Genomic DNA, 71,505 nt, shown 5'->3' on the forward strand with positions numbered 1-71,505 from the left:
CTGACGATGATGTAACAATGAAAAAAAAACCAGCTGTTCCTCACTGACTGACTGACTGACAGCCTGAGCAGCTGACTGACGGACTGGCCAACCCTTCCTGACTTAGTGACACCTCAGTCCCCCCACCCGTACCATGTACCTCTGAGCATGCCTCCTTTCCTTCCTTCCCTCCCTCCTTCTTTCCTTCCATACTACCTCCCTTCCTTCCATCCTTATTTTGTTCCTTCCTTCCATCATTGCTTTCTCTCCTAGTCATCCTTCCTTCCTTCCTTAATTTCTGATTTACAGCTTTTATTTCACTTTGATTCCTTCCTTCAATCTTTCCTCCTTCCTTCCTTCCTTCCTTCCTTCTTTCTTTTTTTCTTTCCTCTCTTCCTTCCTTTTTCTCCTTCTTCCTGGCATCCTTCTTTCCTTACTTCCTTCCTTCTCCCATGGCATATCAGCCCCCTCACTGCCCCTGTTTTCAATACACCTGCTCCAACTAGCCATCCTCCCCCAATACACAACAAACAGCACCCGTCCCCCTTTACTTGCCCCTCCCCCCTGCGTAGGCCACCCTCTACCTCCCACCCCCCCACCCCCTGTGTTGACCGTCTCTGTGTCAGGCCGCCGCCGCACTGCTTCCCGGAGATGCAGTCAAGATATTTTTGTAATGTAAGCCTGTACATTGCTAATAAATGGTCGGATGTTTGTATAAAAGAGTAAAAAGATGCGTATGTGTGTGCTGTGTTTCATTCATACAGTCCTTGGAGGGTGCACTCGTAGGTTTATCTCTTTGTAGCTCTTGACTGTTAAGAAATTATAACATGTAACTCAGTACAACCAGCCGCATGGTCGGGTAGATCGGCGACTAAACCGGCGACCCCTTTGTTTTTTGGGGGGACCAGTGAGGAGGGTGTGCTGGACCCTCAGGTGGATTAAAAACAAAACCATTCAAATTGCGGATAGGTGGTTGGGGTTGGCAAGGGCATGCACCGTAAAATTTCGCTCCAAGATTGATATGGCTAGAAACCAGAATATGGCGCCCAGTACCCGGCATCCCTTGAGTGTGCAGGGGGTGAGAAGAATCTCCGGACTTCGCTTTAGAATAGGGACGGTGAATGTGGGAACCATGAGAGGAAGAAGTAGGGAGGTGGTGGAGATGCTGGGTAGGAGAAAGGTTGACATTTGTTGTGTGCAGGAAGGGCAATTTAAGGGTGAAGGAAGCAGAATGATAGGAAGTGGGGAAGAAAAGTACAAGATGTGGTGAAAAGGGGAGAGTGGTGGAGGGGTGGGGATGATGGTGAGAGAGGAGTTAATAGAGGATGTAATAGAAGTGAGGACGATAACATCAAGGATAATGCTAATAAGAATGGTAATAGAGAAACTATTCAATGTTTTCTCTGTGTATGCCCCTCAGGTGGGGAGGACAGACGAGGAGAAGGAGTTTTGGGGAGTGCTGGAGACGAGATTTGAATGGTCATACAGGGCAAAGTAGAGATGGATTTGAGGAAGTAATGGGTGTGTATGGTTACGGAGAGAGAAACAGAGAAGGGGAGAAAATATTAGAGTTTAGTCAGGGCAGGGGACTGATTGTGGCAAACACCATGTTCAAGAAAGAAAGAGAGAAGGCGATAACATATAAAAGTGAAAGAGTGGAAACGCAAGTAGACTAAGAAAGGATGAAGATTTTTGGATAAAAGACGTGAAGGTGATCCCGGGGAAAGCGTGCCTGCCACAACATAGACTTCTGTGTGCTGACATAGCCACGAAGGTAGGGAAGAAAAAGATAAAAAAGAAAGAAGGAAGAAAAATTAAAAGTATCGAAACTGAGGGAGGAGGAAATCAGAAGAGAGTTTGAACAAAGAGTAAAAAGGGAAAATGAGGAAAACAATGGAGGATGGGAACAAATGAAAGAAAATATCATGAAAGCAGGGAGAGGAGTGTGTGGTGAAACAAAAGGAATTAGAAGAAAGGGAAGAGAGACATGGTTGGCGAATGGAATAGTGCAGCAGGCCATCACGGAAAAGGAGGCATAGAAGAAATGGCAGAAGACAAAGGAGGAGGATGATAGAGAGGTGTTTAAAGAAAAGAAGAAGAAGGCAAGAAAAGAGGTAGCGAAGGCAAAGGAGAAAGCAACAAAAGAGTGGGTGAGAGAGAGAATGGAGAAATAAAAAATAAAAAAAATGAGATGTTTAAAATTGCGAAACAAATGGAAAGAGAAAGAGCAGATGTAGTTGGGACAAAGTTTGCAAAGGATGGAGGGAACATCATGGTGGAAAAAGAAAAGATATTGGAAAGATGGAGTAAATATTTCATTGAACTTTTGAATGAGAAAAATGAATATACGATAAATGAAACGGAAAAAGTAGAAGGCCCACAGGAAAAAATTACAGAAGAGGAAGTAAAAGAAGCATTAAAGGAAATGAAAAATAGTAGAGCAGCAGGACCTACAGGCCCAACAGTATAGATTTAATAAAATCAGCAGGAAAGGAAGGAGTGGTGGAATTGACAAGAGTGTTAAACGATGTATTAAAAAGGGAGAGATACCAGAAGACTGGAAAGAAAGCTACACTATACCAATTTTTAAAGGGAAAGGAGATGCTTTGAAATGTGGTAACCATAGGGACATAAGGTTCTGGAGCGTGGCATGAAGGTATATGAAAAAGTCTTGGCTGAGAAGGATAATAAGAATTGATAAATGTCAGTTTGGCTTTTGCACTGGGAGATCAACAACTGAAGTAATATATACTATGAGAGGGCTTCAGGAAAGGTTCATGGAGAAGAGGAGGAGATTGTATCATGTTTTTTTTAGATCTAGAGAAGGCATTTGACAGAGTACCAGGGGAAATTATAAGATGGGCATTGAGAAGGCAAAGAGTTTATATATATATATATATATATATATATATATATATATATATATATATATATATATATATATATATATATATATATATATATATATATATTGTCAGAATTAATTTCTCGAATTGATCGATTTTTAGAACTGACCCTCATACCTCGTCAACTCATAACACGTCATATGATATTACCATATACTTTTTTTTGTGTAGTACTTTTTCAACAATGGCTAAGTCTATCAAGAAATATATAAAAATGTAAAAACTACCATCTCTAACTAATACCCCCCCCCAAAAAAAAACTAGAACCATTTTCAAGGTTTCGAGGATTCCTGTTAATGATTCTTATTTTACTTTTGCGTTTTTTACAAAAAAAAATCTTAACGTTTTACGTTTGACACTCATGAGATTTGGATTCAGCATAAAAAGTCTATAATCATTAAAACCACTACGTGTTAAAAGACAAGGTTCAGCTGCCATCATTTTAAGAGTAGCTACGTATGTGCAAAAAGAGTGAACTGGGTGGCTGCCAATATTTCTGAGTCACGCAGGTACCTACTACCTTGAATTGCATACATTTGGGGTAGATCATCCTAATGTTCCACCTTTGCAATGCCAGGCGTAATGACGACATAAATATAATATGATCTAATCAGCGAAACGTATGATTAGGGTGGGTATTATTGCAGGCGCCTCCTTGCATTGTTCTATATATTGGTAATCTAAGAGAAACAACAACTTTAGTTTCAACGGCGATACTACCTCCCAATGGATGGGTCTCGCCTCGCCCTCGCCCTGCCAATGCTACCCTGCGAGGGTGGGTGTATTGAATCCATTGATTTTGAGGTCCCTCTGGAATCCTTGGTGGGGTTAAGGCAAGGCGCGGGGCATCGACATCGATTTGAAGGGGGCAGTCAAGGCGGCGGCGGGGAGGCAGGAACAGGGCAATGACTCCAGAATAGGGCGATGGGTATTTGACTATTTGTGGTAGAGGAACAATGGGGAACAAGGCTGCGACGAGACGGCCCCCAGCGGACAGAGGCGGCTGGGACGTCACTTCGCCTCGGGGCAGGAGCCTCTCACACACCCTCACTGCCCGGCTCCGGTTGGCGTTTTCATATTAACTTTTTACGTTGTAATTTGTTCATGGCACATCTCCAGAGTGTAATGAAAAGACTGACTGGGCTATGTTAGGTATCTTTGTTTTGTTTTGTCAATAGAGATCTGTTGAAATGCGGCTTGAAAAATATGCTTCAGATTTGCACACAGAAGACGCTGGCAGCGAAGGTCGGCATGACAAGGGGGAGATAGCCGACAGGTTCACCTGGGCCACAGGCAGCGCCCACCTGCCACCTGTTCCTCTCAACGCCTTGTCGCTATACTCACGATTCAAGGTAAGGCTGCGCCACACTCCGCCCATGGCCCCTTAGTGCCGAAGCGGCTGTGCATTGTTACAATGAGAGTATTCGAGGAGGAGGGAAGGGGAGGCCGCGCTGTATGTGTGTGTGTGTGTGCACAGGAAGACAGGTTCTTCCTCGTTCGGTTGCCGGTTCATGACACATTCACATATTTGTATTAGTGCGTGCTTCAGTGTTCGTTGGCATCTTACCATCAGTAGGACACATAACTTACACATCCACTATACTTTGTCCTTCGCAGGCTTACCTAACAAATTGTTGCTTTTAACTTTCCAGTTGATAGTTGGAGCATAATTTGAAATTTGGACAAGTACGCCGGACACCTGAGGCAATCCCGCGCCGAAGGTCCCCCAGCAGCAGACAACCCACACCCCTCACGCCGCCCCGCCAACCACCGCCTGCACAAGACGCCCCTTGACAACTCGTCTCCTCACCTGCCACAGCACCTCGACCTGGGCAGGACCTGGCAAGCGTGCCATCTGTTACGAAACACACCTGCTGAACACCCACCACTCCAGGAGCCCATAATGACTGACTGCCAGGTGGAATATGGCACGCAAACATTGCACTGTCTTTACCCTTGAGATCACTGAAAATATGCAAACCTTACGTGCCGTACACGTGCTGCTCTGATCAAGATTAGGCAGGGTATTTAAACGTCCAAGAAAACTATAAAAAATCTTCAAGACATCTAATGCACTAGTGTGATACTTGAATGACTGGTGGCTGCTGGACATGCGAATCCTTTATAACACTTATTTTGTGAGTAAGTGTAATCGGCAGCAAGAATAATGGAAATGGTGAGTGTAGGGAGGCGGGGGTGACGGGCGGCATAGGCGGGGCAGGTGTGGCGGGGCAGCGCAGGGGGAACATTTCTCCGTAGACACCTTCATCAGCCTTGGATACTCGCAGAAAACACCCATGTGAGGAATCGAAAAAAATAACCAGCTCTGGAGAAACATAAACGATCATTCTTCAGCGTGTGTGTGGCGTAAACAGTGGGAAAACGCAACACTGAAAATGATGTTGTGAGAGCTAAGTCACCTTGAGGGCGCCTTAGTGGAACCCTTGTCTGGTGGACGCCGAGGTGTAAACAGTCGTGACGGTGAGGTATTTTCTGTTCTTTTATCAACTCGTGTGTCTCTGGTGGTGTTTGGGGTGTGGTGGGGGGAGCACACGGGGCAGGATTAATTGGGCGTGGTGTGTGGGGGGTGGTGGGGGCTCTCAGGCAGGCATTGAGGAGGGGCAAAGGGCCGTGGAGGCAGCCTTAAAGGGTTGGTGGCGGCGTCAGCTGATTACTCTCGGCTCCTGCGGGTCCAGTTTTCCCTCACATTTCGAGGCATGCACGCCCACTTTTGATAAGGCCTTCGTAGGGATTGTGGGTATTTCCTTGGGTAGTTTTATGAGCCCAGTGATAGTTGTGGGTAATGGTATAGTGGTATAGTGATAGTTGTATAGGGTATTGTGGGTATTGGTAGCTTTATGAGCCTAGTGATAGGTGTGGGCATTTCCATGGGTAGTTTTCCCACACATTTCGAGGCCTGCACGCCCACTTTTGATAAGGCCTTCGTAGGGATTGTGTATGTTTCCTTGGGTAGTTTTATGAGCCCAGTGATAGTTGTGGGTAATATAGGGTATTATTATGGGTATTGGTAGCTTTATGAGCCTAGTGATAGGTGTGGGCATTTCCATGGGTAGTTTTCCCACACATTTCGAAGCCTCCACGCCCACTTTTGATAAGGCCTTCGTAAAGATTGTGGGCGTTTCCTTGGGTAGTTTTATGAGCCCAGTGATAGTTGTGGGTAATGGTATAGTTATAGTTGGCATGGTGATAGTTGTGGATTTGGTATAGTGATAGTTGTGTGTATTGGTAGCTTTATGAGCCAAGGTAAGTTTCAACGCCATGGTGGCCGCATAACAACTGTCACTTAGGTTTAGGACAGACCACCTAATTTGGGCCTAAGGGCCTGTGTGGTCTGGTTATCTATGTAATTCTATGTATTTCCATGAGTAGTTTTATGAGCCTAGTGATAGTTTGGCATGGCTTCTGCAGTATGAATGTAAAAAACACTTTTGAGAACCCGACTTTGGAAATGATTGTTGTGAGCTGTAAGCGTGTGAGAGTACTGGGCAGCGGCTTGGCTATGCTGCATTTCTTGGTGGTTGATGCCTAATTGGGCGAGTAAACCGCGGACCTGGCAACCCTAAGCAGCACACGTGTGGGGACCTTCCCTTCACTTGTGTTATTTTCCGTTTGTGACGCGTCATGTCAGCATTAAAAAAACTTTTGGATATTGGAGGTTTTCAGATTTTGAAATTTCGGTTAAAGGGTTCTCAACCTGTATTTATTTTTCTTTATACAGTGTTTATTATGAGTCGGCAAAATTCATTGTATATTTCCATTTCTTGGTTCTTTTTCTTTTATTAATGCAGAATAATCTATTACAAAGCCAGTGATGTATAAAAATGACAGGGAAAAAGAAAATTAGCAAGTGAAATCGATAATAGAAAGAAGAATTTTGCCAAATGCTGTCAATCCATTCTGCTGTATACCCCCTTTGAAGCCTCAAGCATGTCAAAGTGGAAAAAGAAACTCATTAAACTTTGTGTGCATAAGATGGCTAAAGCAGTTGCGTTGGGTAAAACATATGCAAGTAAATATTGGAATCAGTACAATATTACCATTTTCTTGGTTAGTGGCTGGCAAAATACCTTGTTCACTTAAGTTAGATTCCTGGCGCCTAGGCAGGTCGGTAAGGTTACAGCTGATTGGCTGCACCGCTCTCTCACTAACACTCATGTCGGACCACATCTTGCATGCTCAAGTGAGACATGTTTCTTTATTATATGCCATAGCCACACGCCGAGTGTCGCGCCCGCCGTGATGGTTGCGGCAAGTGACATGTTGCTATAAATTACTCTGTGTTTTCAATATGTGGAGCTTTATCTGCATTCTGATCACACTATCGTGTTCACGAGAGATTTTCCTACGTACGTAATAATATATTTCTGCAGTCAATGAACAACTGTTGAAAACAGCGAGCATAATTAAAACATGTTATAAATATTTTTTAACATCTTCACAGTTCAACTCATCGTAATACCATTTTCTTTTTTGTTTTGTCAAGTTTTTACAATACATCTTGATTCTACAGGCACTGCTGAGTCTGATGGTTTCAACCAAAACTGGCTATCTCGTATATGAGGTGAGCTATGGCATATAATAAAGAAACATGTCTCACTCGAGCATGCAAGATGTGGTCCGACATGAGTGTTAGCGAGAGAGCAGTGCAGCCAGTCAGCTGCAACCTTATCAACCTGCCTAGGCGCCAGGAATCTAGCTTAAGTGAACAAGGTATAGTGCCATTGTTTGACCCCCTAGTTTAGCGCCTCTCATCTTAGGTACATAAGGTGCGTAAGATGCTAAGTGATTTTTTGGTACTCTTTCTTGGAAAAAAAGTGTCTTATCTGCTGGCCATCACAGTAATAAGCAGGTTGATATTCCACATGACAATATGTATGCTTACATATAAACTTCTCACCCTGCTTTGCTCCCAGTATGTGAAATATAGCATAAATGAATAGCTGGTAAGCTTTTTTACATGTAAGAAAGTACAGTTCTCTAGCTTGTCGCTTATAATAACTAAGACTGAAAATATTTGTTCATTAATTCATGGATCTTTCATAATTTTCAGAGGGAAGTACGATGAAGGTGTGAAGAACCATACAGTGCCAGAAGTAAGGCTGATTTTTATGTTTCAATAGAACTGCTTGTTTGAAAAGTTTGCTAATTGCTTTGCATGATTCATCAGTTTCCCACCCCTCTGTTGTTTGTAGTTAATTTAGTTACATTCAGTCTCTCAATGAAGACTTCTGTCATGGATAAAATAAGAATTCTGAGGTCGAGTCGCAGGAAGACAGATCCTAAACAAGGTAGAGCCCCAAAGCCCACTCCAGTGGTGGCCCCTGCCCAGGCCCCAAAGCCAGCATCCTCAGAGACTACACAGCAGTGGGTACCTGTCCTGGTATTGGATATTTCTCAGGCTAGTACCTCCCCTGTCTCCACTACCATCCCTGTGGCATACACTACTAATGACAGTGTTCAAAGTGTGACTCTTAAGAATAACATACTGGTTGAAAAGAGTGTGCCTGTAACTACTGTAACCACCTGTTCTGGTGATGTCCCAGTGTCACATAATAACATCATTCTCAGATGCAGCAATACAGACCCTAAACAAAGTCAAATTTCCTCCATTGAACCAGTGGTGGATCCAGCCTCACAGGGCCCCCCACACGTAGCTGATACTGAGCCTTCCGAACTGTCTGAAAAGGTAGACCATGATGTTTCTGACAGTCAGGTCAGATGTGTGCTGTGTGACAAGAGCTTCCCCTCACTCAAAGATATGCAAACACACTACCTCAGCACCCACAAGTCTCGCCGTGGGAAGGACAGTCGTAAAGCCAAGGCCTGCAGTGATAACTCTGCCACTCAGGCAGAAGTGGATGGTGAGCAGAGTGGCCCAGATCAGAGTGAGCCATCCCTACCAGTAGGAGACAAGGGGGAGGTGGATCCTAAGTGTCCAGTTTGTTCCCTTGATTTTACAACTGCTGATGAAGTAAAGAAGCATATGAAGGAGGTTCATTCGTATGTGTGTTCTGAATGCAACAGCACCTTCTATAGTCTTTTCCAGTTCACAAACCACAAGTGCACAAAGGTTCCAAAGAAAGTAAAACGTGTCAGAAAGAAAGGTGGTGCTGGTGTTGCAACAAAGTTACCCTTGAAGCCAGAAGTAGCCAAAATCATGAATAGGTTTGTGCAGATTCAGCCCAAAACAAAGAAAAATAATAAAGTGTTGCTTAGAAAACCCCAGAAAAGTCCTACACCTCCTTCGGTGGAAAGGGTCCAACAGCCGTTTTCTATGATTGCATTAGTAAATGAGCCCAAACAAACACATGCACTCGAAACTGCTGATGAAAAAAGAGTTCCTCCATGCAGCATGACAGCCCCCACTACCCCAGAGATTGCTGAGGAGCCCCAACTCTTAGAGGCAGTAGAAGAGGGAAAGAGAGATGGTTGTGAGGAGGAGGAGTCCACTTTTCTTCCTTCTATTGAGATGGCATATTCCCTAAAAGATTCCATAGACTGCAAAAGTGAGGTTCAAAACTGCTCTCTTCAGATCCCAGTCATAGAGACAAGGAACTTAGAGCAAGCCAGAAAGCAGTACCTCAGGACAGAAGAATCTCCTGAACTCAAAGTTCCAAAGGGTGAGCTGGTCAAGCAGAAAATTGCACAACTGAAAAGGAACCCTCATGTCAGCCTCTCTTGGCGACCCACCCTGCAGACAAGAAGACAGACAGAAGAGAATGAGGAATATGTATGTGGTCGCTGTAATGTGCTCTGTGATGATATGGAAGACTATATGGACCACCTTCAGGACTGCCTTACCATGACCAGTGTCACTTTAGAACCAGCCCCGACTCCACCGCAGAGGCTCCTCAAGCTGCCCTACCAGACAGCTTCATATGGCTCCTGTGAGAGTGGTCATAACAGATACTTGATAAATCAGTCCCTCATGGCTAAGCTAAAGGCCTACCTTCCAACCCCAATAACCCAAAATTCCCATCCCAGTTCCCACCATTTCAAGCCACCCAGCACTCTTCCACCTGCTTCCAGTGGACATACTTTTAGGGACCTCCTGGATGATGACTTTGGCTATGAATCTCATGAATCAGTTGACATGCAGACAGCTGGCTCAGCTTCACCAGTCAGCCCTGCCACCCGAAACAGTGAGACAACCCACTCAACTGCTGTCCAGGGAAGATCATGTGTGAGCAGCACCACCAGGGGAACTGCCCAGCCCATGGTGATGATCCCCATGGACTCAAAAATCAACCTTAGTGTGGCATCTGACCACCAACCACTCAAGAAGCTGTCAGGACATGCTCTGGGGGGGGATGAGGCAACCGAGGCCTACAGCAATCCAGGCCTGGCTGCCTCTCCCTTGGGTCTGCTGCTGGATCAGGATGACATCAAGATGGAGGTGGAGGAGGAGGTAGTGGAGGATCACTTTGAGGTAAGGTAGTGGTAGGCAAAACTTTAGAGTCAATGGGGGGGGAGGGGGCGAAGGACATCAATAACATGGGTACAGATATGGCTGTCGAATCAAAGTATATTAATGCAACTTGATGAGAGCTACTGTAATGTCTTCCTAAAAAAACAGAATGGCATATGATAATTTGTGTGTGTGTGTGTGTGTGTGTGTGTGTATAGGTTCAATGAAAAGAGTTAAGAAAATACAGCTGATTCAGGATTTTTGTTTTGTAATTTGTGCTTGCTTACAAAGAAACTATCTCATCTGGATATCGTAGAAATAAATATGAATGTCATGTGTGATTCTAGCACAGTTAGCTATAGTAATGCTTCCTTAAGTGTGTGTGTGTGTGTGGTTGTTGTCATTGATTTCTAAGCATGCCAGCTGTGTGTAGTTAATTTTGTTCTTTTCTGTGTATTCTTCAAAGTATTCAGTTTGATGCCCTTCACCTAATTATATTTGTCACTCCCTGTATTGGATTGCTTCCTTTGTACCCATGAGTCTCTGCAGCAGTTGTTGTGAATGCTTGAGCTTGTGTTTGTTGCACTGATGTATGTCTTTTATCTCTTACTGAGTTTCATGCATCTCGTGGATGCTTGATAAGTCATTCATTACCTATGTTGATGTTCTAATATTTAAGGTTCCCTCCTTTATCTGTTAGCCCTTTTAACTTCTAAACATTAAGCATTGGGATATTGCAATTTCAGATTAATATAAAGAACTGTCTGAACTTTTCTTCATACTTCTTGAACAGTAAACATATGATAACCTCTACATTTGAGAGCACTCAACTTTCTGAACAACTTTTTTTTCTTCTTTTAAATATAGCATCTGGAGTAGGAATGAAAGTGATATAGTTTTATGTTACAGGGTTCATGACAACATGGAAACAGGTGGATGCTGCTGGCACTTCAGTGTTGTTAGTTAACAGATGTATTGGTGGTGCCAGATGGGAACCTTGGGCAAGGACCCCATGGCTAGTACATTGAGCCACAGGGTAAAGTTTGTGCAATAATTTGTAAGATACATGCATTCTTATCTAGTAACATGGTGCTTAAGTGGTGATCTCTGAGTGTATATTTAAATCCTTGAACATAAGTACAAGAATGCTAGAAGTGTGTGTGTGGGTGTCTGTTTCTTGATTCTAGCTATCAGTGTTACCGTAACTTGGCAAGGAATATTTATTTGGCCATATGTCCATGCCATACTAAGTCAGTAATGAAACTGAGTGAAAAGATGTAAGAGGTTGGTGATGCAGTGAAAGAAATCTGAAGAATGAAAAGCAATCATAAGAAGGTTAAAGAAAATACAAAAAATAGTAGGATGAGAAGAGTGTTTGATCCTATCATCAAGACCCAAGTGGAGAGCAGAGAGTTTGGCTGCACCAGTGCATAAAGTCCTGCAGGCAGGTGTACTGAAGAAGAGCTGAGATGAGTGAGCCAGAGCAGGATGGGTGGGAGGAAGCCCCTCCTTTCCCAGAAGTATACATCAAGGTGGAGCCCCAGGAAGTGGAAATGAAGGTAGGTACCATTGGAACAGGGGACTTCATTGGCCATACTGTATGTAGTATGTAAGTCTGGTTCATGGTAGTGTCGCAGGGAAACCCCTGCTACATTGAGTGGAACGCCAGCACTCATCGAGCGAGCAACTCTTCCCTCCTCTGGGCCTCCTATAGACTGCTGAGTTGCTTGCTCGGCTCAGCTACGGGCTGCTATTGGGCGCCTGCCCGGAGGGCCCGTGCCTCCGTCGCTGCTCGACGATTGTTACCCATGTCTGTGGCGGCGGCGGAGGCTCGTCCCCTCTTACAGGGCTGCCTTTAGGCCAAAGGCCCTGTCCCCTATTAAGGGGTAAATCTTTAAAGCAAAAAACCCTGCTACAGGTGTTAGAGGAAGGGCACATACTGAAGCATATGGAAGACTACTAAAACAAAAGGTGTGAATTAGCTGACCCTGCTCATTGGGTTGTTTCTGTAAGAGACAATCCTAAGTGGAGGAGGCCAAGGGATGCCCACACTTTGTGGCTTGAGGATGTCAATAGATCCTGCCAGAAGGTGTAGTGCGGTGACTATGCCTGATGAATGAGCCTCCCATAACCCACTTAGCCAGAGGGGCACCTCTTTGGCCGACCCAGTAAGGAGTGGCTCTCCCGTCACGCTGGTCGCGGGTTCAATCCCAGGCAGCTGGCGAATACCCTCTCCTGGTCTTGATTAATTTCTCGTGTGTTTCGATACACACAGAGGACATGTTTAATAATAGAAAAAGAGGTAATACAGCTCTCGGGGGCATGACAAAGGTACTTAGGATGGAAAGGGGGCTTGCATGAAGAGACCACTGAGCTTGGTGTCGTAGGGTGGGCCAGGCAATGCACCTCCCTGGTGTATGCCCCCATTGATTGATTGACTGAATATTCAAATGCTGAGTATCTCAGGAGTTACTCCTAATGCACTGTAGGCCTTGCAATCAAGACTAGTTTAATGTGTGTCGTTTTTCATGAATAACATAATCAGTACTAGTGTTGATTCATTTCATTCACCCCATTAGCTGAGCAAGGCAAGATGTTCTGGCGAATCATACAAGGGAGCGGAAAGACAATCTTGTTCTGTGACAATTGGTTTAACAATTTACCTTTCCCAGGTTTCCTCAGGTGCTCTTCTGTTGACTAGCTCAAAATAGAGGATAAACAGTTGTGTGTTTTGTGGACTGACTCCCCTGGCTGTGATGAAACCTGAGCCTGTGGATTTGTTGCTAGGTGCTCTATCCACTACACCACAGAGGTGCATAATCTATTAAGGGGCTACTGAGATTCATGAAGGAATTCATGAGATTAATGAGAGAATTACAGTAATACCTCTGTTTACAAGTTCCTTAGTTTACGAGCGTTTTGATTTTCGAGCAAAAAAAATCACAAAAAATGTCTTGGTTTATGAGCAGTGATTTGGTGTATGAGCACCTTGTTTGTACAAATCAAAGATGCAAGCGTGGGTTCCTTTTGTTTTTTGCAAGACGAGAGCACTCGGAGCAAGAAACCATGGGGATGGGGTCTCTAGCTGGAGTCATACTGGGCCTTTTTCCTCCAACTGTGTAGGTGGGAGGCACAACTGGCAGCTCCAACTTTTCTAGGTGTGAATCACACATGGCCAAGGTCGGTTGGCCGTATCCACAACGTAAACAAAGCAGTCGCCCTGTATCTACATGGCGCTGTTTGCAAAAGTAAGAGCTGTTATGGCTTGTGCTGCTGTTACTCAAATTATGGACTTGTTGCTACAGTTGAATGGAAGGAAGAAGCAGTTGTGGGTACGATCACAGCCTCAAAGACAGGCGGACAGGAGTGTTTATCCAAACTTACAACTCGCTCCCGGTCTAGCGTACGGGCAACCATGGTTGCTCCTAGCTCCAACGATTGGAGCCCAATGTGACATCACCTTCAGTCTGCGTTGTACACTTGCAAAGGTAGCACCCACGCGCTCGTGTCCACTTATGTTTGTGCTCGTGTGCGATACTTGTATTTTCAGCACTATATTATTACTATATTATTTTTACATTATACTATATTATTTTTGTTATTTGTATTTATTTATTATACAAAATTATTTATATTATTTATCAATGCTATTTGTTAGTAAAATTACTTTTATTCTGTATAAAATAATATGTAAAATAATTTTTGTTCATATTTTTTGGCATATGGAATGCATTAATGGGATTCATATTAATTTAAATGGGAAAATTCATTTGGTTTTCAAGTTTTTTGGTTTGCAAGTGAAATTCTGGAATGAATTAAACTCATAAACTGAGGTATGATTGTACGTTCCTGAGGGAACAGTTTATGGTGTGCATCCATCATGCTATCTTGAATGGCTGTTGAATATATTTTGAAGTTCATAGACCATTAGAAACCATATGTCTCCATGGAACTTTCATATCTTATGTAGTATGAGCAGCTCAGTGTTTTAACAATTCGTCACTGATGAAGTTTACTTAATTTTGTTCATTACTTTTTATCTAAGAGGAGAATTATAGAGCTTTGGAGGTTGTGTAGCCACACTTAATTTTGAAAACGTTGTCTTGTCACCCATTTCACAGTCTGATACTGAGGATGGTTTGGGAGAGGACCTTGAAGAATGTTACGGAGAGGAACTAGAAGGGAACAACTGTGAGGATATGGGCGAAGAGGACTATGAAGAGCTGGAGGATGACGATCAAGATACCAGGGAAGAGGATGGTGAAGTTAGCTCTGAGGCTGCTCCAAGTGAATTGCTGGTAAGTCTGTCCTGTCGAGACTATTGATTCTTGTGAAGAATTCCTGCTGATAATATTTTACGAAAAGCTTCTTGAAGACATTTCTTTATATGTTATTCTTTTGTAAAGTTATTAAAGAGAAGGAGCAGATAACCGGTCTTGTAATTGTCATCATTATAATCCACAATACCGTTCATCTGACCAGGCAGGATTTGAGTCTAATTTTGGATACAATTACAGTCATATGTGAGGAAAGGTCACAAAGCTAGATGAGCCATTTTGCCTATCACAATCCATTCAAGTGTAGAGAAGCACTCACTCTCCATTCACTTTGTGTGTCGAATTTGTTTCCTCAACCTAGAAAGTAACAATAAAAAGTTTAACTTGGATATGTGTTGACGTCAGCTGATTTTCAATTTTTGTTTTCTCCATAAATGGTGTAAAAATATATAATGAAGTAAAATATAGCAATAGTACTCACAGGCCCACATTTATTGAGTGGTTACCTCCTGTGAATATGGACAGTGTGCATGAAAGCAATGTGGGATTGTCAAAGCTGAATATTTGAAGAAGGCAACACTGTTTCCAGTTCCTTGGTGTGCAATATGCCTCATTTACCTCTCCAATAGGGCTGTGAGGCAAGGACTACAGTGTCATTCAAATTATTTCACATGGAAATATAACAGAGAAGAAATCATTTCTCACCTTGCAAAACAAACCCATTTGGCTGCAAATCTGGCATCTCCAGTTTCTGCTTGCTCTCTTTATAGAAATATGATGCAAGGTAAGTAATACAAGACTTCCAGTGATATGTGATTATTCTTGTGCATTTACTAGAATAAATGTTGTTACAGTAAATCCTGGCCTTTACAAACCTCGATATAATGAACTTCTACAAAAAAATTTCATCAGTCTGAACTAGTTCAGTAATTGCGGGGTTAGGATCGGTGGTGGGCTAGCCAAGCACATACACAAACGGTCAAAAATAGCGAACTATCAGCTCATATAACAATGTTCATTTTATGCCAAAAGTTTAGATGTCTCAGAATTAATGGATTTTTGGATATAATGTCACCCCCTTCCCCCAATTGGATTGTTAACCTGGTAGCAGCGGGGATCATGTTTCTTAATGGTCCCTCCAAGCGAGAAAAATGATAAAAAATCACCTCACACAAACCATTTCATAATATATATCGAAGCATTTGCAGTCAGATTATGTATCATCTATTTTGGGTTTTTTATATCATGGCACAAATTTGGCCCATCGCTGCTACACGGTAAAGCCACAAATTTGGCCCGTCGCTGCTACCGGGTTAAAGTGAGGGTTTACTGTACGTACTTGGTAATCCAGAAAGTCCCATATGTTGAGTTGCATTTACGGTCATACCTCATGCACAAAGATGATTTGCGATCACATAAAAGACTGCATTAATACAGTCTGTCTGTCTTGTGGATTGTTTCTAGGTAATGGGAGTAACTTAAACAGTGAAAATAGTGGATTTGGGTAGGCTCAGATAGAATTCTGGGACTTGAGATAATCACTTTTTCCACTTTTTGTCTACATCTCAACCCCTCATGAATGTGGAGAGCTGAGTGTATGTATAAACTTCTCTATTTTCCTTTATTTCTATATTATACATGTAACACTGAGACAGCCTGTGTCCCTGCAGCAAGATGAGATGAGGTGTTGGGTGTGCCAGATGGAGTACACATCTGTGGCCTCCCTCAAGGCTCACCTCAGCAAGAAGCACAGGCTGTCTGTAGGGCCGTGCTTCACCTGTCACCTGTGTGGGGCCATCGGCCAGACCAAGGCAACCCTCAAACGCCATCTACTAAGGACTCATGGCCAGAGCAGTCTGTCGGAGCACCAGATGCTGAGACAGGTGTGCACTGCATGATTAGGCATTATTTCTTTACTCATAGGAGATAATGCTTTTGCCTGTTTTACATTCCAGTGATATTTTTTTTTTTTAATTAGTCACAAGCAGCACACATACAGGGATTATTTTTTTTTATTTTTATTTTTTTTTTTTTTTTTTTTTTTTTTTTTTTTTTTTTTTTTTTTTTTAATCTTTGCTTTAATCATCCTCAAGTTTTGAGTATATAGTCTATCATCAAGTTTTATATTCCCTGTATTAAACTTTTAACATTGGATCATCTAAGTGCTGTTTATTATTTTGACAAATGTCAATAAATATTACTTTACAGAGAAGTTTCAGAGTGTAGCTTTCTAAGGCCTATCTTTCTCAGAATAGTGTTTAGGGGGAAGAGCATGTCTGTTATGTTGTAGTCAAACCTTGGTTTACAAGTTTAATTTGTTCCGGAATTTTGGTCACACACCAAAACATTTGTAAACCAAAATGAATTTCCCCGTTGAAATTAATGTAAATCTCATTAATGCGTACCATTTCTCATAAAATTTTTTTATATAAAAATCATTTTACATGTTATTCTGTACGTAATTAAAGTAATTTTACTAACACATACCAATGATAAATAATATAAAACACAAATCAATGTGTTACGGTTGTTGTGTAGACTCCCGCAACCGCTAAGTACACGTGAGGTGTAGGTTTCGCACTGAGGTTTAACAGCCACAGTTTCCCTATTGTTGAGGCACCGGAACTACCTTCGACTTTCCAACATGAAGCCAACCCGATGTATCGTCCGAGATGGAGGGTGAACGGTGGTCATTCACGTCCAGGAGGGCATGCAAGCCGGTGGGGCTCACACCCCGTTCCTGTTGTGAGCATAGTATCCTCCATTCCTGTTCTTTGCAGCACCATCCCTTTTAACCATCTTTCTTGGGGACATTGTTAACCCTTAAAGCGGGCTTGTTTTGCCATGCCTGTCCTCCCATGTGGGCATATTCAGGCAAAAACATATCACACTTCAATCTTTCATATCTTCACTTCTACTTACTTCACGTGACTGAATGAAGTATCATTGTAAAGTAGGCTACATACCCATAACTGTCCTTTAACATGTACGGGTCACGTCTACCTACCGTCGGCGTCATGCGTGCTGCCTTAAAAGGCGGTGTCCAATCATTGGGGTTGTGGGCAACCGCGGTTGCCCGTATGCCCAACCGAGAACGAGTTGTTGGTTGTCTTTATGAATGGAAAATGGTTGTGAGTAGGAGTGTGGGTACATGGGTACCAAACGGCTGCATGTAAACAAACAGACGACGGCAGTGGCTGAGGAGTGAGGAACAGTGGAAGATGGCCCATCAAGAGATTTGTAAAATGGACTGGCAGTGGTACCCTGTTTTTTTTTTTTTTTTTTTTTTTTTTTTTTTTATTTATTTATTTTTTTTTTACAACAAAGGAGACAGCTCAAGGGCACAAAAAAAGGAAACAATAATAAAAAAAAAGACTTAAAAGAGGTGGCCGAAAGAGAGGTCAATTTCAGGAGGAGAGGTGTCCTGATACCCTCCTCTTGAGAGAGTTCAAGTCATAGGCAGGAGGAAATACTTGATTAGTACAAAAAACATGCTAGTCCTAGTTGAAAGACCGACTTGGTCGGCTAAGCCGACGTCAGCCGATAGAGTCGGTCTATCGGCATCCTCCCGTCCCCTTCATGAGCCGTCACTCGGCAAGGGTCTGTAGTCCCTCCTCGTAGGGACATATGCGCTTGACCAAGACGGCTTCCATATAGCCCGTGTCCCCACCCTTGGCGGGGGCAACATAAAAAAAAGAAAATACTTGTACAAATAGGATGCTCGTATCCCAAGTCACTGCTCATAAACCAAGGCATTTTTTGTGATTTTCTTTTGCTTGTAAATCAAAACACTCGTAAACTAAGGCACTCGTAAACCAAGGTTTGACTGTATCAGTCTTAACCAATATATCTTAGCAGTCATGCAAAGTGGTGATCAGATCTGGAGTGTAGTGAGCAGGGACAATAAAAACTACTTCTTAAAGTAGCTCTTCCCTATCAACAAAACTAGAAAGGTTTCCAAAGGGCTGCACTTACAACTGTGATGAAAGCATGTACCCAGAATTTTGTCATGCTCATGGAGTGAGTGACATTAACTTAAAATTTCTAACAGAGCTGCATCCTTGCTGATTAGTTAACTTTTGGGGCCTATGCTAGAAAATATGATAATTAAGTAGTACTATAGTGTATCATAGTTATTTTAGTAGTGTGTCCTTGATTAGTGAAGATCTTTTTCTTGTTTACCTGATTGAGCAAAGTATACATAAAGGAACTCTGACTAATCTTTGTTTTATCTTATTGTGACAGTGTCAGCACTGTGGAGAAGGCTATGTAACCCAGGTGGCCCTCAACAAACACATAGCTGAGGCTCACTCAGACCTTCTCTCTCAGTACCAACAGTGCACGCATTGTCCTTCACTATTCACATGCCGTCAGTCACTGTTACGACACATAACGTGAGCATCTTATTATTTTCTCTTGTCATTTGTGGCAGCTTGTATTGAATTGCATGTTCCTTATCTGTCTCTATATATCTGACCCTCAGCCCCCTCCTGGAAATTACTCCGAAAGGGGTGGCCACAGTAGAAACATCTCCAATTTATCATGTTCTGGCACTCTTCAGCACATTCATTCCCTCACCTTCCCCCCTTTACACACACACACGCACACACACACATACACACACACACACACCCACACCCACACACACACACACACCGCTCCAGTGGCTTAATCGGTAGAGCGCTGCGCTGCGAGGCTTAACAGCCAAACAGGCAGCGGTTAGATCCCTATATATATATATATCATCATCATCACTGTTGACAGTCCATCTGCCATCTTGCTCCAGCTTTTATTTTTCATCCTCACTTTTATTATCATTCTCTGCCTTAGTTATTCTAACACTGTCTTCTCTCATATTTCCCATGTATTTTCATGCTTGTACAAAGTCATTTGTTCATTCACCTGAATCACACTTTCTCACCTTCAGATTTTACTCCATATGTGCATCTTGCTCTCATTTGATATTAAGTTCAAGCCAAAACCAATCACTTACGATGTATCTCCCAGATTTCAAGATTTCAACTATTATCCCATCTACAAGTGCAGCCTCTAAAACCATAAAGTACAGAGCATCCCTTTCAGAAGATGGAGTAAATTGCATTTAAATGTTTTCAACATTTAAACTTCATAACACTTCTGGGTTTAGAGAGTTTATGTGATCCTCTTTTCACATTTCAGACTTTATTTGGGACTAAAATTAGTGTTGATGTAGTAAAGATACTATACAAATCTAGAGCCTGATTTTATCAAGTGTAATTAATATATCTGAAGTTTGCCTGATATTTATTTGTGTGTATGTGTGAATACACAACTGAGCTATACAGTATCATGAAGATTAGGATACCCAGTCTTGCTACTACTGAACACTGTGGTTCTTTGAGCCAGCCTAACCTGTATTCACAGGAGTTGGAAGCAAAAACAGCATAGTTTCTAGACTTGACAGGATTATAAGGGTTGTCATGAACTTAAGGGGCATTATATTCAAGTATAAGTCAACATTATGAAAAATTCCTTTAAGAAGAATTTACTTCATTCCTTTTTATATCATAAAACTTTTATAATTCCTTGTCATTTTATGTCTTAATTAATCCTTCCCACTTGCCTACTGTCAGTCGAAGACATCCTGATGCTGAACTTCCCTGCCTGGAGCAAGAGCAGTGCCAGCAGTGCCAGAAGACCTTTCCCTCCCGTACAGCACTCAAGCTACACCTCAAGACCGAACATCCTGAAACACTCATCCATAGATGTGAAACCTGCTCTGCCACATTCAAGTATTCCTACCTGCTACGGCGCCACATCAAAGTGAGTGTTGTCTGAGGTGGAAATGTTATGAATATTCTTTCCAGCATGGAAACTGCTCATCATCATGATTTCATGGACGCCTGCTCCTAGGAGCTCCCAACAGGGGATGGCCACGGCAAAAGACTTCCCAACTCTTGCTCGCAGGCATAAAAGAATAGGAGTACCGTATTTTATGGCTTACAAGACGCACTTTTCTTCCTAAAAAATACCATGAAAAATACTTGTGCGTCTTCCAAGACGAATGTTGTATTGTGGCAGCAACGTCCAGGCTCAAGTGAGCTTTGACGGTCACCGTATTGGCTCGACCGATAGGGACGTGGATTTGTATGTTGTCATTACATTATGAGGTTAACTTAAGTAACTATTTAATTCAGCCTTATATATGATATAACCTCAGTACTTACTTGTTACAAGTATTTCCAATACCATAAACCTTCCTGGAGCCAAGCCACAAGCCCAAACGTGACCCAAACATCTGTTGTTTATTGTGCGGCTGGTAGCGGCAGGAGCCATTGTGGCTTCACCGTGTAGCAGCGACGGGCCAAACTTGTGGCTTCACCGTGTAGCAGCGATGGGCCAAACTTGTGGCTTCACCGTGTAGCAGCGACGGGCCAAATTTGTGCCATGATATAAACCCCCAAAAATAGATGATGCATAAACTGATCACAAATGCTTTGATATGTATTATGAAATGGTTTCTGTGAGTGATGATTTTTACTAATTTTTCTCACTTAGAGGGACCATTAAGAAACCTGATCCCTGTTGCTACCGGGTTAAATGTTATTGCAGAATTTTATCACTATCATACATGACTGTCCATTTATTTGTTCATTTTATCTGTTTATCTATTTATTTATATCTTGGTGAAAGCAGAGTAGTAGTAATGTCTCATTCATGCCTACAGAACATTCATGAAAAGGAGCAGCAGCGAAAGGAGCAACAAGTTAAGACAAAGCGGTACAAGTGCTTGAAATGTCCACGTGAGTATCGGAGCAAAAACCACCTAGAGAGACACACCCTGGCGCACCTTACTCCCAAGAAGCCTCGAATGTATACCTGTACTTTGTGTGGCACCAAATTCACCACAAGAAGTCACAGGTATGTCCAAGGGGAGGAGGGGGTATAAACATATTCATACTTAACTGTTATAAGTATTAAACATAAGGGATGACATTTATTTTTTCTGTGTATCATAGATTGAGTGATATGCAAGGAAAAGTTGAAATATATTTGGTAAACCCTTGGCACAACGGACCCGCTTTTGACGGATTTCGGATATGATGGACAAAGTCAGAGGGTCACAAATCCACAGGGACTGACCGAGAATAGTTTTTGAACCAACTGCACCTGGTAACTGCAATAGCCTCTGCTAGCCATCTTGCCCTCCTCCCTTTGTCTGCTGTTCCACCCTTCTGTTACTGTAGTCATTTTTAGCCCACCTGATGAAATTCTGATTTGAATCATTTATTCGGCTAAAAAGGTTGGCCCACAAAATTTTGAGCTAGCAAGTGGGAAAGAGTTGGTACTTAGGATTTATTGTCTACAATACTCTATACGGAGACTTGAAATGAGTTTGTATTGTTTATATATATATATATATATATATATATATATATATATATATATATATATATATATATATATATATATATATATATATATATATATATATATATATATATATATATATATATCTTTATGAAGCCATTGATGCCAAATTTATTGGGGTAAGATATATCTGTGAGGGTAAAATACGTCTGGGAATGTAGAGTATCGCGGTGGCAAAAAGAGGCCGGTCGGGCCTGAGAAATGCATTATGAGTGGAACAGAAACTTATTGGAAATTTACGGTGCGCGAGAGGGTTAAGTTGTTTCTATCACCAGACTAATTTATATCTAAGAAATATTTGAAGTAAGTTGCTCAGAACATATAAGTGGTTGGTGGGATAGAAAAAAAATAAACAGGAGGTTGCATGACTCAGCTAAATTCAGTATTGACGGTTTTCGGTATCGACTGGTATTTCAGGAACCTAACCCCCGTCAATAATGAGGGAACGATGTACTTATGTTTATTAGGTTCGTCAGTATTATTATATGTATTCATCTGTTGTACCGAGGTTTTTATGTATTTGGCATTAGATAGATGGTCATGAATAGATTTAAGAAGCCATTTGTTGAAGTTTTATAAACTAATATTTGCTTCTCTAGCATATGATCTTTTTCTTTTAAGCAAATATGTTAGTTTTTCTAGGTTGTTTCTGAAGGTGGTCTCCCTCATCCTCATAGGTCACGGCATATGCGACTGGTTCACTGGGAGAAGACTCGGCTAAAGTGCAGCGAGTGTAACAAGGAATTTGAGACCATGGAGGAGTTAAATGATCACCGTCAGGTGCACAGGATGAGCTGTGCTGTTTGTGAAAAGACTTTCCTGGTGAGTGAGAGCCAAAATTATTAATTAATTTGATGAGCGTTGGGCTTGGTAAATAATGAGTTGCTGTTTATCAGCAGGTGCTAATAGGGTGAACTTCTTAAACTGAGAATTATTAAATGGATTAGTACTGCATCACTGAGCTGTAAGGTTGGTGTTGGGCATCTCATCTCAACTGCTTTTGCTCAGAACAATAGTTTAAGTGGCTACAAAGCTTAATTACTTAATTACCTCAGCATCTTTAGCTCAGACGGAGTATAAAGCAATTTTTTTGTTACAAGTTTCTTACATAGGTACAGGTACCTCTCAATTTATGAGAGTATTGTGTCCCTGGTGAGTTTGCATAAAGTAAATTTTGTGTAAATTAAATAATTTTTCTCATATTTAAGTGTTATGCATGTTATGCACCAACACTTGTGTCATGCACATTATCAAATAGAATCAGAGTGAAATCTGTGTGTGTGTGTGTTGAGGAAAATATAACTGTGAATAACAACCTTGAGGCCTTGTGGCGTTTGGTGCCAGGGGTGTGCTGCTGTTATTGTTTTGGTTGGTCTTGGTTATTGATTTTCCTTGTTTGTAAGTTTGTGTGGTAATTAAAGAAAGTTGCATTAACACCAGTAATCCATACAGATTATTCCAATGGTAGTATGAAGTTTAATCATACACCCCCCTTCCAAGTTTTGGTCTTGGTCATCGGCCCAGCCGTTTGCTGATAGTAAACACGAATGAATCTTAAAGCATGGCCTCTTCTTTTTAGAACACTAATCAGCTCTTCATCATTGATCAGAATCTGAATCTGATCTGGATTCTAACTGTGAAAATTGAACACCTCAAGGCAGATTGGCTGATCAAATAATGAGAAAGACAGGGGAGGCAGTGGCTGCAAGCTTTCATTTTCAGCCGCCAAAACTACCCAACTAAGAACACCACCAGTCCAAGACCACCCACTCAACCCCGGACTTAGATTCAGATGAGCTCTGGGAGCTCTGGATGAGCCAATGCATAGATGGCGCCACTAATGCATGCACTGCAGCCACAAGAACGGCTGGCCGACATCCGACCATCATGACCACCCGAATGGACCGACCCATCAGGATCCACCTGGAAGAAAGCCTAGCGCCAAATATAGGCAATGTAAAAAAAAAAAAAAAGGCCGCAACTGGCTGTATTTCTCTTATCAGTTCCGTTGTTCATTACCACAAACGCATTTCTACAACATTATCTTAACTTATTTGCTCCTCATACATTATGGTCAGAGCTCTTGGGTGCATACTCCTTATATAGAGGCTTCTGTGTGTGTGTAACCCAACCAATAGGGAGCTGGGCTGTGGGTGTCGTTTGCTACAACCAGAAAGGCCATGTTGCATGAGAGTGTGTTCATGTGTATGTATGTATGTATATATGTGTAATGCACACTTGTGTATGTGGCTGTGTTTACGTGTGTGTTTAGTTGATGCGTTCACTTTGTGCAGACTGGAGTCTGACGATCAAGCAAGTTCAGTGTTGCCAACTCCTCTGTAACATTTATGGCAGAACTCGCCCATAAAACACTCTGCAGTCTAATCTGTGTCTTGCACTTCATAGCTTAGAGGGAGAGTCATTATGTCACAAGCCACAGTTATGCAATTTTGGTCTATATTTATAAAGCCCACTCAAGGGGTCGTCTGTTTACAGGAGCAGTACTTATTGAGCTTTTTCATGTATTTTCTTTTGCCTTTAGGCTGCTCTCTTTACTCTAAAAAATAATAAATAGAAAGATGCTACACTATGTCCAGGGCACATTCTTAATCCAGGACTGTTCCCTCATGGTTTTCCTGTTTGCATGCTTAGCTGTGAATCTACTGCCCTGGGCTTGGTTCAGACCTGGGGAGTCAGTGTGCAGCCCAACCAGCTGTTCAATCTCCCTTTTAGGCTGGTGGACAAAAAGTACCTGGGGAAGGCCAATTATGGTAACCCAGATGTTACGCTTACCCTGTGTCCTGAGGTAGTGGATTCTTAATCACCACAGGGTCATGGGCTGAGGTACTTGAAATAAGCACTGAAGCAACATGCAGCTATAGTGTATGCCCCAACTTTACTTCTACTTTTGGCATGCTCGGAAAGTAGTTTATATTATTGAAGTCACAAACATGGCTGACCAACAACCAATATGGATATTTCACTTTCTTAGAGATGTCCTAAACAAACTCAATGGCAAGGAGCTTGCCAAGAACTACTATGTGGACAGGTACTGAGATAAATGATTTTAGTGATTTTTTTTTTTTTTTCTTTTACAGCAAAGGAAACAGCTCAGGGGCAAAAAATAAAAAAAGGAAACTAATGAAAAAGAAAACTTGCTATCACTGCTCCATAAAAAAGGGTTCAGAGTAGTGGCTGAAAGAGAGGTCAATTCCAGGAGGAGTGATGTCCTGATACTCTCCTCTTGAAAGAGTTCAAGTCGTAGGCAGGAGGAAATACAGATGAAGGAAGATTGTTCCCGAGTTTACCAGTGGGAGGGATGAAAGAGTGAAGATGCTGCTTTACCCTTGCATAAATGATTTGGACAGTATAGGTATAGGGATGAGCTTGAGTAGAAAGTTGTGTGCAACGGGGTCACGGGAGGGGGGGAGGCATGCAGTTGGCAAGTTCAGAAGAGCAGTCAGTGTGAAAATATCGATAGAAGATAGAAAGACAGGCAACATGGCGGCGGAATTTAAGAGGTAGGAGACTATCAGTAAGAGGAGGGGAGTTGATGAGACGAAGAGCCTTAGACTCTACTCTGTCCAAGAGAGGTGTATGAGTGAAGTCCACCCACACATGAGATGCATACTCCATACAAGGGCGGACAAGGCCCCTGTATATGGATAGTAACTGTGCAGGGGAAAAGAACTGGCGGAGACCATACAGAACGCCCAACCTTGAAGAAGCTGATATAATGAGAGAAGAGATGTGAAGTTTCCAGTTAAGATTTTGAGTTAAGGATAGACTGAGGATGTTTAGTGTAGAAGAAGGTGGCAGCCCTCCTACAAACTTCAACAGAAAGGAACCAAGTCTTCACCCCATGGGATGGCAGGGATTATTTTGTTGCAGCACTTGGCCACAGGGAAGAGAACAAACTTTTTCCATCTACTTCCTGAAGTAGAGGTATTGTCATTTGTGCAGTTCATCTTCCGCTTAAAACAAGAAACATTAGGAACATTTGAAACAGGAGGAAGTACCAGTGTAAATAGAGTTGGTGATGGTGTAAATTGTGGCAAAAGTTCCACTAATTTTTAATGATAAACAGAGGGAAAAAAGATACGGTTAATAATTTTTTTTAAATATGGTTATGTAACATTTCTTTAGTTGGTGGAGTGTATTGTATGATTCATAGTAATTATACTTCCTGAAAAATAGTCTTCAGTTCTTCCAAAAAAATGGCCTTGGTACTGGTACCACAAAGTGCTTGTGCTGCCCATGGAGAGTGTGGAACTTGATAACAGGTATATCTTAAGGTGCCGGGTTAAGGGGTGAGTACTTTCTCACCTCAGCACTGGCCTGCTAGGCGCTCTAGATGGCCATAAACTAAAAAGTTGTAAGCCCACAATCTTGTAACTTATGACTGACATATAAACTGCACTACCACCTAAGGCTGAAATCAGAGAAAGCAGGATTTTTGCTTGCAAGCTACTGACCCTAACCTGTGTTCCAGCGTGTTGCCATTCAGCACAAGGCTGACAGAGAAAAAGCAGGTTTATCTGTGTTATCCATGTATACAGGCAAAGCAGGCAGCATCAGCCTTGGCATTTCAGCGCCTCTCAGTTTGCCAGACCTTACATATATATCTAACTTCTACTTATTCCCTTTATCCTGAATTCTTTGTCTTAGGTGTGTGGGGTTACAAACTTTCTAACTTGTGTTTTTACTATTCTGGCTCTACCTATATCACTGTGGTTAACACATAATGATAGTAATAATAAAAATTATAATAATAATGATCATAATCATAATAATGATAATGTGTTAGACACTTTTTGTTGTCTGCTGTAATTTAAAGATCCTTTATTTTTTACCCAGCGTCGAGACACCCTCAGGGAACACCTTCTCATACACAATGGACCTAAGCTGCCCTGCCCATTTTGTCCTAAGAAGTTCACCCAGAGCTCAAACCTCAAGCGGCACATTCGAGTCCATACAGGTGAGGTGATACTCCTCCTGTGGTAACTTATCTCCTCTGCCCTTTTTATCCTAAATAATTAGACACACACACACACACACACACACACACACACACACACACACACACACACACACACACACACACACACACAAGCACACACACACACCGAACCGATTTGAGACTGTCACTGCATACTACTGAGCACATGCCAGGTCCTTCAGCCTCTCGAGATGGAACACAATAGTGTTGCATCTCGAGAGTCTTCTTGACCTGACATGAAGCTTGAGTGTTGCAACAACAAGCCTATGGTCAGTTGCAAAGAACTCAGCACTCCGGTAAACCCTGCAGTTCTGAAGGATCCTCCAACGAGTACTTACGAGGATGTGGTCAGTCTCCTTAGCTACCCCTCCGGCATTGCTATACCAAGTCCAGCGGTGCAGCTCTGGTCTCTGGTACCAGGAACCTGCTATTCTCAACCTTCTGGATTTTGCAAAATTCAGGAGGAGAGAGCTGTTGATGTTCCTGGTACCAGATCCATGGGGACCAACACATAACTCGTAGCGAACCCTGTCAGTGCCAGTATTAGCATTAGCCCCTTCCCGGCAGAGGATCTATATATGGACGTTTTGAAATTGGGACTTTTTGTCGGCGCATCTATATATAGACGTTTGCTCTCATTTGCCCACACTAGATTGTTGCATGGTCATCGTTATTTGGCATCTCAAACCCCTGACACTTACTGACATTGCCTCTCAAGGACAGTCACCGCTTGTGCTTTGTCGGTGGCGGATGTGCTATGCACATCAGCTAACACTGGGAATTTATGCATTTTTTTCCTATTTTATTTTATTATTAGTCTATCATGTCAAGGAGAAAGAGACCTCTTAAGACAGAAGGAATTACTTCTTTGGTAGCTGAGGATATAGATGCTGATTTTTTGGATGATTTTGATGATTCTGACTCATCTACTGTCAGTGATTACACTGATACAGAATCTAAACCTTCATATAAATATATGACTATACATATAACCAATCAAATTTAAATAACATCTATATATAGATTCAAACGTTTGTTCAGTTTTGCAGCAGTCTATATATAGATGTCAATCTGGAATGCCCACTTGCGGGGAATCTATATATACACGTATGGATGAAAGTCGACAGCGTCTATGCAGAGACAAATTATTTTTTTGGTAGTACATACATCTGCCCTGCCGCCAGGAAGGGGTTAAAGTCGCCCAGGACAATGAGTGTGTCCCGGGGAGGGTACTGGTCTAATACGGAGTTGAGTTTGGCGTAGAACATCTCCTTATCTTCAGTTTCACGCATCTCGGTAGGAGCGTACACTGCAACAAGAGACATGAAGCCCAGTGTGTGCTTCAGCCTCACTCACATTATACGCTCATCAACCGGAGCAACCTCAACCACAAATGGCAGCAGTTGTCTGGAGATGCCCATAGCTACCCCCTTGACATGGAAGCCATTGGTCATGCTGGACCAGTAGAATGTGTTTTTTCTCCATAGACTTAAATGTTTTCACTTGATTTGGTTTTTTTGACAGCTAAGGTGGGACTGACTGATAAGAGGAGGTTACCAACTGCTGAAACTTATGCTAAAAATAGCAAAGGCAGAGGTGATCTGTTTTTGTTCAGTTCAATGAAAATTTTCAGTGGGAAATGGCTTATTTTATAAACACACTGGTAGCCATGACCAAGGCTGCCAATGTGTCATATAACTACGCCCATAGTCTATGGGTTGAACACCAACAAATGCAATAATCCTAATTTGCTCATTACATTAATATTATAAATATCAATGTTAGGATTGTGGTGTGGGAAGCATTAATTCTGATTTGCCATGGGTTCATAGGTTGTACATGCCATTTAGCATTTGTTTTGTCATACTTTAATAATAGTTTTCTGAGCAAGTTCTTGCCATCTTCAAGCAGAGCAACCATTTTTCATTAGTAGTCATTACTTGCTGCTGTAGGAGTGGAATGGAGTGGATAACTTTGCTGTCACTAAAGTCATTTGCCCCTTGCATGGATTAGATTTGTGTTGTGGACTAGACTGGTAGCAAATGCAGTGCTAAGTCATTTCTTGTGGAGTCAGTCCTGCCTATTCTCAATGAAATGAATAAACACTAACTATGAAACCTCGCAAAGGAAGGCTCTCTTTAGGAAGCATCGCTGACTGTTGCATCATTGAGGTTGTTTTACTTTCACTACTGGTTTCTTACTTTTATTTATTCTTAATATTTTTTCTCTTTTACTTCCACAGGTGAGAAGCCATACAAATGTAGCTTCTGCTCTAAGCGCTTTGGGGACAAGTCGGCATGCAATAGTCACATGAGAGTCCACACAGGTGCTGAGCGGTGTACCTGTCCTGAGTGTGGTGCCTCCTTCTCTAAGCGCCAGAAGCTCAACTATCACATGAGAAAGCACACAGGGGAGGGGCTGCTGCATTGTCCCCTGTGCTCTCGCCTTGCTACTGACTCCTATTCTCTTAAAAAGCATCTTGAGACCCACCAAGCAGTCCTAGTCCGCCTGCTGCAGGGAGCTGGAGTGTCTGGTAAAACTGAAGACTGCCAAAGCCTTGCCCTCCGCACCCTTCACAACCTGGCGTGGGTTACTGCCAGGGCTAAGGCCACTGCCAAGACAGCCTCACTTTGCCCCCCTAGAACCCCATCTCCAGTGGCAGGGGACAAAGTTGATGGGATTAAAGAGGAGATGGAAGAAATCCCTTCTACTAACTGTGAGAAAGACCAAAAAGCTGGTTGTGAGGATAGTGAGGACGTAAGGACTGCAATTGAGCACATTGAAGTTAATGTAAAAGTAGAGATCCCAGATGAACTGGATGAAGAAGTGCATTCACCTTCTGCAGATGAGGAAAATATCTCAAAATTAAGACAGTTTAGACAGATCATTAAAAAAGAAGATTCAGAAGATCCACTGCAGGACAGTGATAATCAGAATGAAGTGGAAGAACCATATAACGATGTAAAACCAGAGGTCTTAAGTTATATCATGAGTTTGAGATGTGCACAGTTCAATGAAGCAGTGAAATGTGCTTTGGAAAAGTATAAGCTGGAAGCAGCCAATCAGGAAGGAGAGGATAGCACTGCATTGTTGGAAAGTCAGTCTGAAGAAAATTCAGGGAAAATGAATGCAGAAAATGAAATGGTAGAAGAAGCAGAGGGTGTAGAGGAGGATTTGAGCAAGAAGGCAAATAGCAGTGAAGAAGATTTAAATCGTAAATTGACTGAGGCTGGCATGGAGAGTGTAGCATCAGAGCAGGTGCCTGGTACTTCCTTGACGGAGGAACCTCTGGTGGTGCTTGCACGTCTGTGGCGGCTCATCCTTGGGTCAGCGGAATATCAAGAGCAGCGTGAAGAAGAAAGTACCTTCTCTAAGTGCTCGGAGGAGGAACAGGATGTGGAAGAGACTGAAAAAGACACGGGTAACTCTGAATTAGACAATGGAACACAGTCAGAGCCAGAGCTTCAGGACACAAATACTGGGCCCCAACAGGACTCAAATGAGGAAATGGAGAGTGAAGCATCTGGGTGTGAAGAAAATAGTTCCTCTTGAAGCTTCTAATAGACTGGCTTCCAAGGTATGGATGGCATCAAGGAACTTGGGGTCTAAGGACACAGAGTCAGTGAATAGTCAGTGAATTTATATATTCATTATTTATTTACCAAACTGCACTTTTTTCACTTGTAAATTATTATTATTATTTAAGTTTTAGTTGTCTTTGTAAGTTTCATCAACTTTGGAGGTTTACATTTTTACAAAAATGAAAATATGAAATATACTTAGCCAACCTTGTGCGTGGGGTTTGCTTTCACAGTTTTGACCAACTGTGATTTGAAAACATAAATACTTCAAAAATCTAGAAAAGTCTTGGAAAAGAATACATGAAATTTCTGCATGCAGAGCTACCTGCTAAACACACCAATAAAGGGTAAGAAAACAAGAGGCAGAGAGAGCAATAGGAACAACATACATTCATTCTTAGCACATGTTAGCTGCCCCGGGCTCAAGTAATCGTCCTAACACACTTTACTCTGCCTGCTATTCATGAGAATTTACCATACACCATCAGAGGGAAAATGGCTCCTCTCTCAATATTACACTTTTTTCATAGGAGAATCATTCTACAAATATCTTTCACTCTTAGTGGCCTTGACCCAGCAGCTAGATGTGAGTTGGAGCACCCAGCAGTCAAAAATTTGACAAAAAATACAGAAATCACCAAAACACCAGTAGGAAACATTTTAAGTTGAATTTTAGTCATTCAGGTTTAAAGAACCATTTATAGTCATTGAAATGCCCCTCTCACCCAGCCAATAATGGTAAATTATTGTGAGCAGCTGGCAGAGAAGAGAGTGGTAGGATGACTACTGGACCTTATGGCAGCTGACACATCCTGTGGTTGAATGTATGTCCCTGTTGCTCTGCTTACCACCTGTGCCACTTGCCCTTTTACTGTTTATTTGCATACATTATTGGCTTGCTTATATCACCATGAGTAGAAGGAAAGCTCTGACAGTGGAAGGGAATGAGCAGCTGAAGTAAGGATGCAGCTTTCTAGCTGAAGAGTGAGCTAAAGAGGTAGGAGTTGAGAGTGCTGCTACAATGATGTAGGTGGCAGCTCCTAACATTTGCCTTGGAGTGAGTGATGTTAATAGAAGGGGGAACAGATACCTTGTTTATGGATCAAATCAATTATAAACGATAAGGAAAAATTTACAGCATGTACAGCCATTTATAGACGAGAAACACAAGCATGAACTTTTGAATGGGGTCTTGAAATTATAAATCCTGTATCTTAAATTAGCACTGTCCAGATATATCTCTTCACCTTAGTAGCCAATTTTCAAGACTTTGGTGTCAACAGAAAGGTAATTAGTTTCCCTTTTTAGTCTCAAGATTAGAATGTCAAATGTCATTCTTTATCTTAAAAGATAACTGAATAAAGAAAAGTTTCCTCATCAGTGAAGTCAAAATATATAAAAAATCCACTTTTTATCATCTTAACCCTAGAATACCAACGTTGAAATACATACATGGCTACCAACCATGTACCAGATTTGGTACAAATAAAGTAAATTGAAAAAAAGTGATAAACAATTATATTTAATATTCTGTTTTTCCTAAAAACTACAGTCTTTATGCCTCACAATGGATTTAAAGAAAAACAAAATACAAAAATATGTGCAAAATGTAGTTTTTTACGGCAAACAATACAAACTAAGCTATACCTCAGGCAGTCTTTGTTACATGGTCCTCCGACCACCCCAGTGCGGAGTTCAGATGTCCCCCTCGTTGGTCCAGTGGCCCCAGGCCTTATGACCCACGGGTGTGTGTGGGCCAAGCAGTCAAAGTATGGGTTGATTTAGAAAGTAAGGGAATAAAAAATGTTCTCATAAGAAAATTTCCACTTGCCCCCCAGTCTCCTTACACCATCCTGGGGGGCTAAGCTAAAAGAGATCTATCGCTATTGAAGTGACTTCAGTCACCTAGGGTATCAGAGCAGCATCGCAGAATGACCACATGCAAGGGCATCTTTAGCGGCCAATCTCATCATTGCTGGGTTGTGTGAAAATGTAATGAAAGCTATTACTGATACTGTAAATGACCAGAACTACCTGCAGCATGCTAAAAGAGCAGCAACAGAACAAGATCCACTTGGACATCATAGTAGGCACTCGATACTAACAAGGCAGGGCCATCACGGGTGTCACCAGCAGCATCAAGCAGGGACATCTGACTCATATGCCAGGGCACTGGTATCCAGGTATCTAGGCCTACACCAGGCTGCTATGTTGGTCAGAACACTGTTATAGTATCCTGAAAACATCCATGTTATAACCTGAATAAATACAAGAATATATTACCTGAGTGTAGTAAGACATCTTATACTCCATAATTCACCAACAAGGTACCAAATTCGGTACTTTTAGGAGTAACTCGAAAAGTAGACGTCAGAGTGATACGGACCCCCTGCACTCCACCAGAACACAGGTCACACTGAACACTTCAGGCAGCCCAGGGAAGTGTGTGCACAGCGGCCTACGTGCCACTTTGAAACAGGCCTTATGTCTGGATACGGAGCAAGGTTGGTGTTCTAGAGTTCATTAAACACCTTTAAACACAACTTATTCTCAAGAAAAGAAAAGAAAAACTCAAAATATGCAAAAGTTTGTTTCATATTTTGAAGTATCATAAAAAACAAACCTCAAAATTTGATGAAGCTTACAGAGATAACTATTTGAACTAAAATCATTAAAAAAACTTTGCGGTTTGATTGATAAATAAGGGAAATAGAAATTTACTTACTTGACTCTCAAAGTGAACACTAACACCCAAATGACTAAGCTTCTACTTGTAATGTTTCCTAGTGGTGCTGACGATGTCTCAAGGTGAATTGTATTTTTTCATACTTTTAGGATTTTCGACTCAGTCGGTGTTCTTAAATACATGTAATTGTCAATTCAATCTGAATTCAGGCTGTGGATGCTAGCAGAATAGAATATTTTTATTGAGAATGTCTGAGTAGATTAAAGACACAGGATCATAGAATTGTGGCATGTTCATGTTGACAGCAAATTTTGATCATTTTACTCCTAAATCCTCAGGGTGGCATCAAAAATATCCTTTTACACCATCAAATTACCATCACAAATAACAGAATTAAGTGTTGAACCAAATGATAATAGACAATAAGACTCCTTAGCTGAAATATTAGATGCTTCACAATCACACTGTCAGTGAGTGATATAACCAGTAAGCTGCAGTTAATCCATATTGGGACATTCCTGGGAAAGTGCAACATACCTACGCATGGCTCCCAACCTACTTCCCAGTGGTAAGATTGTAGGTCATGGTGACACATGTAAACCCTTTCTCATGATCTTGAGCCAGTCATCTAATTGAGGGTGGATGCACTGAGCTTTTACATGAGATTTCTACCTCCAGTCATTCTCCCATGGGCAGTATAAGGACCAGAGGTCCTTAAGCACTTCATAGGCCCTCAATTACTTATAATAATTGCATTAGTTGTGAAGAGGAGGAACTGGCTTACTAAAAACAAAAATGCTAGAGCTAGCAGCATGCAGGAAGCTTTCCTGCATCTGCCTCTTCCCCCTTCCTTCTCTCATTTGCCCTTGCCAACCACAGCCATACAACCACAACCACAGCTATCAAGGACCAGAAATAACTCCTGTGCCCATCCCCATGCATCATGGAGCAGCACTAAGTGAAAAACATTAACCCACCTAACCCTAACTGCACAACCATTACCCTAGTCACTACTTACTCCTATGAAAACCTTGCCACTGATGTGTATTTTCATATATTGCACAGTTCACAGTACTCTTAGTTTCTCAGTAGACACATTTTTCTGTATTGTATGTTCACATTGGCTTATTCAATTTCTTTTAGGGTGCAATTCTGTTCCATTTTCTCTCACCGAGGGTAAGATGCTTTATATCATCATCTCTTAACATTTGTTCAAAATTTCGCTATTACCATGGGATTATAGCACAAAAGTAGATCACTATGATATGTCCAGATACAGAAAACTGTTTATTCGACTTCATTATTTGACATTTTCAATCCTTGCCATTTTGACATCAGTTTTCAAATACCATGCCAGATATTGATTTTCAAACCACACCAGACAGACATCCACCCACCCACCAGCTAGTGCTGCTGGTAGCTAGACAAGTAGAAAGTTCTGCCTCACACTCTCACTCTCTGCCCTGCTGATATGACTACAAGGACCATTACTACCATGGCTCAATCCAAGACCCATTTCTCTACTAGTACTAGCAAGCACTGCCTTGTGTTCACTAGCCTGCCATCAAAAGTGGAAGTCAATTGTGTCAGTGGTTTTGAAGCAGGAAAAGCACAAGCAGTTAGTCTTTACTAGCATGGGCCCAAACACTGCTGCTTAACCTGGTAGCTGTGGGGATCATGTTTCTTAAAGGTCCCTCTAAGCGAGAAAAATGAGAAAAAATCATCACTCACGCAAACCATTTCATAATATATATCCGCATTTGTGATCAGTTTATGTATCATCTATTTTGGGGGGTTTATATCATGGCAAAAATGTGGCCCATCGCTGGTACACGGTAAAGCCACAAATTTGGCCCGTCGCGGCTACCGGGTTAACAGGGCATAAAAAATATGAAAAATGTTTTTTTTAATCAAGGAAGTGATCAGGAACCTAATCTTTCCAATTTATTCCTTTGGGAAATATGGAATTCAATATTCAACAGTTTTGCTGTTGTAACACTGGAACACAACCCTGTCCAATAGCAGGTTTCCTGTAGAAGGCAGATACACTAATAATACTTGATGCTGTTTTGCAATAGCAAAATTTTCATGTGAAAGCTTGAACTTAATGTTGCAGTCATTAAGTTTACGTGAAGTACAATGCCCCTAGAGAAAAAAAAAATCTTAATTAATAATTTTGGTAGGTGAAAGGTGATGACCAAGAAAATGTATAGTACATCATGCAAATAGGAAATGGATGAGAATGTTACTGAGCCAACACATATAAGTGAGTAAATGAACTCAGATGACATCCATTTTGGCATTGAGGCCACATTATAATGTTGATGAACTATGTGAGACATGGTGAGTGATGATGTGATCTTAGTGTAAGTGAGAGACTAGGTGTAGCATTTTGGGATTTTTGATGAGTGATCATTTTTCATCTTTTTGAGTTTTGTTCCTGGAGTCTTGATCTCACCTTGAGCTTGTGGGAAGTCGAGTCCATAAAGGTGATGACAAATGTAAACTTATCAAAATTAGCTTATTTCCTAAGTTGATAATGTGGACGCATTTGTTGAATCCTGAATCTTTATGTGAAGTATGGAAATGTATGGCAAAAGCAGGTATTATCCATATCTGTCAACCTTGAATTTGCCATAGATAGTAGGAAAACAAATGGCGTCATCCCTTTGTTTGGCCTATATGTTTTCCTTCAATTTGTCTGTTTCCTTCTTCCAACAAGTTCAACTATTGAGAGAGGAGTATCAAAATGCATTAGTATTTAAAAACATATTTGTCTTTCTGTATTTTGATCTGTTTGCCTTTATCAGAGCAGCACGTTTCATTATTAATTTAAGCCCCTGGTCTGCCTCTTGTACCATAAAAAATATACATATATATGCCAGTTGTCTCTGTACCTTCTCAGCCCTATTTCATTCATAAAACTTTTATTCTACTTCATCTAACGTGCCCAAATCACCTCAGTAACTTTTCCATTTCTCATTTTACTATTCCACACAACACATTTTGCTTTTATCTCTAGTGTATGATTTCATCTTGTTGAGTCACCTGCTCTCCTCATGTAACTTATTTCTACTATTGTGACCCATTCCATACCCATATTTCAGGGATATATAAAGGTGGGCAGAACCATACTGTTCCTAATCCTCTCCATCTCCAAAATCTACCACTCCTGATTCTTGATTGATATTCCATTCCATTCCATTCCAAACTACCCTCTTCTTCATTTGTCCCTTCTTGTTCCCATACTTAGAGAGAACTATTTCTAGAAACTAATTTCCTCCACTATCTTCTTCCTCCACCAAGCTTACCGCACACTTCATTACACTTGGCCTTTAGTCTGTTCAGATTTGTTTTCTGTTAAAAAAACACATTACTGTTTGTAACATTCATTCAATGCTTCCCACCTGCATCTCTTAACCCGGTAGCAGCGACGGGCCAAATTTGTGGCATTAACGCGTACCAGTGACGGGCCAAATTTGTGGCTTGACGTAAACTACCCAAAATAGAGGCGGCACCAATTGATTACAAATGCGTTGTTATCTATTATATAACGATTTGTGTGAGTGATGATTTTTTCTCATTAATTCACTTAGAGGAGCCTTTAAGAAACATGATCCCTGCAGCTACCAGGTTAAACTCATCCTGTTCTCTTAGCAGTGTACTCTTCCTTTTGGCCAACAGGAGTGTCATAGATATGTAATTATGCCACCAACAGCTGCTCCACACTTCTGTATCAGTTTTGAGTCACTACCTGCTACTCTAACTTCACCTCCCAAATACACATCCAAGAGCCAGTGCACCCATGCCCTGCTCCTGTATGTACTAATCCCCAATCGTGCTCACTGCACTATCTATTCATATACAGGGACTAGCCTCTTTATGAAAATCCTTTATTCCTTTTATCCTTTTATACCCCAGAATGTAAACTCAGGCCAGGAAAAATAGCTTTAAAAGTAAACTATGGAGTAAGATGTGGCCCTCCAGAGAAGATGCTGTCTCTGTATATTAGTTCATACTAGTACAGTAATTTAGTTTTGACAAACTGTACTAAAATGTTTCAGCAATTATGAACAAATAAAAAAGTTCAATGAGCTGACATAGAATACTAGTGAAAATTGCATAATTTATATTTATATAATTGTACATATGTAATCGATACAAGTATTTCCACAGTAAGCCTGTTACCATGTCTTGTTTTTTGAAAATTTGAAGTCTATCAGCCAATGGTCTGTGGTGGCTGGAAAATTACAAATCTACTGAACTTGATTGTTAAAATGTTCGTGTTCACACACACACACGTACACACACTAGACAAGGGTTGATTGCGTGTACCTGGACCTGAAGAAGGCTTTTGACAGTTCCACATACAAGATTACTGTGGAAGCTGGAAAATAAAGGAGGTTTGAAAGGGAAAATGAAGAACTGGATGGAAAGTTACGAGAGATGAGAACAGTGGTGAAGGACATGAAATCGGAATGGAGAATTGTATAGATAGTGGAGTGCCTCAAGGATCAGTATTGGCACCAATACTTTTCCTGGTATATATAAATGATATGCCAGAGAAAGTAAGCAGTTATATGAGCCTGTTTGCAGATGATGCGAAACTGCCGAGACATATAAGAAAAAGTAAAGACTGAAATTCTGCAAGAGGACTGAATAAGATTTTGGACTGGAGTATGAAATGAGAGATGGAGTTCAATGTGAAGAAATGTCATGTAATGGAAATGGGAAAGAGTGAAGGGAAACCAAAGATGGACATATAGAATGGGAGATGGAGAAATATTTTAAAAAGTTCAAGAAGAGAGAGATCTGGGAGTGACAACACAAGATAATCAACAGCCTGAGTCATATCAATAGGATATTCGGTGATATGTATAGAATGGTAAGAAATATAGGATTAGCATTCCACTACATGGATAAAGATATGATAAAAAAAATAATAACCACTCTGATTAGACCAAAATTGGAATATGCAGAAACGGTGTGGTCTCCCCATAAGAAGAAACATAAATAAAAAACTAGAAAGAATACTAAGGATGGCAATGAAAATGGTTCCAGAACTGGAGGGATTGTCATATGAAGAAAGATTAAAGGAATGGACCTACCAACATTGGAACAAAGAAACATAGAGGTTTGGACCAGACTAAGGGAGGCTGTAGTATCAGCGAAGAGTGTGCACAACTTTAAGGAAAAACTGGACAAATACAGATGTGGAGATGGGACCACACGAGCGTAAGCCAACTAGGTAAATACACACACATACAGAAAAGATTAGAGGATGAAATTAGAAATGGAAAGAAAGTTACATCCATAGTTCAGTCGTGAATACTACAGCTCTGTAAACACACACACACACACACACACACACACACACACACCAGAGTTGGTAGGCGAATAGTTTTCTTTTGTTGTCAATGTGTGTTTTAAGAATGTCATAGTGCATGCATGGTTTTCCTCTGGTTGAAGTACTTCAAGTTTCACAAGAATACTGGAAAATTATAGGCATTTAATTGTCTTCCCTTTGCAAATTTGAGGTACTCTTATGATTTATAATTGAAGCATTGGGAAGAACACATTCCTGTACTTCATTATGTTGATTCAATCGACCAAAGGGAATATATGTAGCTCCTGTTATATTACAGGAAATTGTGGTGGGTGCCTGGGCCCCTCTCAACAGTTTTGCCCAGAACACCTAGCTGCTTCTGTAGGAAGCTTTGTGATGCCTCTGCAAGACTTTTCTGCTTTTTGTAGTGCAGACTTTCACATTGAATTTCTTTAGTGTAATTCATCAGCGACATTACTGATTCATTCACTCACTCCTAGCATTCATTGGTGCTGGTTTCATGACATTGTTATTGATTCATATATCACTTACAATAACAAATAGGACTCATTATCATGTACACAATCTAACACATGAGCAGCTCGATCTCAATCATATTGGTGGCTGAGTGCATACAACATACCTTTGTACATTCTACTTAAACTTTTAATATACTAAAAACATAACTGATGCTTCAGGGAGCATACAGTACACTATGTGCAAATAAAGTAGAGTTTTATCAGTAGCTTCTTTCGTATGTGCTGAGGAGGGCAGGGATGACTTGGGGGGTTGGTTAAAGGAGCTGTGTGTGGAGACAGTAACCTGATAAGAGAAGGGCAACATTTGGAAGGAAAGGAAAGGCTCACTACGTTATTCTGACACTTAAGTCATTTCAGGAAGAAAATTTAAGTAAATCCTGTGTTCTGACTGAGGTTGATCAATGAAAAAATGTGCTGCTTTCTACATGCCAGTAATTTAGTTCTGTCAAGAGGGTTTAGAGTGTTCAGACTTGCTGTATATATAAAGGGTGATTGTTGTTGATGATGATTGATGTGAGGAAAAGCAAATTTTGTACATTGTCCTTCAGTTAAGCAATATCTGGTTTAATATTACTCAGGAAAATTATCATCTCTGTTATCCTCATTAAGAGCTCCTTGAGTGATTGCAAAATATGAGGAAAGAAAGAAGTGGTGCATAGCCCCAGGCAAAAGGCAAAAGATTTGACTTTGCCTTACAGGGTGGTGGTGTGCGCAGGTGGTGTGACAAGGGTGCAATTTGATGAACCTGGTGGTTGGAGAACCTAGGATGCCGTAACAAATCCTTAATGGGATATTGTTGTCAGTTTATATCACTCCAGCCATTAATTACCTACTGTAAATAAGATTCCTACATCTTGTTATCATGGCTATGGAAGGCTCATTGGTATTGTAAGTAAAAGTATCAAATTTGATTAAATGATATTAAACCTAAATCTGTCTTAGTTTTCATGATCCTTTTTGAGAGCTGACTAGAACCTTTAAATTAAGGGGCTCCTGCTGACAAGCACATTGTTTGGAGTTTTGAAACTAACATGTATATAATGGTAAATGTGGTCATATCAATAATGATATGATAGTGGCTTTCGGGGCAATAATCCCGAATGTTTTATAAATAGCCCGGATCTTAAGGAGGAAGCGAGATATAATCCTAATGATTTGTATCACAAAGGATTGGAAGTTATATGCAGTATAGGATGGGCAGCTTTATTTTTACTAAACACTGAATAACTCAAAACAACTGAAAATAAGTTTTGCAACTACTTTGCTGAAACGGAAGGCGTTAGAAAATCATTTAGAAAATATTATTTGAAATAAGGTGTGTGTGTGTGTGGTGTGTGAGTGTGTGTGGTGTGTGAGTGTGTATGTGTGTGTTTAGCTAGTTGTGGTATAGGGCTACGAGAGGCGAGCTCCACTCTTCTCCGAGGTCATTCCAGATGTCAGTTAGTGCCATGACCTCTGATTATTATCCCATACAAACAGGTCATCTCTGTCAACCGTGCCCATTTCTTTCATCGCCTTTTACAGTGAAATAAAATCTCTTCTCTCCTCCATGGTATGAACCCCAGCATTTCCAATGTCGCTTCATATCATGTCTCAAACTCGGGATCATTTTTGTCGCTGCTTTCTGGATTCTGTCTGTTTTCCTGTGTGTGTGTTGAAAATGTTTGCACAATGACAATTAAATGTTCAACTCTTGGAAAATTGAAACCCAAACAATATTTTATTATGGCAACTGAAAAATGAAATGGTCTAACTATAATAGTCTAGTCTTTTAGTGCTGAATCGACAGAAAATGTGCTTAACCTGAAAATAATAAAGTAATTACTGCCGCCTCCTGCCTACAACTCATGCGTGTAGCAATTAACGTGTATCTGTAACGATGAAGGTATGTAGCCTACGTGGTGCTGGATGGCTAGGAGATTCGAGTGTGTAAATCCTTGAAACTACTCATTCACACACAATGCAATGAACACACGCACACATATAACTTCTTATACAATCATTATATAATATTTGAGCAACAACAAATAACTATAGAACTGATTCACACACACACACACACACACACACACGTCTGCTGATGCCTGGTATCCCTTGTCTAATTGTTGTCACGTATTGTCATTTGGGCTAACATTCATCAATATATCCAATTTTTATTTATTCTTTTTGTTGAATCTGCTACTATTTAGCAATTTTCCTAACACGCATAAATTATAATACAATGCTTATATATTTCATGTGGCACTAAGCCTAATGAAATAAGAGTAGGCATCAACAGAGGGCACCAGCGTCGGGGGGAGGGGGGGGAAGGGGGTCAGTGTTTGGTTTACCTTCTCGGGTGTGTGAGCGGGTATCCGTTTTTTCATGTGTGTGTGTGGATGTACGGGTCGGCGGCCTTCTTGTACTGGCGAGAGGGAGTTGACAGCTCCGACAACTTCCAAGACGAAAAGCAACATTCAGTCCGTCTGGCCACAATTCAACGTTGTTCCGGAGAGGAACCGCCGCCTGCTCTTGGCCATTGCAAGTTCAAATGGTGAGTGAGGTGATTCGTTTGACAGCATGCGTAGTTTTGTTGCCGCGTTCGGCCACAACAGGATGGTTTATTTCCTTCGTAAGTATATGATTCCCAACGCACCAATGCATATATATAAATCTAATACTAAGAATTGTTCAGTCTCGATGCTGTTCGAGAGTTTCTGAAGCGCGCCGTGTTCCAGTGTCCACCACACAAAAGTGATGCTTGTGGCCGAGCAATCGTGTGTTGGCCACCAGCAAGTTGATACGAGTGACTTAACGGTACAGTAAATGTAGTTTACATGCAAACTTATTACCTTAGAAGAAAAAAAATCACGTTTGGAACAGCACGAATCAGTCCACGTTCAAAACAAAAATGAGTTGAAAACATCCATTATAAAAATTCAATCTGTAAAAGCAGTTTCGATATTTACGCCATAGACAAGCACAGATTGCTCAGAGCTTTCTCTCACTTGGGTGACGATGAAGAACGAAATTTGGAACACAGAGAACGTCACAAGCATTAGATAGATCATTAACACAAATATTTGACCGAACGTAGACCTGTTCTGAGCGTTGTGACACCATCACCAACACATGACGTGCACGCCGACGAGCAGCACTGCCGCCGCCACCACACTGTAGGGCGCCTGGCGACTCTGGGCGGCGCTGTAGACCACGTAGTTGAAGAGATTGTCGTTTGTACTGATGAGCGTGTCTGACCGCTTTATGCTCCAGGATGGCGGCAAGAAAATTCCTGAGAGAGAGAGAGAGAGAGAGAGAGAGAGAGAGAGAGAGAGAGAGAGAGAGAGAGCAAAATGAAGCAGCAATCATTTACATATCGTAATATATCTACACATTATGTATGGTAACTTTCGGTATAGGTGAATACCCACATTTTCCATACAGTGCATTGCCGCACACTTACTGTTGCCGTTCCTGGTTCCCCAGAAGTAGTAGTAGTAGTGTGGTTCGGTGAGGGGAAGCAGGTTGTGGTCGTCCCCCGTGATGGGCCGCCTGAAGGTGCACCACGCGTAGTCCCCGTCCACGTCAGCGGACTCCAGCTGTATTTCCTGATGGAGACGTGAGGTGGTTGAGGGGGAGGAGAATGAGAAGTGGAGGAAAAGATAATGCTTCAGCCTTGGTTTGAAAGTAACGCACGTTTTTTCTTCCATATCTAAGGGCCGCTTTCACAGTCGTTTTGTTTGCTTTGATCGTTACCAATGGCGCCGATCGCCGCTTTAGAATTTCCACTTAAAACTGGCCGATGGGGTAGTGGCGGCTGCGGGGTTAGCCTAGCCCCGCACCTCACCACACACACTCAACACCTCTCGCTTTCTCTGCAGCCACCACTGCCCCATCGGCCAGTTTCACGTGGAAAACTATAGCGTCGATCGGCGCCATTGGTAACGATCAAAACAAACAAAGTGACTGAAAGCGACCCTAAGAAGTGAAGCCAACCGAACGCCTTGTCGGCAAGTGCATATTTATGATTCTTGTAATCGAAACTATTACTCCCATAGACTTCATTACTTGCTGCTTGTTTATCGTGACGAAATTTCAACTTCCGTGGTGTTGAGCTATTTCCTTTTATTTTGTTGTTTGATTATTCTTTTTCCAGTGGCCGATCACGGTGTGTTTTGTTGGAATAAAAACTGTGACCGTGGGCAGGGCTGGGGACTGCCTGAGAGAGCTCTCCTGTGCATTATTCTGTAATCTGTGCAATATGATTGTCTTCATTTGGGCTACGCTGTTCTAATTTAGCTGTCCTATTTTTAGTACGCTATTTGTTTAGGGTTGCTTTTAGGATTCTTCTTTTTTAAATGTACAAAAAAGACCTGGGGCGAAAGAATTACCACAGTTTGCCTATTAATATCATATACCAACGGCGTACCGTCGAGGCTACCGCGTCCATAAGAAGGAAGAGTCCTTAAATATTGTTTTTCTTTGCCTGGTTCACTTCCTTCCTTATCACAGTTATGGTGTTTGCAAAGGAAGGCCAGCCAGGTCGAGATGATCGTTGTGCAAGCAGACGATAAGGTCGAACGGCTCGCAGATCAATGGCGTAACAGTAAATGTCAGTCGTGGCAGGCTGGGAAGAAACTGTGGACCAACACGAAGGCAAGAGTGCTTCAAGTTTAATTATGTTCATGGAGGGTGGAGGTAGCATGAAGCCTATCAGTGTCTGATTAACTTGCCCGGGCGTTTCTTCTCCAGATATGAGGAAGCTTGACGTAGAATTTGGGTCAACATGCTTCGCGTGTGACTCATTCTTTGAGGCGGCGGTACCTCACGTCTCAGAGCCTTGGTGACTCAACAGGTCACAGTGTCTCGTTCAAGGTCACATCAGCCAGCCACTCGTTCCTTCTCTGAAATCTCTGACCCATTTGCGATTACAGCAATGCAATCTGTTGCACCGAAAAGTATTGCAAGTTACAAAGTGTCACCTTGAAAAGCTAAAATAATATGACTCATTTATAACCCCTGAAACTCATCTATGGCTGTAATGTCACGTTTCATGTCACAAACTCGTTTTAGACTATCGCATTTCACACAAACTAACCATGACGCGGGGTAATAGCACATCTGTATATTTCATTATAGCATGTGGAGGTCGAAGAGAGGTCGCTACTCACCCCGAGGTGGAGGTCTGGTGCGTAATCCATGTTCTTAAGGAGGTAGTGCTCTACCCCCATCGTGACGTTGTCCTCCTGCAGGTAGCACACGGTGAGGTCAGCCTCGCTCAGGCGGAGGTGGTCTTTGCTGAAGCCCACGGCCAAGTACCCCTGTGGGAAGCCGCGGCGGGAGATTACGAAGAGTGAAGCTTGTGTGTGTGTGTGTGTGTTAGCGCGTGTGTGCGTGTAATTTTTTTTTTACCACGGCCTGATCACGAGTTGGACTCGCAATCGCCAGCTAGTACCTTCCCGATATGAGCAAGCTCATGCTCATTATTGTCGAACTATGGGTACTGCCAGGACCTCACACACCACACACCCCATCCAACTTGCCCAACTTGCTCAAGACGGGACAGTAACCACTCCTTGTCAGCGGAAAGATTCCGACCTGAGCGGGGCTCGAACCGCCGCCTGTCAGGTCGTGAAGCCTTGCAGCGTAGCGCTCTAACCGATTGAGCTACGGAGCGGTGTGTGTGTGTGTGTGTGTGTGTGTGTGTGTGTGTGTGTGTGTGAGAGAGAGAGAGAGAGAGAGAGAGAGAGAGAGAGAGAGAGAGAGAGAGAGAGAGAGAGAGAGTAAAAATTCACGTTCTTAAAACGAGTTACTATAATTATAGCAGGCAGAAGCCGCGCGGGAAGATGCTTCAGCCAGACACCGCCACTGTCACTGTCACTATCAGGAGCTTCATTAAGAGCACATGTGACTCAGCCTCTCAACCTTAAGGATCATTAAAAGCGATTCCGAAGAACACCATACCAAAAGAAATAATAAAGTAGTTGATCAGTGAAATGTACTACAGTTCAAGTGACATTTAATGATAATATATTTTTTAAACGAAAATGCCAGAGAAAGATTTGCAGGAAGAGGAGGAGTTGAAGGAGGAGGAGGAGGAGGAGAAATAAGGGAGAGAAGGAGTAGTGATTTTTTGTGTCATTTGAATTTTTTGTTTTGTTTTTTGTTTTCTGTCCAAAAATGGTGAAAATGGTGAAATTTAGCTATTTGGGCCAAAAAATCATTCTAAAAGCCACAAAAGTAAAGTTTGACAGTAATAATGGACACTTTCTATCTTTTTTTACAGAAAAGGAGACAGTTCAAGGGCGTGAAAAAAAAGAAAACAATAATGAAAAAAAAGCCCGCTACTTACTGCTCCTGAATAGAATACAGAGGAGTGTCCAAAAAGAGAGGTCAATTTCGGGAGGAGAGGTGTCCTGATACCCTCCTCTTGAAAGAGTTCAAGTCGTAGGCAGGAGGAAATACAGATGAAGGAAGATTGTTCCAGAGTTTACCAGCGTGAGGGATGAAAGAGTGAAGATGCTGGTTAACTCTTGCATAAGGGGTTTAGACAGCAGTTGGGATGAGCTTGATTAGAAAGTCGTGTGAGGCGAGGCCGCGGGAGGGGGGGAGGCATGCAGTTAGCAAGTTCAGAAGAACAGTCAGCGTGAAAATATCGATAGAAGATAGAAAGAGAGGCAACATCGCGACGGAATTTAAGAGGTAGAAGACTATCAGTAAGAGGAGGAGAGCTGATGAGACGAAGAACCTTAGACTCCACTCTGTCCAATAGAGCTGTGTGAGTGGAGCCCCCCACACGTGAGATGCATACTCCATACGAGGGCGGACGAGGCCCCTGTATATGGATAGCAACTGTGCGGGGGAGAAGAACTGGCGGAGACGATACAGAACGCCCAACCTCGAGGAAGCTGATTTAGTGAGAGAGATGTGAAGTTTCCAGTTAAGATTCTGAGTTAAGGATAGGCCGGAAGGTGACAGCTGAGTGTTGTCGAAGAATAGGAGATAGGTGTTTGGAAGATTGTGTCGAGTTGATAGGTGGAGAAATTGAGTTTTTGAGGCATTGAAGACCCCAATCGAAAATGATAGCAAGGTCTGAGGTTAAGCGTTCTGCAGCCTAATCTGTCTTTCTCTTTACCGAGGTTGCTCCTCACTTCTATATAAATAACAAAAAAATACTTCTCCGTCTGTATTTCTATTCACATATTTCTATCAATTTATTAATTATCTTTTTTTCTTCTATATGTATCTATCTGTTTATGTATGTATCTGTTTATTCACCAATCTCTCTCTATCTTCCATTTCAAATTCCTTTCTATTTACTCAACTATCCACCCTTCTGTCCCTCCATCCCACACTTACATTGGAGTCCGCGAGCTGTCCGCCAATGGTGATCTTGACGCTGGTCTTCTTCTTTGCCGCCTTGGGAAGGAACTCCAGCGTGGCGGTGTAGCGCGCCTCATGGGCCGGACATTCGGGGCTGGTGTTGTGCATGCAATACCTGAAGCAGCTCTTGGCGACGGCACACTCGCGGGTGGACACGGCTGGAGGGGACACGAAGGGGGAGATGAAAGGTTGGAAGGTTTTAGTGGTGTGATTTACAAAGATTTACATAGAAAATCAGACCACACAGGCCCCATGGTCCAGCCTAGGTGGAGAGAGAGAGAGAGAGAGAGAGAGAGAGAGAGAGAGAGAGAGAGAGAGAGAGAGAGAGAGAGAATAGGGATAGAGGAGAGTGGGTCATGTCTGCTCAAATATCAATCAACATTAAGCTCCTGTCCTCACCTCAACTCACCTCACCTCACTTCACCTCTCTCTCTCTCTCTCTCTCTCTCTCTCTCTCTCACACACACACACACACACACACACACACTCTTTATTTTATTCAGTGTATGTGAAGAGGCAGTGAGAATGTTTTCAAAGGATAACTATTTTTCTTTTTTCGACCGTGACTTGGAATGTTACATAAGTTCTCAATAATGGAGAAGTGTGTTTCTTTGTTACAAGGTTTTGGAAGTCTGTCAACAAGTATTGCTTCGTTTAAAGGTTAAAGGGATGATATTTTTCGTAGTGTTGAAAGAATACGCCTTGTTTGTATGCTGCATTACTTTTGGACCTACTGTCTAAGAGAGAGAGAGAGAGAGAGAGAGAGAGCGTATATATGGGTGGGGGGTTATCCGGTTCGGAACAGGCTTTGGGACTGTGAACTATGGCGTCACCGTGAACGGATGGATCGATTTCCTTGACCTATACCTGGTGAAAAAAAAGTCGTCCATTGATCGGTTTGTTTAAGACATGTTCGCGGAAGCTCGTCTTTGGCATCTCTCCGCTGCTCTGTGGCGTGACTGAATTTCAGCAAGACTGGGGAAGTGTAATTCGAGCCCTTCATCGGCACTACCTCGGGTCACGTATGAAGACGAGTCACCTTACGCCTCCTCCGCTTCCCGCCCTGACCTTATAGCGTAGCCTCCCCGCCGCCCAATTGCCTTCCTATGGAGGTGACGTGGACGTGTGTGCCGCCCATTGGCCCGCTTTCTCTCTCTCTCTCTCTCTCTCTCAAACTTTTTCGGGGAGGATAAGAACTGGTAATCGCGAGTCCAGCGCGTGATCAGACCATGGTGAGTGACACACACACACACACACACACACACACACACACACACACACACACACTGGAACTTCGTAGTACAGTGGTTAGCAGGCTCGCCTCACAACAGAGAGGTCCTGGGTTCGGTACTCGGGTGCAGCGGAGACGGATGAGCAGTCTTCTCTGATCCGTTACCCCAGTTTACCCAGCAGTGACCGGGTACTGGGTGTCAGTCGGGGGTTATGTCCCGCCTCCCGGGTGTTTTGGGGTGTGATGTAAGGTTCTAGTCGTACCCAATGATGTCACCAGGGCTCCAAGCTCATTCCGGGAGGGTGCTGGTTGAGGATGGGGAGTCTAGCGCGTGATGAGAGCACGGTGAATTACAGGTCATCGTGCCGGGAAGAAAGGAGCTTGGCCACTCTATATAACAGTGTACCCGCCATTTTATCATCTCCTCTATCATCTTTTCTATAACCCATCACTTTGGCGTGGAGGCTGAGATGTCACATTATTTATTTACGTGACGAAAATTGCCTCTTGTAAGATTTTACTTTACATTATTGGCTCAGTGAATAAATAACGACCCACACGACATCTCAGGAACAGCGATCCCAGTGCCTTGAATCTGGGTCACATTCACAGGCATCAATTATTTTGTGGCATTGTTTAATTATTTTCTGATCAAACTCGGGTACGCGGTGGCTGAGTGGTAGCGTGCTCACATTCACCACGTGATGGACGACGCGAGTTCGAATCCCCACACTACCACCTCGAATTTTTCAGTCACCGCCGAGTGGCTTAAAACTATCCACATGCTGTCCTGAAGACCACCCATCAACCCGGACTCTAGAGGAAACCGTCCAAGTGAATCAAGGAGTTCCGGAGGGCAGCATGAGCCAAGAGAAGATGGCGCCACTATAAACACTTGCTTGTGCCATGACGGGCTGGGGCCGAATACCATCTAGGCCCCTCAAGCAAGCCTACCGGCGCTATAGGCATAGACGTAAAAAAAAACCCATCTTTTTCATAATGACTACGGCAATCCTCGCTTCAACATGTCTTCCAAATGGAGTTTGACAGCCGGCTGACGCAGAGGCGAGGTGGGGGAGGGAGGAGGAGCTACCAATTGCATCCTGTAGCACTGATATAATTTTTCTCGTCCTCTGTTTACTCGAATTAGAATATCTACATTTACCTTGTTTTTCTCTCGTCGTGGCTTCCAGTGGTTCGGATGTTTGCTCAAATTTCTTTTCTGTATTGACTGTTGTGGGTCTGATACTTGAGGCGACGTTGTTTTAATTCCCACACACCATCAGTAATTTTTTTTTTTACAAGTTGTAGAAATATTAACAAGATATCATCTACATCACGGTGGTACCCAGACTCTTAACTAAGATTGGCTTGGTATTTCGCTTTATTTTTTTTATTGTAAAATCCTTGTTGCAGCCATACGTAATATTCAAACCTACTCTTCAGTCGATTCTCTTGTATTTTTTTTTTTTACTCTGATTAACTTCTGGTTCGTTTTGTCATCATAGCGGAACGACCAGTATCTTTCAAGGGTTGTGTCATACAAGCATAACTTTCACAACTGTCTAATTGAAACTGTCATCGTCTGCGGAGCTTCTAATTTCCAGTGTCATCGGACTGGCAGAATTGTCAGCATTTACAAGAAAATAACATACGGGTACTATGTAAAGGTTTTAATCTTTTTTATTATCCTTTTGTTTTGTTTGGAAAACCTTTACAGTGTCTATGTAATATATATGTAACCTTCAAGATGATATATTCTCTTTTTGCCGAAACCAAATCTGAAATAAGATATATATTGGCACCGATGGATTGACTAAAATAATATTGGGCACTCATCATTGTTACTCGTCGCAGTTTTTTTTTTTTTTTACGTCTATGCCTATAGCGCCGGTAGGTTTGCTTGAGGGGCCTGGATGGTATTCGGCACCAGCCCGTCATGGCGCAGGCAGGTGTTCATAGTGGCGCCATCTTCTTTTGGCTCATGCTGCCCCCCGGAACTCCTTCTTGATTCACTTGGACGGTTTCCTCTAGAGTCCGGGTTGATGGGTAGTCTTCAGGACAGCATGTGGGTAGTTTTAAGCCACTCGGCGGTGACTGAAAAATCCGAGGTGGTAGCGTAGTGAATGTAGTGAATGGCAGGCAAAAAAAAAATTACATGTGACACTTCTCGCCTGTGTAGAAGAGACAACATTTAATTAGGTGAATGTAGCCCTCTTTTATTCTCTCTCTCTCTCTCTCTCTCTCTCTCTCTCTCTCTCTCCCCCAACAAACACACCCCTTCCATACATACTTATATACCCCCTACATACACGTACACCCACACCCAAACACATTCACCAGTCCTTCTCAGTACCCGGCTGTATACTGTATGTTATGCCGGCGTACTCACGGTAGAGGTTGAGCTCCAGCTGAGCGGACCTGAAGATTTGGTACTGGCTGCCCTCCTCCAGGAGCACACTGGCACTGAAGGGAGGGGAGTGACGGGTGAGTCTCTCTCTCTCTCTCTCTCTCTCTCTCTCTCTCTCTCTCTCTCTCTCTCTCTCTCTCTCTCTCTCTCTCTCTCTCATACACACACACACACACACTCACACGAACTCGATAGCGCCCACGTCAGCTTCGGGTGCCATCCAGGTAAATGTGAGGTTGGCGAGGCGGAGCGGCGCTGTCTCCATCACCACCGCGTTGCCCACTGAGCCGTTGCAGTTTATTATTTCCCCTCGGTGCGGCGCGCTCAGGAAGGTCCCCACCACGTTTTGCTGCTGGCCTGCCCTCCGCGCCTGCAGCAGGAACCCGTTGATGTATTCCGATGTTTGGAGCGTCACTGTTGGGTGGAGAGGAGGAGGCGGTAAGGGAGAGTGGACGTATTATGACGGGGAGAGAGAGAGAGAGAGAGAGAGAGAGAGAGAGAGAGAGAGAGAGAGAGAGAGAGAGAGAGAGAGAGAGAGAGAGAGAGAGAGAGAGAGAGAGACGTTAGCCCACATGTGCTGCGTCACTGCTCCAGTGAGCTGGCAGGACCCCTCTCGGAGGTGTTCGGGGCCTGTGTCTGGGAGAACACCTGGCCCTCTATATGGAAGGAGGCTCGCGTGGTGCCGGTTCACAAAAAGCGGGCCAGATCTGACCCTGCCAAGTACAGGCCTATCTCCCTCCTGTCTGTAGTTGGAAAAATCTTCGAGAGAATAGTGGTGGAGGCCATCACCCCACCTCGAGAATAACGCCCTCATCACTGACCAGCAGTTTGGGTTTAGATCTGGCCGCTCCACTTCAGACCTCCTGCTGCTCCTCTCCTGGGATTGGCAGGACTCACTAGACACCGGCCTGGATACCATTGTCGTCGCTCTCGACATCACGGGTGCTTTTGACCGGGTGTGGCACGCGAGCTTGTTGGAGAAGCTTCGTGCCAAAGGCATCCAAGGACACCTGCTGATGCTGATGAGCGACTACCTTCAAGGAAGAAGCCTCCACGTCGTCGTCGGCGGCCAGCAGTCCAAGGACCTCCCAGTGGGTGCCTCAGTCCCTCAGGGATCTGTGCTGGGACCTGTCCTCTGGAATCTGTACATCGACGACCTTCTCAGGAGTCTGCCAGCAGTCTCTGCATACGCTGACGACTGCACGCTCTCCCTCTCCTACCCTCGCCAAGAAAGCCAGCAAGCGGTTGCTGACGTCAACCAGCAACTACGCTTGATACGGGAGTCGGGGGAGCGCTGGCAGGTGAACTTTGCTCCTGAGAAGACTCAGGCGATGGTGATCTCTCGGTCCCCGACAGCCACACAAGCTGTCGAAGGAAGGGTGTTGTTTGACTCCGTCACCCTCCCGCTCCAGGATTACGTCAGGATCCTCGGAGTGGACTTGGACCGAGGGAGAAGTGGAAGAATAACAAGAGGAAAGAGAGTATTAGATATTGGGAGTATTAGAACATAAGAAGAACATAAGAACGTAAGGAATCTGCAAGAGGCCGGTTGGCCGATACAAGGCAGCTCCTGTACACTCAACCCCACCTTACCTCACCATCCATGGCCTTATCTAACCTCTTCTTGAATGTATCTACGGTATTGGCACTCACAACATGGCTCCCAAGCCTGTTCCATTCGTCCACCACTTTATTGGTGAACCAATTCTTGCCTATGTCTTTGTTGAATCTGAGTTTGTCTAACTTAAAACCATTGCTACTCGTCCTACCTGGCTCTTTTACTATCAAAATCTTATTGACATCCCCTTTATTAAAGCCCTTCATCCATTTATAGACTTCGATCAAGTCTCCTCGCAACCTTCGCCTTTCGAGAGTGTAGATTTAACTGCTTCAGCCTGTCTTCATAAGGCAAGTTTCTCACCCCCTGAATCATCTTTGTCATCCTCCTCTGTACAGATTCTAACATCTTGATATCCATTCTGTAGTAGTATAGTATTGGAGTATTTGGAGCGTATGGGAAAAGGTGTAGGAGAAGGAAAGGGAAGGAAGGTAAAAGAAAGTTGAGAATAGGGTGGCAGGGAGAAGTGGAGGAATAACAATAGGAAAGGGAGTATTAGATATTGGGAGTATTAGAAGGGAATGTAGGTATTGGTCTCCCGTGCCACCTAAGCCCGACAAGTCGTAAACACATACCTCTTCATGTCTAATAGTAAAGGTATGCATAGCGAGCTACCCGAGTGTTGCGTGTGCGTGTACCTGGCAATTAGCACCTTGGCGAGGGTGTTTTGACGGTACAACACCAGCAGAAAGGAAGAGAAAAGGAAGGAGAGGGAAAAGAAGGGATATGAGAAAAGGAGAAAAAGAGGCCGACTCTTACCTCCCAGAATCGCGGTCTCCCTAAAATCTGTAGTCTCTTCTCCGCCAATCAATTCAATTTTATTTTGTTTAGTGTGCCTGATAACTGAGTCACGTGTTTCCTCACTTCTAAGTCTACTTCTGCTCTCCAATCTGTTGCCACTTGCGAGTTCCCTTTTCTTAGTCTGCCAGTTTCAACACTTTCCTATCGTAATATTCTGTCACTTCATCGAGATTATTTTTGCAACCGTTTTCCTGTGACAGCTCTTTCTTCTAAACTTCCTTTGCTGTTTTCTTAATTTTTATTGCCCATTTTTATTGTAAATCTCCTCCCTCTTGTGGGCGCAGTTCTTAAATGCCGCCACTGGGAGATGTAACTACAGTGTTTTCCCTCAGATAAATAAAATTCACATTGTTCCAAAGATGGTTAGTTGCTATGTTTGAGAAGCAGCAGTTTCTTCAGAGACTCTCGAGAGCTTTATTCTTGATTTTCAATAATAAAATAGTAATAAGTATGGAATAAAAAAACTGGAAACGATATTATTTTTCATCGTACAAATAACTATAATCAGTTACGGTGCTTGGTGAGAGGATAAGGAAAAAAAATCAAATTATACTTTGCCTGTTATCTTCTAGGTGTGTGTGTGTGTGTGTGTGTGTGTGTGTGTGTGTGCATCGCAACAGAACCTCGCCTCCCTCGCCGCCATTAGACAGAGCCTCTTGGGTTATTAATTCTCTCTCTCTCTCACGACACTGACATAACTCCCTTCACCATCTCTCTAACCTTTTCTATTGATTGTGACACTAACACCATCCCACATTGCATCCACCATCCCCACTAACACTAACACTAACACTACCATTCCCGTACATATCATTACCATTTTCACCACTACTACTTCCACTAACACCGCCGCTATCACCTCAACCACTAAAACCAGCACTTATCGCTACCGCTTTCACCACTATTTCTGCTACCACTAACCTCACTATATACTACCACCACTATCACGTCAACCACGAGCACTACCATACTCATCAATACTATCCCCCCCCCCCACTAATACCATCACGCATTACCGCTACTATCCCAGCTATCGACATCACCATATCCATCACCATCAACACCACCGTCGCCCATTACCACTTCAGCTCTGCCACAACACCCATTTCCACCACCACTTACATCACCATGTACATATTGCCACCATTATTGCCACACGAGAGAGAGAGAGAGAGAGAGAGAGAGAGAGAGAGAGAGAGAGAGAGAGAGAGAGAGAGAGAGAGAGAGAGAGAGAATCTTCCAAACTCTTGAAATCTCTTTAATTATATTTATTAATTTACGTTTCGTGTGTCAGGGATTTTCTTATGTGTGTGTGTGTGTGTGTGTGTGTGTGTCATGTGATGCTGTCGGACATGCACAGGGGTGGTTGGTAATGTACGTTGCTCTCTCTCTCTCTCTCTCTCTCTCTCTCTCTCTCTCTCTCTCTCTCTCTCTCTCTCCCCCCCCCCCTCAATGAGCCTCTCTGCCTTATCTCTCCCGTCTCTTGCAGTAGTCGGGGGGGGGAAGCGCTTCCAATCACTCCCCCACGCACGCCGCCCCCGCCTATCGCCCGGCCGGATCTTTCCTTTGTTAGGGAAGCGAGGAGGCCTGTTGGGGGCAGGGGCGGGAGCAGGGTGAGGGTGGGTGGATAGGGTCTGAGTGGGTGGTTAGGGTATGGGTTGTGGGTAGGTGGATGGGGTGTGGGTGGGTGGATGGGGTGTTGGTATAGGTGGGTGAGGTGAGGGTGTGTGGTGACTATTAAAAAATAAAAAAAAACTCTCTGCCGGGTTGGGGAATGGTTGATGTTGGTAGTAGAGATTTTGAGTTGTTTTCTTCAAACTCTTCTCATTTCGACGCAGTTTTATTACAAGCATTTCCCTTATGATGAATTTGAAGCCTTTTGAAAGTACTATTTTAATGTCAGTTCCACAGTTTGACATAGCGGGTTTGTAAGCTCCAAACAAATACTAAAGTCGAAGAAAATTCCTTGTTATAGTGTTTCATGTTCATGTAGATTCTAAGACATTTGAGGAAACCTTACAGGAAATATCTTTGATGCCGAGTAGAGAACCTGAGCTTTATGGAGGCTACATTTGTTTGGGTTGAAGCTTACATGACTCTATTAGACTGTGGAACTGGTTAGAGTTTGTGTCTCCCGCCGACCGGTATTTTGTTATGTAATGGTGAAGAATTGTGATCCTATGACGGTTCCTATGACGATCCAGCATCGTGGAGCAACCCAACCTTTAAGTCTATATACACCAAGTCAAGTCATACGCAGGTTTGTGGGAGGAGACACGGCCGAGGCGTGGTTTATGCGTGACGTTGCTTGGAGCCAAACTAGAGAATATAGAAACAGGGATTTAGAGAAAACGAGGAAAGGCGTACTAATTTAAATCAATCACTTCAACATGCCCTCCCTCACACCCCACACCGCCGTTTATAGTCGTTGAAATTACAGTCACGCAATAGCACAATAAAAAGACATATTGTTTCGTCAGTGGCTTGCCTGAATGCGCTGTGAAAGAAGGCGAGAATGCACATCCAGAGTACACATAGGGCCCCAACTTTAGTCACCCCTCAACTGGCGGGTATTTTTTTCTTTTAGCTCCAAGTGACGTCATCCCGCTGCTCCGCCCAAAAACCGCCCCCTGCGCGTACCGGTCGCAGCTTTGAAGCAGAGTGACTTGACTTGGTATATATAGACTTAGCCCAACCCTATCTTAGCGTAGCCGTAGATCGATGATACGTATGTGCAGAGTAGCTTTTGGTGTTAGATTGTGGGATTTGCTAAGTGTGATTGATGTTAAAAGTGCGTTATGATCGACTATAGTTTACTATATTATTCTGATGGTGTGTGATGATGCCGTGTACTGGATAGAGAATGAGTGTGAGATATTACGTTATTTGTGCACTGAATGTGTAGGATACTTCCGGAGTTTAGTTTCAAATGTTGTAATGATGGTTTCATAATATGGGACAGCTGTTTACTTGGAATACTATGTTGTAAATGGTGTGAAGTGTGTGTTGTTTGATGAAATAAGAATGTCTATGGATAGCAAGTTTAGCGGTGCGGGTTAAATATAGCGAATGTGGTTGGCTGGAAATCTAATTATGGTTTTATAATTTGAGGCTGTGGTGTTGTGTTCGATGTTAAGTGTGTGTCATGTGTTGCTTGGTGAGGTAGGTATGTTTATGGCCTATCATGTTAGTGAAGTGGGTCATTTAACATGTGGTTGACGTTTTAGGTTTGAAGTGCGTGCATTCTGTGATTCATCAGAGTTAATAGTCGTGTAATGATGTCTGCGGCGTGAAGAAGTGGGTCATTTGAATACGATATTTGACGTGGTAAGGAGTTAGTTAATTAAAGGAGCTATGATTTATCGATAGTTTTAAACGCACTAAACTGATGAGTGAAGTGCTGTATGTAGATATTTGGGGGTTTGTAAAGTAAGAGGAAGGCAGAGGGGTATGTCGGCAGGTAAACACACTTAGGGCCACATCATTAAACATTTCGGGGTCCAATCTTACATATTTAACAAGGCTTACGTAGGAGTTTTGAGCATTTCTTTGGCAAGTTTAATGACCTTGGTGGTAGCTGGACCCTTTTTTCTGTAATAGGGACTTTAAAAGAAGACTAATTAGAACCCGACTGATATATCTTTTGGCCTTTAGAAGTAGTTGGAGTGAAAGCGTCAGAGAATATCAACCCAAATCCCTTCTGGCTCCGTCGAGGATGAGGCAGCGTGTATGGGTGAGGCTGTCGATTACCTCACGTGCCGGAGAGGAAGAGGAATGCCGCGTCGATACTCACGGGGAACGAAAACATGTAATCACGTAACAGTGCTGGGTGAATAACCTTATACATTACCCCCCCCCACTCTCCCCCACCTCTCTCTCTCGTACTCTTATTCAATCTGTCTATGTCAACCTGCCTATATGTACCTCTCCGTGAGTACTGGACGCGAGGCTCACGAAGGTGCAAGAAACTCTCCTCACGGCGCTATGCAAATGTGAAGAGAGAGAGAGAGAGAGAGAGAGAGAGAGAGAGAGAGAGAGAGAGAGAGAGAGAGAGAGAGAGAGAGAGAGAGAGAGAGAGAGAGAGAGAGAGAGAGAGAGAGAGAGAGAATGGTATGACTGCCTGACGCAAAGAACAAAACGATTAATGGATGCATCGTTCGCGCCGATAACTGATGTGGACTTTCAGTGGATTTCCTCGTCAGGTGGAGCTACGCCAAGGCTTCCACGTCGTCCACATCGATCTGTTCATTGCGTTAAAAATAGGCGGAAAAAAAGTTGCCTCTCTGATAAACCCCAAATCACTTGCCTCTTTTTAGAAAGTTGAGTTATTGAGTGAGTGAAGATTGTACGGTGATTAGCGATGAAGTCTCTGCTCGCCTCTTCTCCCTTTTATTTTTTTCTTCCGTGGGAATGAGTGGCTGGTGAAAGGACTAAATATACTTACATTCACTAGAAAGACGAAGAGTGCGGAGAGGCCTGATAGAAGTATTCAAATGGGTCAAGGGTTACAACAAAGGCGATATAAGTAAAGTATTGAGAATTAGCCAGCAGGATAGAACACGCAGTAATGGATTTAAATTAGAAAAGTATAGATTTAGGAGGGAAATAGGCAGGCATTGGTTTAGTAATAGGGTGGTGGGGGAATGGAATAGACTCGGCAATCACATAGTGAGTGCAGGGACGATAGCTTGTTTTAAGAGTAGACTGGATAGCTACATGGACGAGGACGACAGGTGGCAGTGGGGGGAATCTGGAGCTGAACACATGCAATTCATCTAAGCTCAGAAGGGGGGATATTTGTATCATAAAGTCTATCGTAGCCCGGAATCGAACCTCAACTAGCGATATGGAAATCTAGTGCTCTATGGATTCATCCAATAGGATATCCCACTCCCAAGGTGGGTTTTGGTCGCTTTCCGCGCCGGGTGGGTCACCACATTATGTTTTATCATTATCGTTCTTACGGATGCTACGCGAAACTCACAGAACGAAACTAAAAGATGTTAAAAGAAAGTTCCTAGTCAAATTAAATGGGAAATGCTGAACCTCAACATATGAATGACGGTCGTCTTTTGACAACACTAATTGAAGAGAATGAAAAAGAGACTAAGAACAGACTAAGAATGACGATCACTGGTGAAGCTGTATGAATAGGTGAATGGGGAATTAGTTGTATCGGAATGTAGCGCTGAGGAAACGAAGGAAAATATCATAATGGAACTGATGTCTTCTAACTTGATTGTGAAAGGAGGATTCGGCCCACGCAGTGACGTTGTGCCGGAAATACAGTCTTATTAGTTTGTAAAAAGTAGCATGAAAGCGTATTGAGTTCAACGCGATAGAGCACACACACACACACACACACACACACACACACACTCATCGGTCACCTCTTCCTTCTCCAGTTTCTCCATTTTCTCCTCCTCTTTCTCTTCCTTCTCCTCCTCTTTCTTATTCTTCTCCTCTTCCTCTTTCTCCTCCTTCACGTTCTCCTCTTCCTCTTTCTCCTCCTCCTCCTCCTCCTCCTCCTCCTCCTCAGGTACTCACCTTCGAGGGGCTTGAGGCGGCGGTACTTTTGCTCGCTGGTCAACACCTTCACGTCGACGTTCCCTTGGTAGATCTGGGGCTTGGGCGCGGGGGGGCGGGTGGTGGTGGTCGTGGTCGTGGTGGTGGTCATGGTGCCGTTTGAGCCCGACTCGCCCCCTCCGCCTGATTCTGCCGGCTCGCTGACGTGGTTTGTCTCCTCCTTTGATTCTTGCTCCTCCCTGTCCATCAGCCACTCGACCTCCGTCACGTGCAGGGGTATCATCTCCCTGCACGAGTACTTTGAGTAGGTGTACTCCTGCCCCGCCGCTGGCCGAGCCGTCTGTACCACCGTCAGGGATATGATGGCCCACGCGAGATAGCTCTTCCCTTGCATCTTATTGGCTGCTGAAGGTTGTCGGTGAAAACTGTGGACTAATTCTTATCTGTGACTCCTGATTTATTCTTAGTTCGTTAGTCTCATCAGAAGAACATTTCCGTGAATATTATTGCTGGGGGACCTTGTTTTATTGTTTAGTTATTCAGGTTGTGAAATGTCAACAGTAATTAATTCCACCTTTTTCTTAGATGGGACGTTAACTCTTTTTTTTATTCACTGTGACCTTTCTCTGCGGCGTGCGAGATGCCGAAAAGAAAACCGGCGATGCCGTGGAAAGATTTGTCCTGAGAAGAAGTGACAAATTCCGGTGCCGTCTGTTATATTTCTAGAATTGTTACCAATGCCTGTGATTCTGCGCTGGGAATTTGGGAGAGTGAATGAGACTGATCAGGCTACAGAGAATTAGCTTGATTTTTTTTTTACTTCAATTCCTTAATAAACATAAGGATCATCCAAATCATACCTTGCTTCCTCCTGCTGTGAAGATGTTTGCCTTTTGTGATTCCTTGTTTTGATTATCTTTTATCGAACTTTCCGTTGTCTACTGTTTAGCTTTCTGTTCTTTCAATTGTGTTTAAACTCCTCTTCCTATTTTTCAGTGTTTCTTGATTACGTTGTTGTTACACTTCTCTCTTCTCTCTCCTCCCTCCAGCTTTGAAACACTTGCTCACCGCTACACCCTCAGCAGCTCTCTCCTTAGTTTCCTTTACCGAACTTTACGTAAACTTTTTTTTTCTTAATATCCGTGAAAAAATTATACTCTTTGGATGTCTGAGTCACTGCAGTGTAAGTAAATAAGCTGTCTTCTCGTCCCTTGGGTTGGTGGTGCGGCGCTTCTGAGTCCTGTGGAGGCTGACGCGGCGCGGGCGGGGCTGCGGGGCGGGCGTGGGGGCGTCCGGCGTGAGAGTGTCGGTCGCGGAGGCGTGTCGCTGATGAATCAATGTGTCGTTGAGTTATACATGAGCACTGCGCGGGCCAGATGGCGTCGCTTTGCCCTACTTTGATTCTCTTCCTCTCCCCTCCTTTCTTGATCCGCCTCTCACCTTTACCTCTCTCTCTCTCTCTCTCTCTCTCTCTCTCTCTCTCTCTCTCTCTCTCTCTCTCTCTCTCTCTCTCTCTCTCTCTCTCTCTCTCTCTCTCCCCCCTACCCTAATTGATTGGTTAAATATGATTGTAAAATGTTTTGCAAGTAGTCTTTTGTTTTCTTTTATTATATTTGCCGATATCTCATCAGTGTGACCTTTTTTGAGTTTTTAAGGGATGCTATTGCTTTAACCATATCGGAGTTCGTTATTTCGGGCTTTACCATACAGTTTGAGTAGTTTCCGCAGAGATAAGAATTGTAGAGAGTTTGTGTGGGGGGCATTTTGCTAAGCTGAGGGGCGAGCTTTGAAAAATAGTCAAATATCTTGTGGGGTAGTCTCTCTCTCTCTCTCTCTCTCTCTCTCTCTCTCTCTCTCTCTCTCTCTTCGTGTGATTCGTTTCGCTTCGTCCATTTTCTCTCGTTTCCTGACCCTTCCGACTTTGACCTTTGTTGGCCTTACCTTTAACCCTTCAACGTATTGGTCTTGCCCTCTCCCTTGACCCTTTCGTAGGTCATTCCTTAAAAGAAACTGCATATGTTAACATTTCACTATACATATTGCCTTCCAGTCTCACTTTCCCCTCGAACTGATCATCTGTTTTTGTCTATTTTTCCTTTTGTGTTTTTCTCCTGTTTATCTACTTTTCTCCTGCTTCTCGTTTTTCTTTCTAATTGTCTTTCTTCGTTGAAACATCCTTGTCTTTCTTCGTTGAAACATCCTTGTCTTTTTTCGTTGAAACATCCTTTTCCTCCTTCTCCTCCCCTGGTCCCCCTTTTGCTGTTGTTCTTCTGTTTCTTCTTTTTCTTTTTCTTTTTCTATTTTTTTTTTTCTTTTCCTTCTTTTTCTTGTTCTTTTCTTGTTCTTGTTCTTGCTCATCTTGTTCTTGCTCATCTTGTTGTTGTTGTTGTTGTTCTTCTTCTTCTTCCTGTTCTTGTTCCTGTTCTTTACTTTTTTTCAGGCTTTTCTTTCGTTTTGGTGACTCCGAGCTATAAATAGAATCTTGGTGACGTGGTTCTTCCTGATATTCATAAATTTTTACCAAGTCTTCCCGCAAGCTCCTTCTCATCTTCCTCCTCCTCCTCCTCCTCCTCCTCCTCCTCCCTTTCTTCTCCTCGTCCTCCACCTCTTACCCCCGTTTTCTCCTCCTCCTCCCTCCTCCACCTCCCTTTCTTCTCCTCGTCCTCCACCTCTTACCCCCGTTTTCTCCTCCTCCTCCCTCCTCCTCCTCCCTTTCTTCTCCTCGTCCTCCATCTCTTACCCCCGTTTTCTCCTCCTCCTCCCTCCTCCTCCTCCCTTTCTTCTCCTCGTCCTCCACCTCTTACCCCCGTTTTCTCCTCCTCCTCCCTCCTCCACCTCTTTCTCTCGTCATCTCGTCCTCCTCCTCCTCCTCCTCTACCTCTTCTTCTTCCAGCTCTTCTCTCGTTTCTCACTGCGTAATTCCCCGAAGTTGAGAATGGAGGTGAGGCATTATTGACGGTGTAAGGGGCAGGGGAAGGGGAGCTACTGGTATACAAGAAGGGATAAGGGCTGCGAAGGTTTGGGTGTTGGGGGTGGGTTGATGACGTAACACTGACGTAAGACTGACGTAACACTGACTCGTTCTCCTGTGACCTGTAGCAACGATGACGGGTTGCGCTGATGACGTGGTGGAAGAGGAAGGAGGAAGGGTGGCGGGGACGGTGGTGCTAAACATGGGTTGGGGGAGATCTGTCCAGTTTCGTTTTACATATATAAGTGAGATTCCCGGTGCGTGGTGTGTGTGTGTGTGTGTGTGTGTGTGTGTGTTTTATTAATCTATCTCTCGCTCTCTCTCGGTTAATGTCAATCATCCACATTCGTCTTCTTCATTACAAAACCACCGCTTTGAAAGCTAATTTGTCATATCGTAGCTTTTGAAAATTCGCTCAGATTTCTAAGTCCGTTAGTTGTTGCGTCCTGTTCTTGTTTTATTCATAATATTAGTATTTCTTTACAAGTCTTTTCCTTGTCAGATTCTGTTTTTTCAAATTTGTATTTTGTATCTCTCTTCTTCCTCTTTCTTTCTTCGTTTCTCTTCCTGAAGAAATGTTTTTATTTTATGTCATGTTATTGTTTATCAGTTTGTCTTTTGGCACTGCTATTTTTCGTTGCAAGGTGCTGTCTTCACTTTTCTCACTCCTGTTTATACTGCCTTTTTATCCCTAACATTTTTCTCCCTAACATTTCATCCCAGCCAGGTTTACACTCACACTAAAATAAAAGAAATCATGCGTAACTCTTCCTTGTTATTTAGCTCTTGTATTCTCTTCTCCTTTCTCATAATGTCAGAGAATTATTCTGAGAGGCTTTTGCTTCTGAAAATCTATGGGGGCGTCACTTATAAGAGAAGCCGCGGAGGTAAAGAGAAATTACAAATGATGGGGGTGTGCGGCGTGAGGAAGAGAAACAAAACAGGTTGAGGTGATAAACAATCTTCGTCGGTAAATACGGATGCGAAAAAGTTATTTAGGATTGTAGCCATTTCATTTTCATCGTTCGTGTGGTTACCATTATCATTAGCAAGCGGTCCGATACCACAAGTGGGTGACTTTATTATTTACATAGCTAAAAAATTCTTTAGGATTAGATTTACTCGTTTCCGCTATATATTCTTCAAGATTTTTCTTGCTTCGTTTTATTAATTTCTTGGTTTCGCGGCGAATTCTGTCGAATTCTAGTTTGTCAGCCTCACTCTGAGTTGATATGTATCTACTGTATACGCGTTTTTTAAGAGATAGGCTATTTTGAATTTCGTTGTTCCACCTTTTAGGTTTCTTCTTAAAAGCTGAACGGAGGAGAAGGAGGAGATGGAGAGGTAAGGGAGGGAAAGAGGAACAACGGGGAGAAAAGTGTGAGGAAGGAAGAGGGGGGTTAGGGGGTTGATGTGCCAGTATTGGTGTAAGGAAGCGGGGATGGGAGGGGTTGTATATATATATCAGGGGGGGGGGTGAGGGGGAGGATATACGGGTCAGGGAGTGATGGAAGCAAGGAGGAATTTTGTATTATGTTGAGACGACTGTTCCCCTCGGCCTTATAAAATATTGTGTGAACTGATAGGTCATGTGGCTTCAGGGAATTCTCTCTCTCTCTCTCTCTCTCGCTGTGTGTGTGTGTGTGTATGTGTGTGTGTTAGCCAAAGGTCAGGCAGCCTCGAGGTCGATACAGGCGCTACCGTTTTCGCTGACCCAGTATTCCAGAACACCGCCGCCGCCCCGAAGACTCGCGGCATTAAAAGGCAAGGCCGCCAAACCCTTGTGGTGGTGCTGTTCTTCTGGTGATGCAACCGTTATTGGGTATCTATTTAGCTGTGGTGGAGGAAGTACAGGTGAGGCGGTGGATGCTGCTGACGTGGAAGAGCTGTGGCCGTAACTCCATCGAGGTTATGGAAGTGTTGGGAAAGGTTACTGCTCCCGACGGCAAGACGGGGAAGGGCACTCTGGAATACTGTATCAGCTTGGAAATTGGATTGTCTGCTCTAAATTGCACATGTCTTTCTGTTTCTGCTTGTCCCGATACTATACAAATCCCATACGGAAGAGTTATCTAAAATCTTAATTTTTTTCATTTCTTTCGCTGGTATACTCTGGAACAGCCTTTTTCCGTCTGTATTTGCTCCTGCCTACAAATTGAAGTCTTTCAAGAGAGAGATCATCAAGACACCTTTCCTTCTGAAATTGGCAACTGGTCACTCTTTTGTTTTCTTTCGCGGGAGTAACGATTAGTGAGTATTTCTTTTGCTTTTTGTTTTGTGTATTTGACCTTGAGTTCATTAATTTCCTGAAGAAAAAAAAAAATGCCCAAGACTCTGAACCAAGGCCGAGGAGGGGGGAGGATATGGCCCGAGTGCCGTGCGCTACTTGTCAGCGGAGGTACATGATGATACACAGAAAGTGGAGTTGGATACGAAGTGAAAAACACTTTTCACAAAATTTTAGTATATTTTACAAAAACATTCACAACTCACACGCGGTACACACAGGTGCGGTCCACACACCTGCCGCACACCTGCCCTGAAGCACCTCCGCCCACACCCCGGGATCGTTGATGTCTCGCCTTGGGGGAAAGGCGGGGATGGCATGCCAACTGTAAGTCACAGCGTTCACTGTTGAGATCAGGCCGGGGCTGGGCGGGGGGCGGATGTCGGGCAGGGAGCGGGGCGGGGCGTCGCCAGGGGTCTCCATCACACCTCACATCACAGACATAACCGAGTAATCGCCGAATCAAGTTACAGATAAACAAGGAGTATAGCTATCTCGGGGAGGGGGTAGTACAGGCTGTGGGGGTGGAGGCGGCCGTGGCGGGGCCCGGGACTCACGCCCTCAGGCCCCCCAACAAACCTCATCTCGACACATGAACAACAACACAACACTGGGTGGCGGGCCTGCCGGCGCTAAGACTACTTGTGGACGGCGCTGTACACGGGCGGGCGGCGCGCAGAGGCCAGCTCTTGCAACGTCGGGGCCCCGCTGCCCCGCGGGCCCGCCCCCACCTACTCCTCGGGGTGCCCAGCCAGCGACGCGCCCCGCTCACGTCTCGCCTGGAGAGTGTTGCTGAGTGTATTTGACGTGGTCAGTGCAGCCAGAGCTGCCGAGTTTAGGGCCAGCGTGATGGGGGAGTCAGGAGAGGGCGGGGTGGAGGCCACGGGGCTGCGGGGACCCAGGGCGTGGGAACGCGGCGCGCAGCACACGCCGGGGCCACGCTATGTACAGGCTCAGTGTCGGCACCCAGGACCCAGGGGTACGCCGCCAGGGGGGACCTCGAGCGTGCCGGGGGGAAGGCACCCTCGAAGACCCCCCGTGGATGAGTCTCGCGGGCAAGAGGGAGAGTGTTCCTCCTGGGTCACGGGGCGCGCGTCAGGTCGTCAGGTCAGCAACAGGCGGGGAGGCTAGTTGTATCTGGGGGGGTCGGTGACGTAGGTCAGTTCGTTGAGGTAGTACCTGTGGGGGGGGGGAGAAGGGCGTTAATAATTATAATTAGCGCTTAGCCCCCGCCTATAGAACTATAAGGCCTTAGCTACCCAACTCGGGGGGGTTATTTGATCACCTTTTATGACCTGAGCCTGGCATGCCAGCGACGCAGTAACAGGGTATGGGACCTTCAGAACACCTAAACGCTTTAAGAAATCTGTCAATCACTTGCCGTTCTCTTCGCGTCTTCCTAATTTTCTTGTTTTCCTTCCTACTGCATACATTTCCATAATATTTGTGTGTTGCTATTCACAACTTATATTCGCATCGACTTCCACGATACATTACTATTCTTCTTTTTTCACTACCTCACTATAACCGCTCCTCTACCTCAGCCACTCACCAGTCCTGGACCTTTGAACAGTCAAAGTTGTACTGCCAGTCACAGATACGGAACTCCTGGTTGAAGGCCGTGTCGTTGGCGCACATGTACGGGATTCGGCGGCCGTCCTCGTCACACATATGGAAGAGTTGACAGTTGAACTCCTGGTCGGCGTAGAAGCCCACAGGCCGGTCGGTGCAGTCGAAGGTGAAGGTTACGTTGGGGAACTCCTCCCATCGCTTGGTCTGTAGGGGGAGTAGGATTAGAGTGTGTCGGAGGTGGATGGGAAGGCGGGTGAGCACGAGAGATGGTAAATGAACGGGTGAGGGTTAGCCAAAGAGGTTAATCGTTGAGTAGGTGGCAATGGATGGGCTAACAGCGAGACGATATGGGCGATGAGGTCAACAATTAAGGGCAAGTGGTGGGGAAGGGAAACAAGGAATAACAGGGAGGTTGTGGATGAAGGGAAACACCGAATAGAAACAAAGAGATGATGGTGCGAATAACGAGGTGAATGAGGGAGGCAAAGATTAGCAAAATGAGGGAACAATTTAGGACAGGTGGTTGGGAAGGGAAACGAGGTATAATAAGAAGGGTGTGGACAAAGGGAAACACCGATTAGACACAGAGTGGAGGTTAAGAAGGTGCAGAGAACGAGATAAGTGAGGGAGGCAAACATTAGCAAAGTGGCGGTGGTCAATGGAGAGTGAGTTACGAGGGGATTAGGGGATAGGGGCGAGGTCGAAGGGAGAGAGAGAATGAGTTACACAGACGGGGAGGTGCAAATTATAGGGAGGGACGAAGATGAGTAAGTGCGGCGGGTATAAACGATATGAGGTGTTAGAGGGGAAGGAAGAGGGAGGGAAGGCAGAGGAAAGGAGCAGCGATTAGGTTTGAAAAGGTGTGAAGGGAAGGGACTGGAGAACTGATAAGAAAGTGAAAAAAATTGAGAAGAAAGATAACTATTGGCCAGGAATTTGAAGTTGCCTCTCGTTATGGAAGAGAGTAGGAAAGGTTGAAGAAATATTGACACGATTGGAATGGTAACCGAAAATAGTTTGAGAGTGTGTGAAAATTTAAAATAACACCTGTCTGTTTGTGTATTTTTATGTGTGAGAAATGTAAACAAACTTACCCTCGGCCACAAAGCACTAAAATGACACACACACACACACACACACACACACACACACACACACACACACACACACACACACACACACGGTCCAACCACGAGAGCAGCAAACACCCGATACCCTGCTGGTGTTTGTGTAAATGCTTAGTGTTTGTTCCTGTAACCTTGGCTTCACTTAGCGCGGATGGGTGTTTGTGTGTTTGGCCCCTCCCAGCCCACCCACCCCTCCCCCAACAGACGCACAAACACACGCAAGCCCTCAAGCACACGCACACACACACACAAATGTTTTTTAGTAGTTGCTGTAACTTCATATTTTATTTGTCTGTTTATTTATACATTTATCTGTTTATTATTTATTTATTTATATATTCGTTTATTGTTTACGTATTATAAGTCTGTTTAGGTGTTCCTTAATGATCTAGTTTATTGGGTTACTATATACAGACATTCATGTAAAGTTATAGACATACCTTCTCTGTTTATCCTCGAGTGTGTATTTAACTCTTTTTATGTATGCTTTGCTAGTCAGTTTATTTATTTATTTGTTTATTTATTGATTTATATGTTTGTTTGTGTGTTTATTTATTTATTCATTTATTTATTTATTTATTATGTGTCAGTTTTGTTAATTTGCTATTTTATGGATTATTTGGTTGTTAGATTATTTTGTTAGGCTCATCGTTAATTAGCTTTATCATTGTTTTGTTAGGTTTATCGCTATTTAAATTCATCATTATTTTGTTATTACTAGTAAGATTCATCATTTTCTTCTTATATTTATCATTTGTTAGATTGATCATTTTTTGTTAAGTTTATCATTAGTTGGTCATGTTTAAAGGTGCATCATGTGTTGGATTCATTATTGTGTTAGGCTTATCACTATACTATTGTTACATTTATAAGTTTGGTAGGTTTATCATTAGTTAAATTTATCAATATTTTTTTAGGGTTGTCACTAGTTAGGTTCATAATATTTTAGGCTCATCATTTGTTAGATTCTTCATTATTTGTTAGGTTAGTTTTTTAAGGTTCATCATTAGTTAGAAATATCATTATTTTGTTAGATGGTTAGATTCATCACTATTTACTTTGTACAGGGGTTTCATGTCGCATCTCAAAACGTTAAACAATCATTTAATGTTGATTATATGAAATCATTTTATGTATTTAGTTTTTGTCAGTTTATTTTTTATTGTCTTTGACCAACCAGATTCAGATTATATGTGTCGGAAATTTCTTGTATAAATTTACCTCCCGTTAAATCTTATTCTCAATAGGGAGAAACTATGCACTATTTGGGTAATTGCACTCGGGGTGTTATCTAGACAAGAAAATTATAATTCGAATTCGAGACGGTTGACCCACTGAATTGGAGAATTAACTTTTATACCAACGACTCGAAGCTGGTGTATTGGCTGACGTGCCAGATGAGTGACGTCACGTGTTGAAACCTCGAAGCATCACACCGTAACTCACGACACGTATACTTGAGGCACGAAGCCCAACTTCCTGCCCCCGACCCGTCAACACCAACGGGGGATTACCGTCTCGCCTTCGCCACCTCGTCTTAGATATCTTTTGTACATATGTAGTACTACTGAGACTAAAAATGCTCAGCGTAGCATAAGCAGATATACACTGTCCATGGTTGACCAAGCCTCCCGGGGACCATCATCATTCACCACAGCCGGCCCGCCACATCTTCCTGCCTCGATCCACTCACCTACTCCAGCTAAATGCATTTAAACTGATTTTCCGTGTTACTCGGACAATTAATGCGGTAAATCTTAGGAATAGCGGCTCCTAGCGGGTGCGCGTTTAGGGCACGGTGTGGTGGTAATTACAACATTTCTAGCACGTACGACGGGGTTTTGACAAGCGGACAGGCGTGTTTATGTCACAAGGGGTGTATTTTTCCGCGCGGGCTCTTCCCTTTCTTCACCCCGGAGCTCGCAGTCTCATCGCCCATCGACTTAGAAGAAATCGTGAGGCCAGCGTGGAAAAATACACCCCTTGTGACATAAACACGCCTGTCCGCTTGTCAAAACCCCGTCGTACGTGCTAGAAATGTAATTACCACCACACCGTGCCCTAAGCGCGCACCCACTAAGAGCCGCTATTCCTAAGATTTACCGCCCATCCATTCGGACCACGTAAGCTTTGACCTTGGTTGGTGTTGGGAGTGTTCGATTCCATCCTGGGGCACGTCAATTATCTGTATCCAGTACTTTAATTCTTATTCTGTCCTGTGATGCCCATGTAATTTTTCACAATGTTAACTTTATTGATATTTATATTTGCTTACTTTATCTTTAGGTTTGCATTAATAAGGTTAGGATACATTTATTTATGTTATTTGTTGCACTTTTAAATCCTTGACTGTGGGTTTCCCACCAGAAGACCTCACCAAGCTACAGGAATGGAACAAAAAGTGGCTGCTACAACTCAATGATGAAAAATGTAAAGTCCTGCACCTTGGGAGGGGATATCCAGCATACCAATACCACATGGGAAACACTCCACTATCTACCACAGAGGCAGAGAAAGACCTGGGAGTGCATGTTACCAGGCTACCAGTGAAAGCCAGATCCATGCCAATCGCAGTGGACAGGCTAAAATTTTAAAACGTGGTAACTTCTATAGTGTTATTCTTTTATTTTATTTCACTTGTTTATTTTAATTAATTCTATTTGAGTAAACCCTACTGTTATTCATGCACTCTCTCTGTGTTAGGTTATCATGCTGAGGCTGTGTCCTTCCGTTGCCAGGACCTTCGCCAAGGACGGCCCGGTCGCAGACTTACCCGGTGGAGGGAGGGCAGCGAACACACCACCGTCGCGGCTGCGGGAGGAACAGAGGTTAGTCAAGGGCACAGACGACGTGCCGGACCTCACCTTGTCTGGCTGGGCACAAACATGAGGCTGTTTTTGCCGCTTTCCTGTTCCTCCTACACCATCTCTGTATAACTTTACCATATTCACACAAATTATTATTGTTTTCAGTATGACTCTCGCCTCCTCTAAAATCATGTTTATATCCTTTATGCTTATATTTTTAACACTCATTAAGACTTTAGCTTTCTAGTGCCCTTAGCATTACTGGAAGGGAAGATAAACAAAACTTGAAGATATACATCGTGCAAGGCAAATGGGATTATTCTGAAGTTATATTAAAAATCATAAAATGTATTAGTCATTGTAGCATTTCCAAACCAGCTTGACTATCTCTTATTTTCGTCTCGTTAATACGATGGCCGTTATTGCTATCTATTATTCTTTTCGTGCTCATGGTCGTCGTGGTGGTGGTCGGGGTCGTGGAGGCCGCCCAGCAGGTCGTTACGTGGGTCTGGGCAAGTCTGTGTGCGGAGGTGGGTCTGAGGGAGGGAGTCAAGAGTCTGTGCCGTTCCGTTCCGTTCTGTGTTGGTGTCCGGGGGAAGGGTCGGGGGGTGAGTGTCCGTACCTGGGGGGGGGTGAGAGGAGACAATGAGAGAGAGAGAGAGAGAGAGAGAGAGAGAGAGAGAGAGAGAGAGAGAGAGAGAGAGAGAGAGAGAGAGAGAGAGAGAGAGAGAGAGAGAGAGAGAGAGAGAGAGAGAGAGAGAGAGAGAGAGAAACACATAGATAAACCAGATATGCACGTCAAACCATCGACGCATCGCTGGTTTGACAGACGGACGGCGAGGCGGAATGCGTACCAATACACACGACGGAGATGACTGCCAGTTGTCGGAGCATCTTGAGTGGCGGTGTTGTTGTGGCACCTGAGGAAGGGAGAGAGAAGGGAAAGGTAAAGGAACGGACTTAAACACACACACACACACACACACACACACACACACACACACACACACACACACACGGTAAAAAGTATATCAATATCGTTAATTAAGTATAGTTCTCCATTTTTCCTTCCTTCACGCCCTTAGATACGGCTCTTACTTGCCGTTCCTCCATCTTCTCAACCTCTTTTTCTCTCCTTATTTTCCTTCTCCTTTTCATTGTCAAAGGAGACGCCAGACGCTTTCCTTTACGCGGCGATTACAAACAAACCCTGTCTTTGTATATTCACCTATTTGTTATGATTGTTTTCTTATTCTTTCTACCATCTCGTTCATCGTCGTGCTAGCGAGAGAAGTGCCATTCCGTCTCTTATTTTGGTTAGTATTATGAGACACTTTTGCTTCTCACATCAGCTATTTCTTAAGGTCAAGTGGGGGCTCAGTAGGGTTCTAATGAGTGTTTCTTCAGGTTCACGGTACAGAGGAAGGGTCAAACTACAACCAGGGTCATAAAACTACTCCTGGAAATGCCCACAACTCCTACGAAAGCCTGTTCAAATATGTGTTCTTGGCCGGTGAGATGTCATCTAATACGGCCCTTTGTAAGCCCCTCTTTATCCACCTCGCCGCCAGGAACGCTAAACATGCACCAAACAAACACATTCTAGTTGTGCCCCGGCCACACCCTGCCACTCGGGCCGGTGAGGATGTTGGGTGTAAGAGGGGGTGGTATATAGAGCGAATGAAAGTGAGGCCTACATGACGGTGCTGCCGGCCGAGTGGAACAAAGCACCAAAAACAGATCGAAAGTAAACCCAAAGACGAAAAGAAGCAATGAAAGAGGAGTAAAAAGAACATTCGCATAGAAATAAGGTGAAGCGAAAATTTAAATGAAGAAAGCATGCAAAGGAAATAATGTTAAATGAAAACGAAAGTGTCGAAAATTGAATACTGCGAAAAAATATGAGGCCGTCAGGTACTGTTGAATGTATAATGATGGGGAGGAGGAGGAGAAGGAGAAGGAGGAGAAGGAGAAGGAGGAGGAGGAGGAGGAGAGGGAGGCATGGGAGGTAAGCGGGCGCCGGGTTGATAGGATACATCGCTTTTGGCATCTCGAATCCTTTCAAACTGACCACAACAAACATTTCATCAGACCAGAGAGAGAGAGAGAGAGAGAGAGAGAGAGGGGGGGGGGTCGAGATATGGGTGTGCTATTTCTCTTATTAACCCCTCCATTCGGCCTTGTCTGCCTCCCTCTCTCCCTTCACTCCGTCCTCCGCGCCACGAAGCACGCGAGTCTTGGGGCAGGACGGCGCACCTTTATCCCCCTCCTCCTCCTCCTTCTCCTCCTACTCCGTCTTCGTCAGGTGTGGAGAAGGGGAGAGGTGGAGGACGCGGGGTCTCAGACTGGGAGTTGTTGAGTAATTATTTATGATGGGCGGAGAGAGAGAGAGAGAGAGAGAGAGAGAGAGAGAGAGAGAGAGAGAGAGAGAGAGAGAGAGAGAGAGAGAGAGAGAGAGAGAGAGAGAGAGAGAGAGAGAGAGAGAGAGAGAGAGAGAGAGAGAAGGGGGGAGGGTAGTGTGACAGGATATATGTATTCAATTGCAATATGTAAAATGTAATAATAAATAAAGAAAAAAAAAGAAGAAAGCCATTAATATCTCCATGAGGCAAATAGAGAGGTCCGCCGCGCCATACTCTCCTCAGTGACCATTATTTTACG

General features: G+C 43.3%; 3 protein-coding genes across 19 annotated transcripts in view; 1 reads left to right on the forward strand and 2 right to left on the reverse strand.

Moving 5' to 3' along the window:
- The first annotated feature begins 3,994 nt into the window (after positions 1-3,994).
- Positions 3,995-30,792, forward strand: LOC126982516 (PR domain zinc finger protein 5-like). Of its 17 annotated transcripts, XM_050834627.1 has the most exons (14): positions 4,087-4,237; positions 4,538-5,366; positions 7,417-7,616; positions 7,957-7,999; positions 8,525-10,335; positions 11,224-11,873; positions 14,436-14,612; positions 16,262-16,474; positions 18,837-18,985; positions 20,204-20,393; positions 21,298-21,491; positions 22,679-22,823; positions 26,859-26,979; positions 29,243-30,792. In XM_050834627.1, exons 6-14 carry the CDS (start codon positions 11,784-11,786, stop codon positions 30,550-30,552), a joined length of 2,589 nt encoding a protein of 862 aa, XP_050690584.1. In that variant the 5' UTR covers positions 4,087-4,237; positions 4,538-5,366; positions 7,417-7,616; positions 7,957-7,999; positions 8,525-10,335; positions 11,224-11,783; the 3' UTR covers positions 30,553-30,792. The 17 variants fall into 17 exon arrangements, with proteins under 17 accessions (XP_050690593.1, XP_050690592.1, XP_050690588.1 ...); XM_050834631.1 differs by having other exon boundaries at positions 4,086-4,237; positions 7,957-10,335; positions 11,224-11,350; XM_050834630.1 differs by lacking the exon at positions 8,525-10,335 and having other exon boundaries at positions 4,086-4,237; positions 11,224-11,350.
- Positions 30,793-38,193: 7,401 nt separating this feature from the next.
- LOC126982518 (uncharacterized) lies at positions 38,194-59,408 on the reverse strand. The gene is made up of 7 exons (XM_050834640.1): positions 58,102-59,408; positions 50,318-50,549; positions 50,118-50,191; positions 46,471-46,652; positions 44,283-44,432; positions 42,575-42,719; positions 38,194-42,403 (listed from the first exon to the last, which is right to left on the reverse strand). The coding sequence occupies exons 1-7, from the start codon at positions 58,472-58,474 to the stop codon at positions 42,234-42,236; spliced, it is 1,326 nt and encodes a 441-aa protein (XP_050690597.1). The 5' UTR covers positions 58,475-59,408; the 3' UTR covers positions 38,194-42,233.
- A 4,090-nt stretch (positions 59,409-63,498) lies between these two features.
- LOC126982519 (U-scoloptoxin(01)-Er1a-like) overlaps positions 63,499-71,505 on the reverse strand; it is a 40,089-nt gene continuing 32,082 nt past the window's right edge. The window contains exons 2-5 of the mRNA XM_050834641.1: positions 69,699-69,764; positions 68,811-68,848; positions 64,891-65,114; positions 63,499-64,517 (exon numbers count right to left, since the gene is read on the reverse strand). Coding sequence (XP_050690598.1) covers positions 64,466-64,517; positions 64,891-65,114; positions 68,811-68,848; positions 69,699-69,738 — 354 coding nt within the window. The 5' untranslated portion in view covers positions 69,739-69,764 and the 3' untranslated portion in view covers positions 63,499-64,465. The remainder of the gene's footprint in view (positions 64,518-64,890; positions 65,115-68,810; positions 68,849-69,698; positions 69,765-71,505) is intronic.

This window comes from Eriocheir sinensis, chromosome 51 (genome assembly GCF_024679095.1).
Source record: "Eriocheir sinensis breed Jianghai 21 chromosome 51, ASM2467909v1, whole genome shotgun sequence".
Classification (NCBI taxonomy): domain Eukaryota; kingdom Metazoa; phylum Arthropoda; class Malacostraca; order Decapoda; family Varunidae; genus Eriocheir; species Eriocheir sinensis.

Bases quoted from the DNA above. Each gene is read 5' to 3' on its own strand.
- LOC126982518 (XM_050834640.1), bottom strand. From the start codon at position 58,474: ATGCAAGGGAAGAGCTATCTCGCGTGGGCCATCATATCCCTGACGGTG. The intron at 44,433-46,470 runs GTAAGTGTGGGA...GGCTTCCCACAG, and splicing joins GACAGCTCGCGGACTCCAAT to GGGTACTTGGCCGTGGGCTT. The intron at 42,404-42,574 runs GTAAGTGTGCGG...TCTCTCTCTCAG, and splicing joins GGGAACCAGGAACGGCAACA to GAATTTTCTTGCCGCCATCC.
- LOC126982516 (XM_050834625.1), top strand. From the start codon at position 11,784: ATGAGTGAGCCAGAGCAGGATGGGTGGGAGGAAGCCCCTCCTTTCCCA. The intron at 11,874-14,435 runs GTAGGTACCATT...CCCATTTCACAG, and splicing joins CCCAGGAAGTGGAAATGAAG to TCTGATACTGAGGATGGTTT. The intron at 22,824-26,858 runs GTGAGTGAGAGC...TTTTTTACCCAG, and splicing joins TTTGTGAAAAGACTTTCCTG to CGTCGAGACACCCTCAGGGA.